The 72,089-nt window shown below is 43.9% G+C and overlaps 2 protein-coding genes and 2 pseudogenes across 2 annotated transcripts; 2 read left to right on the forward strand and 2 right to left on the reverse strand.

Annotated features, from left to right (window-relative positions):
* Positions 1 to 21,452: 21,452 nt before the first annotated feature.
* On the reverse strand, positions 21,453 to 50,067 carry LOC100409566 (MPN domain-containing protein pseudogene; annotated as a pseudogene).
* LOC100409206 (cAMP-dependent protein kinase catalytic subunit gamma-like) lies at positions 49,991 to 51,246 on the forward strand. The gene has a single exon (XM_035290537.3). The coding sequence runs from the start codon at positions 50,066 to 50,068 to the stop codon at positions 51,113 to 51,115; it is 1,050 nt and encodes a 349-aa protein (XP_035146428.2). The 5' UTR covers positions 49,991 to 50,065; the 3' UTR covers positions 51,116 to 51,246.
* Positions 51,247 to 53,218: 1,972 nt separating this feature from the next.
* On the reverse strand, positions 53,219 to 53,660 carry LOC100387321 (pancreatic progenitor cell differentiation and proliferation factor-like). The gene is made up of 2 exons (XM_035277819.3): positions 53,509 to 53,660; positions 53,219 to 53,471 (listed from the first exon to the last, which is right to left on the reverse strand). Exons 1-2 carry the CDS (start codon positions 53,633 to 53,635, stop codon positions 53,284 to 53,286), a joined length of 315 nt encoding a protein of 104 aa, XP_035133710.1. The 5' UTR covers positions 53,636 to 53,660; the 3' UTR covers positions 53,219 to 53,283.
* A 17,714-nt stretch (positions 53,661 to 71,374) lies between these two features.
* Positions 71,375 to 72,089, forward strand: part of LOC144581559 (ankyrin repeat domain-containing protein 33B pseudogene) — a 1,678-nt pseudogene continuing 963 nt past the window's right edge.

The following is a 72,089-nucleotide window of genomic DNA, read 5'->3' on the forward strand; positions in this document are numbered from 1 at the left end:
TTCTAGACGCTACTCCCTCGCATCTGCTTATCAGCAGGGGGTTAAACGATGCAGGGCTGTAGGATCTATAGACCCTTCCCCACCAGAGATGTGCCAACTCAGATGGGAAAGAACAAATTCTGTATTTTCACTAACCTCTACCTGAAATTTTGACATTTTAAAAATATTATGAATGTAGGCTACAGATCAGTAACTTTGATAACTGTGATACCTATGTCACTTTACATTTGCAGATATTTTATATCACCTGTGCTCATTACTACTTTAAATTATGTTAGATATTAAATCTTGCTATTTCGATCTTTTTTTGAGTATCTGCTGTTCTGATAGGTCTTTTCTTATATTAATTTATTTTAATTGACAAATAAAATTGTATATATGTATAGCATATGACATAAAGTTTCGAAGTACATATGCGCTGTGGAATGGCTAAATCAAGCAAATAGATCTTGTAATTTAATGTAGAAGAAAGAAAGCAGCCTGGGCATGGTGGCGCATGCCTGCAATTCCAGCACTTTGGGAGACTGAGGAGGGCAGAACACTTGAGGGCAGGAGTTCAAGACCAGCCTGGCCAACATGACGAAACAACATCACTGTTAAAAACACAAAAATTAGCTGAGCATGGTGGTGTGCACCTGGACTCCCAGCTACTCAGGAGGTTGAGGCAGGAGAATCACTTGAGCCTGGGAGGCAGAGGTTGCAGTGAGCCGAGATTGCACCAATTCCCTTCAGCCTGACAACAGAGTGAGACTCTATCTCAATGACAACAACAAAAAGCACATATACAAGTTTCCTGTAAAGTTTTAAAAAATTAAAATGTTTTTTATTTCTAATTTTAAATGAATTCTGTAAATACATCTCAAAGGACAAATGTGCTTCTCTGAGTAGCTTCAAAAGTTGCCTATTTTCATTTTGTTCTAGAACTTAAAATGTTTTTATTTTATTTCCTTTTCTTTTCCTTTCTTTTTTTTTTTTTTTTTTTTTGAGACGGAGTCTTGCTCTTTCACCCAGGCTAGAGTACAGTGGTATGATCTCAGCTCACTGCAGTCTCCACCTCCTGGGTTCAAGCGATTCTCCTGCCTCAGCCTCCCAAGTAGCTGAGATTACAGGTGTGCGACACCACATCTGGTTAATTGTTGTATTTTTAGTAGAGACAGGGTTTCACCATGTTCATCAAATAAGGAATCTGAAAGTTCTTCCAGGCTGGTCTTGAACGCCTTACCTCAGGTGATCCACCTGCCTCAGCCTCCCAAAGTGCTGGGATTACGGGTGTGAGCCACTGCTCCCAGCCTAAAAATGCTTCTCTAAACTAAAATGAACCACTGGTGATCGTTTCCAATACTGTAAGTTCCACAATAGGATAGGTGTCAGCTGAATTTATTACATATTGTAAAACATATTCTTACAACTGTATTTAGTTTCCTAATTTTCCTTTGTAATTTGTTGTATTTTATTTTATGTATTGAAAAGCATAGGCTTTTGCTCTGGGGTCTCTGGCACAAAAGGGAAGAACCCAGAAGGGGGCAGAAGGAAAGCAAGGCAGAACAGGGCAGGTTTAGCCCCTAGTTGTTCGTACTGAAGGTGGTGCTGGGGAGAGCAGGAGCCCCACACAGAGTAGGGGCTAGGTGAGAACCCATGGCTGTGCCCTCCACCATGCAGACCGACCCACCCAGAGCCAGGCTGTGAATTTCCAGTTGCCAGGAAGCTGCTGGCCATGACAGGTGGTGAAGGAACTGAGCGGCCTCTGACTTAACAGTTTCAGTGACACAGATCTTCCCAGTGGCCTCAAGCCTGTGGCTGGGCCAAAATCCTGACTTGGGGTCACTGGTGGTGTTCACCCTGGACACCCACCCAAGGAATTAGGAATCAGATAGGCATGGGGCCCCTGTGGGCTCCTCCAAGTGCAGACTGTGGTCACCTGTTCTGTCTGAGTCTTGGATATCCCATCTAAATAGTGGGCACTCAATTCCTATCTCCCAGGGCTGCTAGACAATTGGATCAAATAAGGAATCTGAAAGTTCTTCGTGAACTGTAAAGTTTCATCCCAATGGTAGTTATTATCTTTATCCCTGTCTTCAGAGGGAGGGGAAGGAGGTGTTTTTATTAAGGCCATCATTCCTTCACTTGGAGAGGTTCAAGAAAAGGGGAGGGGCTAATGGGGTCAACAGTTACCTATGCCCTTCAGTGTGCTCCTGGCTACACTGGCCAAAGGGAGGGGCAGTTTAGATTCGTGTGCCTTCTTTATAAAGAAGACCACAGATGCCTGTTAATGCCTAAAAGGAATCTTTTCAGAAAAGCTGTGTGCAAACATATTTACGTAAATACATTTGTGTGTATGCATGTATCCCCTTAAAGCCCCCTATTTCTGAAAGGAAATTGGATTCCTGGGACATAGCTGTAGTTATTCAGTTGTCTAATACGAAGTACAGAAGGTAGGGAACACAGATGACATGAACAGGCAAAATGTGTGACACTTCTTTTGAATTTATATTTGGATCCTAGAGGGGCTTCCTTGGACTAATGAAGTGTAGAGAGTGAACTTGCTATGTATGGCTTGAGAAAGTAAAAGCTGCATGTGTGCACGCGTGTGCACTGCACACACACACATACACACATATTTTAATTTCTTTCTGAATGGGGTGTGAGTCTCTGCTCGTTTACAGTCTTTTCCTGGTTCTGTAAACTTGTCCAAAGTGGTATTCCTGTCCCATTCTCCCTCTGTCTCTGAGCTCCTTTCCTCTCTGTCTTCTTTCTTTTTTACTGGAGTGATTGATCCCTTGATTTAGGCTCAGATCTCATCAGTGCCACATACAGAGGGGGCAGGCCTCTTAGCATCTCTGGGTCTTAGATTCCTCCCTTCAAGTGGAGATAATAATAGCCCTCCTAAGGTAGTTGTGATGATTAGTTGCAATGGTTCAGAAAATGGGCTTAGTGCAGTCCTTGGCAAGGACTCAGAGTCCTGTGATTGCTATCTATTCCCGTGTGGGAGAAGGGGCAGGTAGCTGGGCACAGGGGCAGAGAAACTGAAGAGAGGCTCAGTGTTGTCATGAACATTTGTACAAAGTGCTTCAGGGACACCAAAGTGGAGTCAGATAAAACAGTAAAACATTAAATTGTTCAGAGACTGAGGGACAGAGGGGATGACTTGCTCCAGACACTGGGGATGTGTGCCATTTCACCCACTCTCTTCACACCAGTTCTGTTTCCTTGCATCTCTCTTGAACACTCAGAGAATAGTAATAAGTAACACTTATTTGCAGTAATTAGTGCAAATATATAGTTGAGAGCTTTTTGATGTATTTATTTTTGAGATAGGGTCATGCTCTGTCACCCTGGCTGGAGTACATCACAGCTCACTACAGCCTCAACCTCCTGGGCACAAATAATTTACCTGCCTCAGCCTCCCGAGTACTTGGAACCATAGGTGTGTTCCCCCAGCTAATTTTTGTTTTTTTTGTAGAGACAGGGTTTCACCATGTTGCCCAGGCTGGTTTGAACTTCTGGGTTCAAGCAATCCTCCCACCTTGGCCTCCCAAAGTGCTGGGGTTACAGGCGTGAGTGACCACACCCAGCTGAGAGCTTATTCTGTGCAAGGCATCATGTTATTCAATTTTCAAAACCACAAGCAAGGTTTGCTCTGTTAGTGCTCTTGAAGTACAGATGAGGAAACTCAAGTCACAGAAAGGTTAAACCCCCAGGTTAGCATGAATCATGGGCAAGTGGGCATTCTCTGGGGTCCCAGTCTCCAGAACCCCCTCATGTCCCCTACCCCATACTGTCTCCTCACACAGAAAAGGGATGATGGTTTCTTTTCCCAGGCCATTTCTAAAGCCATAAAATAGCTCCCTTCTACTTTCATTTTGGGTTTAAAAGAGATCATTTTAAACCTGGATCAGAGTCTTGATGCCACAGCTTAATGGCATGTAGCCCTTGGAGAGACCCTTCAACCTTTTGACCCTCAGTTTCTCAGCTGTATGTTAGATTGGTATTTTAAATAAATCTGGAGTGGAACCCAATGTTTTTCTTTTATTATACTTTAAGTTCTGGGTACCTGTGCAGATCGTGAAGGATTGTTACATATGTATACACATGCCATGGTGGTTTGCTGCATCCATCTCCCCATCATCTACATTAGGTATTTCTCCTAATGTTATCCCTCCCCAAGCCCCCACCCTGCAACAGGCCCTGGTGTGTGACAATGGAACCCAACATTGAGGATGTTGTGCTCCAAACTGACCTATCACAGTCACCTCACACACTCTCCTACAGCCTCTCCAGCTTATTCCTGCCCATGTCCTGAGACCTTCAGGGTAGAGTGCTTATTTTGGAGCTTCCACAGTGCTTTTTGTTGTCCTGTTTTCCTGTTTTTACAACACAGGGACACTTATGGCAAAGCTATGGGCCTGGGCCTTGGAGCAGCGTCTTCTCCAGATATCAGAGTTTGGAGCTGGGCCTTTTAAAGGATAATCAGATGTTGGGAGTGGGAAAGACTCTGCCGGAACTTCATATCAGTTCAGCTGGTGTTTTTGAAAAATCTTTATCAGGATTCCTAAAACACGAGCTAAAAAAGGGACAAAGAGGCTATAGATTCTGCCTTCAGGGAATCTCCATTCTGAAGTAGAGGTGTAGAATTAAGTAGAATATTTCAACAAAATTCTCTAAGTTCCTTCGGGATTCATTCACCCACCCACCCTCCCATCCATCCACCCATCCACCCTCCCATCTATCCACACACCCATCCTATCCATCTACCCACTCATCCACCCATTCACCCACCCACACTCCCATCCATCTACCCACTCATCCTTCTATCCACCCATCCACCCTCCCATCTATCCACCCACCCATCCCATCCATCTACTGACTCATCCACCCATTTACCCACTCACCTTCCCATTCATCCAACCAAACACCCACCCATCCATCCACCCATCAAACATCTTATCCATCAACCCACCCATCCCATCCATTTATCCACTTGTCCACCCATTCACCCACCCACTCTCCCATCCATCCAACCACTCACCCCTCCATCCCCCATCCACCCTCCCATCTATCCACACACCCATCTCATTCATCTATCCACTCATCCACCCATTCATCCAATTACTATCCCATCCATCCATCCATCCACCCATTCACTCTCTTATCCATCCACCCATCTATCCCATCACCTACTCCCTCATCCATTCATTCACCCACCCACCTTCCCATCCATCTACTCATTCACTCATCCATACACCTATCCACCCTCCCATCTAACCACCCACCCATCCATCCACCCATCAACTCTCTTATCCATCCACCCACCCATTCACCTATGCATCCATCTACCCACCCATCCATCTACTCGTCCAACCACCCACTCTTGCATCCATCCACCCACCCACCCACCCATACATACACTCTCTTAGCTACACACACACACACACACACACCCATTCATTCATCCCACAAATATATGAAGGCTTCCTATCTGCCTATTAGTGGAGACAAAGTAGTGAGCAAAATGAATAAAGTTCCTGATCTTTTGGCAGCTAATAGACAAAAAAATAAAAAAAACATATTTAATATGCCAGATGGTGATAAACGTTATGGAGAAAAATAAAGTATGATATGGGGGTAGAGAGGAGTAGATAGGAGGATTGTGTGTGGGTGTGTGCAGGTATATGTGTGCTTTTGTGCAGGTGTGTGTGGTGTGCTTTTGTGCAGGTGTGTGTGCTGTGTTTTTGTGTAGTTGTGTGTGTCAATGTGTGTAGGAGTGTGAGTGTGCAGGGGAGTACTGGTGTGCAGAAGTATGATGTGTATGTGTATGTGTATATGAGTTTGTGTGTAGGAGGCTTTAGATAGGGAGATCTAGAAGAACACCCTGAAAAGGAGACATTTGGCCAGGTGTGGTGGCTCATGCCTGTACTCCCAGCGCTTTGGCATTTTGGGAGGCTGAAGTGGGTGGACCACTTGGGGTCTGGAGTTTGAGACCAGTCTGGCTAACATGGTAAAACCCATCTCTAATAAAAATACAAAAATTAGCCAAGTGTGGTGGCTCATGCCTGTAATCTCAGCACTTTGGGAAGCCAAGGCAGGCAGATCACGAGGTCAGAAGTTCGTGATCCACAACATGCCACGTGACACCACGCCAACAAGGTGACACCCCATCTCTACTAAAGATACCAAAAAAAAAAAAAAATAGTTGGGTGTGATGGCGTGTGCCTGTAGTCTCAGCTACTCAGAAGGCTGAGGCAGGAGTATCGCTTGATCCAGGGAGGTGGAAGTTGCAGTGAGCCAAGGTCGCACCACTGCATTCCAGCCTGGGTGACAGGGTGAGACTCTGTCTCAAAGAAAAGAGAGGAAAAAAAAACTGGGTGTGGTTGCAGGTGCCTGTAATCCCAGCTACTTGGGAGGCTGAGGCAGGAGAATCACTTGAATCTGGAGGCAGAGGTTGCAGCAAGACGATATTGTGCCACTGCACGCCAGCATGGGTGGCAAAAGTGAAACTGTTGCAAAGAAAGAAAGAGAGAAAGAAGGAGGGAGGGAGAGAGCGAGGAAGGAAGGAAGGAAGGAAGGAAGGAAGGAAGGAAGGAAAAGATATTTGACAAAAACCTAAAGAAATGAGGCAGTAACTACATGGATGTTTGGGAGGGAAGCATCCCAGGTAGAAGGAAGAGCAAGGAGAAGGAGAAGGAGATTCTCATTTTTCCAGGACAAGTTGTAGCAGTAAAAGGTCACTTAAGTAGATGCTTTAAAATATGAAACTAGAATTTCCTAGCAAATACAGTGAAATAAAAAGTGTGCCTGGGATTTTATCTTGAAAAATGAAATGAAAAAGTCACGGTGAATGTTTGTTTTTATCTTATGTTCAACAAAATATACATTATAAATGTAGTTGTGTGCAAAATCTTTTTTTCTTTTTTTTTTGGGAGGAAGGGAGGAAGGCAGGAAGGGAGGGAAGGAGGAAGGGAGGGATGAAGGAAGGAAGGGAGGAAGGGGGGAGGGAGGGAGGGAAGGGAAGGAAGGAAATCAAGCAATGAGAGAGACATTGCTGACCTGGATCTAGAGGTTTACAAATTGATTTCTTTCTTTTTTTTTTTTTTCTTTTTTTTGAGAGAAGGAAAGAAAAAAAAATAAGGAGAGGAAGAAAGAGGAGAAAGAGGGAGGGTGAACGGAAATATTGCTTTATTCTGAAAAAAAAAATGGGTGTTAATAATGGCCAATCAATGTTTCATTTAAACCTATGAGTAGGTGTGATGTGGTATTGACAAGAATGTACATTTTGTGTATTTGAAGTGGAGAGCTCTATAAATTTTCATTAAGTTTACTTGTTCCGGATCTGAGTTCGAGTCCTTGATATCCTTATTAATTTTCTGTCTCATTGAATCTAAGTCTCTATGTATCTGGGTGTTAGGATTGTTAGCTCTTGTTGCATTGATCCTTTTACCACTATATCTTTGTTGCTTTAAAATCTATTTTATCCAATACGAGAATTGCAACTCCTGCTTTTTATTTATTTATTTATTTATTTATTTATTTTTGCTCTCCATTTGGTTGGTAAATCTTTCTCCATCCCTTTGTTTTGAGTCTTTGTGTATCCTTGCATGTGAAACAGGTCTGGATGTGACATGCCGTTGGGTTTTGGCTGTGTCTTTTGATTGGGGGATTTAGTGGATTTAAATTTAGGGTTACTGCCATTTGATGTTGACTGGCTGTTTTATCCATTCGTTGATGTAAATTCTTCTTTATGTTGGTGCTCTTTACTTTTTGGTATATTTTTAGAAAGGCTAATACTGGTTGTTTCTTTCTGTGTGTAATGCTTCTTTCAGAAGCTCTTGTAAAGCAGGCCTGGTGGTAATAAAATCTCTGAGCACTTGCTTGTTCATAAAAGATTTTATTTTTCCTTCAGTTGTGAAGCTTAGTTTGGCTGGATATGAAATTCTGGGCTGAAGGTTCTGTTCTTTAAGGATGTTGAATATTGGCCTCCACTCTCTTCTGGCTTGTAGAGTTTCTGCTGAGAGATCTGCTGCAAGTCTGATAGGCTTGCCTTTGTGAGTAACCTGACCTTTCTCTCTGGCTGCCCTTAGTATTTTCTCCTTTGTTTCAACCCTGGTGAATCTAACGATTATGTGCCTTGGGGTTGCTCTTCTTGTGGAATATCTTTGTGGTGTTCTCTGTATTACCTGGGGTTGAATATTGACCTGCTTTGCTAGTTTAGGAAAATTTTCCTGAATAATATCCTGAAGGGCATTTTCCAGCTTGGATTCATTCTCTCTGTTGCATTCAGGTACACCTATCAAACGTAAATTAGGTCTTTTCACATAGTCCCACATTTTTTGGAGACTTTGCTCATTCCTTTTTAACCTTTTTTCTCTAATCTTGTCTTCTTGTTTTATTTCATTAAGTTGGACTTTGACCTCTGATATCCTTTCTTCTGCTTGAACAATTCGAGTGTTTAAACCTGTGCATACTTCTCAGAGTTCATGTATTGTATTCTTCAGTTCCATTAATTCACTTATCTTCCTCTCCAAGTTGGCTATTCTCAAGAGGATTTCATCAAACCTTTTTTCAAAGTTCTTAGTTTCTTTACCTTGGGCTACAACATGTTCTTTTAACTCACAGAAGTTTCTTATTATCCATTCCTTGAAGAGTGATTCTGTCATTGGGATGCGCTCGTTCTCCGTCAAGCCTTGTTCCATTGTTGATGTGAAACTGTGATCATCTTTAGAGGGAGAGGCGTTCTGATATTGAGTATTCTCAGCCTTTTTATGCTAGTTTCTTCCCATCATTGTAAATTTATCCTCCTGTTGTCTTTGAAATTACCAACTTTCAGATTAGGTCTCTTGATTGGATGTCAAAGTTGTTAGTTCCCAGGGCCAGAACGGCGGCGTTAAGACTGATGGTGCTTTTCTGCCCAGGATTCTCCTGTCTGGTTTCCTTCTTGTGTCCGTAATAGGCGCCTCTGCCTTCCCGGGGCTCCAAACCTCGGTCAGAAGGGGAACCAGTCTTGTTTACTATGCGCCAAGAGCTGCCGCCGAGGTGCCATCACAGCTGCTGCGCCGGCCTCAGGAGTCGTGCTGGGGACCCGTGTGGGTCCTCCAAACCTCGGTTGGAAGGGGAGCCGGCCCTGTTTACTCTGCTCCGAGAGCTGCCGCGCGGAGGTACTGGTAAAGCCGCTGCGCCGGCCACAAGAGTTGCCCTGGCGACCCGTGTGGTTCCTCCACTGGGTCGCTCCGTGAGCGACCAGTATTTGTCTGAAAGTGTGGCGTCCTCTAGTTCTCTGCGCTTCCACTGAGAGCTTCAATCCCGAGATGTTAGCGATCGGCCATCTTGGATCGTTCCGCAAAATCTTAACTTAAAGAATGGTTTGGGCTTTAGCATGCCATGTACACACACTTCAGCTCACATCCGACTTCCATAGCACATCATGAAGAGGATCGGTTTTATGAAAATATTTGAGGGTTTTGCCTGTTTTCCTAAGCCTCATTTCAAATGTTGCTATTTAAACCGACTCTCTTTGAGATGCCATTATTTATAAAGATCTTTTCATCAATTGTGAATTGTTCTAACTCCACCATATCTCCACTTGTCAAAGCTTTGCTGAGTGATTGGAGCTGTTAGCTAACATGACTCTCTTGACTTCACACAATCCTGTATTTTTCCTAGGTTGTACTGCTGGGTGATAGCATAGGACAGTCAGTAGACATGACAAGAATGTTGACCCACCTCTGGGCACCGAGAAAGCATGGGTTACATGGGAAGCCATATCTAAGCAGGACTCAGTTCGTTAAATGGCCAGTTCATTAGTGAATATTTCCACGTTCAATGTTTCATGTACGATGGCCTATGCCTCTCTCTGCAAGCTCATACCAGGGGACTTAGTGAACTCATAGCAGTAGGGTGCTATGGGAATTCAGAAGGAGGGGATCTATCGTTTTATATGCTTCTAAAAGTGCAGCCTAATCCCATGAGCATAAGGAGTTACTCCAATATTCCATTACTTAGCAAGTTCCTTACATATATTTTCTAACTGAATTCCTTCACCACTCTGTGAAATTATCATTTTTACCCTTCTATGGATTAAAAAAACTGGAGGGCTAAAAGTTGATGTGCCAGCTCACCGTGGTGGTGTCAGACCTGAATCCTTACTCTCTAGCTTCCCAAATCACCAAGTACTCTTGGAACACAGTGCTTTTGTGAGTTCCAGCAGTTTCCCAATTTACTGTCTTCTATGCACTGGTTAACAAAAAGCTTGCCCGTCAAGAGTTCTGTGTTCAAGCTCTGTTCTGATGTTAAGTGATATAGGCAAACTTCTTCCCTTCTCTGGGCCCTATTTGTAAATGAGACAGCTCCTCTGCTTCTGTCTCAGGAACTGAAGCCACTTGCTGAGAAAGTGACTGCTATCCCATGAATAATATTACCAGGGATCAAATAGCTACTATGTAGTGAGCACTTTCTCAGTGTCAGGCACTGTGCTTCCTACTTGATGAGCAACATCTTGTGTATCTTCAGATAACTCTGTGAGGCTAAGGAAAATGAGAATGGGAAAGAGCAGCTTTGGAAGAGCCACACAGCTGGTGGGGAGGGAGCTGGGGTCTGGCTGCCTGCCTCTCCCTGGGGATGCACAGGTCAACGGTTGCAGGAAGATCCCAGAAACAGCAAGTGGAATTTTGGACACACAGCTCAAGTGTTTCTCAGGAACTCAGACTTACTCAAAATTGTTTTTTTGTAAAGGATCAGCTTGTTTTTGTTTTTGTTATTTCACTTAATCTGTCATGGACTAATGTGTCTGTAAGACACAGTAACAATGGATTTCTAGGATAAAGTGATTGTGAAGAGATTTCTAGAAAGTGCTTGAATGTTGCACAATGTTAAGTGTAAACACTCCTGTTAATTTCTCTTTTGAATCTTCTTCAAGAAGAAAAAAGGAGGTCGAAAAGACTGGAAGATTAGGCAGAAGAAGATACTGGAGATAGGCTGCAGCTTTGGAGGAGAGCAGCAGGGCACGGGCTTAGGAAAGCAACTGCTGGTGTGGAGGCTGGGAGAGGAGGGATGTCTAGAGAGGAATTTAGATGTGGCTCTAGGCTTTTAGGTGAAACCCTCATCCTTTCTTGTTTCCTTTTCAAAAGACTTCAGTGGAAACTGGGTTATTTTCCAAGGTGCTAGGGGACTGATAACGGTTTCTTTTGAATGCTACTGTGTGTTGAACGGTCCAAAGATGGGAAAAGGGGAAATGCAGCTTTTCATGGTCTCTACCATTCATTTCCTTACCCATTACAGGAGTATGTTTCCAGGCTAGACTTTTCACAAGGCAGTTCATAAGGGCATAATTGTATTGATAGTGATCAAGTTATTAATAATGGTAATAGAAATGATAATAAGAGCCATTAGCATTTATTGTATACCTAATTTGAGCCAGGTGCTGCAGGAAGCAAGTTATGCACATTTATTACACAACAGTTGTATGCTGTGGGTGTGAAATCCCTATTTTATGATTACCAACTGTATAATTTATTTTTAACTGTCAGAGGAAGGAGGGGATGAACCCTAAATCAGGGAAGTAAAAGAGCCATAAGAACTAATGGACCAAACTGCCAAACCGGGAAAGATGGAAGTGATGACAGGAGTTGATGGGAGGAAAGGACAGGCATTAGAAGAACACATAGATAAATTATGAGCTGGTTGTAGTAGTCTTTGCAGTTTCCAAGATGCCACCTGCCCACATGTGTCCTTGCCCTCTGCCATTCCTGCCCCTTTGCAGCCTCTGACTAACATGAAATCAGAGCTGGTCTGCACATGCACCCAACAGAATATAGTGGAAGTGATGGTGTGTGATTCATGAAACTAGATTGTGAAAGGCCTTATAAATTCCACGCTGATGGCTTGGATCACTTGCTCTGGAGGAGGTCAGCAGCCATGCTCTGAGTACACTCAAAGAGCTCTGAGGAGATGAGTGGGGTATGGAGAACTGCAGCCTCTCGCCAACAGATGTTTTGTGACTGCTCTCTGCACTGTTCATATAGATCCTCCGGCCCCAGCCACACCTTCAGATGACAGTAGTCCTGGCCGACCTCTATCAGCAACCTCGTAAGAGATCCCCAAGCCACAGTTGCCATGCAGAGCTACTCACAAATTCCTGACCTGTAGAAAACATGTGAGATAATAAAGCGTTAATATTGTTTTAAGTCACTACATTTTGGAGCAATAGTTATACAATCAATAATTAATATATAACAATTCTAGATGCATCTCAGGGAAACCAAATCTGGCAATCTTGTTTCTCTTGAATGGGATTTGGCCCTTCTCTCTGAACTAAGTGTGAATCCCTTAAAAAAAAATTTAAAAAAAACATTTCTTACTATTTATAATTCCAAACACCTTAGAAGATGGCTTATCCCCCTAAATGCTGGGCCTGATGGTATGACTGGGATACTTAAATGGATATTTAATTGGGTACAAGAGCTTGGTACTAGCTGTCAGGGAGAACCAAAATGCTCCATAACCAATGAAGAACATTTGGAGCTTCCCTGCTGATTCAGGAGAAAGAGGGAGGACCATGAATGAATGGAAAGGAGAGAAGGCAGATGCAGAGTTGGAGGAAGGTTTGGGGAGGCTGCCTAACTCAGTAGAACTTGTACTCAATGAAGAGTTTGTGGGTCCCCAAGAAGTAACCCTTTCTGTGCAGTTGGTTGATTGCTCAAGGGCAGCAATGGGGACCTAGGAGCTGGAGGCAGAGAACACCTGGAAACTAGGGGACGAATTTGTACTTTCACAGGTAGTGGAACTCAGGAAGGGGTGTGAAGGGATACAGGGTGTCTGAGGAGCAGGAAAGACCAACTCAGCTTCCTGCTCTGTGCCAGGAACTGATCTGAAGACACCACCCAGATAGGAACTCCTGTTCTCATGGAACCTCCCTGCCGGGGCAACTAAGTTGGATGTATAACCCCACCAACTACTCTTCCATCCACTTTGCTCTTTTGCATTATAGAAGACAAACTTTTATTTTCATGAAGGCTCAGGTCCTTATTGTGTCAGCCGAGCAGAACTGTAGTGAGCTGGATTTTGGCCTCTAGGCCAGAAATTTGCAGCCTCTGATGCTGATGGGGCATAACCAGGCATCTGAAGACCAGGGTGTGCTCTGCTTTTGCCTCTCCTGTTTTGTCTTTCTCCAACCCAGTTCTGGGCTGCACAGAAAGCTGCCAGTCACTGAGGCTCCCCCATGAACCTGTGTAATATTGGCCTACTGAGGTGAACAAAACTCACAAAAGTTTACGGTGTGTAAATCACGGTTATGTTTCACCCTGGGCCTCAGAGCAGAAAAGCCTGATTCCCTCTTAAGAGTTGTAAGTGGAAACAGCTTTTCTTCAGTGTCAGAAGAGTTTTAAGATTGTAGCAAACACATGAGAGGCAAGGCAGGCACAGCACCCTCTCTCTTGGGAATGGGCTTGAAAGCTCGGATGGGGGCTTCACAGTGACCTTACGCACTTCTCCAGGGATCCAGGACCACAGGACAGCCACAGTACCACCGTGGCTGAATGGCTGGACAGTTCTACAGTCATGGATAACAGAGGCCAAATCCAGGTCTTCCCATGGAAGCAGGATTTTCTTACCCTTCACCACCCCCTGTCGTACCCTTCCTCACCTATCTCAGTAGCAGTGTTCTAACCTGACCGATTTTATTTCACACTATGTTTTCACATAATCAGATCCCACTGCCAGGTTGTCAGGCCTTCCTGCTTCCACCTTCTCTGTTCTGCAATTCTTACCTATAGTTCTCAAAGTAGCTGCAATGGCAGCCCTCCACACACCGCTGCAGAGTTCCCACAGGCCTTGGGAACCCCTGTGGCTTTGCTCTCATCTCTGTTACTTACTGCTGACACATCTCTCTCCCCTATAGAGGGTAAGCTCTAGAGATTATGTTTTATTCATCATAATGACAGTTATGATTTAGGGGCTAGGTCAGGAGCCCAGATATGTCATTGCAAATTCTCCACACGGCAACTGCTCCCTTTCCTTCCATTTTACCCTAAGGAAACTAGGTTCAAAAGAGCTAAGTGCTTTGTCCAAGGTCTCATTTAGGAGAAACAGGGTTGGGAGTTGAGCGTGGACCTTCTGTCTTTGGAATTGAGGTATTTTGCTCTTATTCTGTATTGTTTGCTGCAAATGGGCATCAACCAGGAGTTTGGAAAGATAATTTTAGCGCCCCGAGGTTGCCCTCTCCTCATCCTGGAAACCCTGGACCAAAGAGCACTTTGAAACCTGAAGGAGTAGAGGAATCTTTTGAAAGCTCTCGGACAGAGACCAGATATTAAGTCCCCTTGGGAGGATTTTTAAAAGTTTCCAACCAAAAAGCAAATCTTACAAATCATTGAGAAAAAAGAAACATTTGCTCAGCATTTTCTTAAACAGAACAATTTTTTTTGCAATGATTAAGTGCACACTACCATCTAAGTTTCAAATACTCCCACAAAAATTCACTTTATTTACATCCATTGGAAGTAATGTCATAATTCACTGTTCAATTCAAAAGGTACATCTCTTAAAAATATTTAGAACAGAGAGATTCCCCAAAGAAGTGTCAGACACATATTAATATGACCACCATTAATGTAAATAGAATCACAACACTTTAACACTGTGCTAGTTTAAAGCTAGAATCTAAAAGAAAAATAGAATTTAAATGATAAAGAACTCTGATTAAATGTTAGCCTTTGGGCTTACTTTTTATGTCTGAGAGCTTGTTGCTAGTACCATCTATTTGAGTGTGATCACCAAAGAATGTTTTTCTTGTTCTGTCTAAAAACAGACAAAAATGCTATGATTGATTGAGTCACGTTTTGCTGAGCTGGAACATTAATCCTGCATCTGTAACATCAAGGAATGGTCATTGGTAGGGACTGATTAAACCTGGGAGGCAGCTTTTACCCTTTCAACTATTACACGGCTATTGAAAATATTGAGTAAGATCTTTACCTATTACCTGGAGGGAACGTTCATGATGCATCGCTAGGTACAAAAACTGATTTGCAGTGCCATGCATAAAGTGTGTCTATTTTTAAAAAATAGAATAAGACAAGAGCTCTCTATATATCTTTAGATATTTGTATAAACCTGGGAAAATACATGTAAGAGTCTCTACCAGCCAGATGCTTGGTGACATTGGTGGTAGATTTATTAACTTTTTCTTTATATACTTAAGAAAATTACTTCATTTGTTACAAAAAGCACATGTTGCCTTTGTACTAAAAACAACAATGAAATGGAATTTAAGAAACCTGTCGTTGCCATGAGTTTCACTGGAGGGTAACTTTTTTCTAGGTTCCTTCTCAAAAATGCTTCTGGCTTACTGCCTGAACTGCACGTAAATGTGGGCCTTCCCCAGTCTGCTATGACTTTATTTCTTCATTTGTTAGCTTCTGTATTGCCTGCCTTTCTGTGCCGGAGTCTCAGCCCCATGAAAACGAAAACCTAGCTTGGTTTATAATGGAATTCATGGCATTTAAGAGGGTATCTGGCCAATGGAGAAACTCAATATATTTATCTTTATCTATCTTTATTTTGCAGAGGTTTAATGTTTTGCCCAGGGTCCCAACCACTTTTAACGACAAAGTAATAATTTGTTCATATAATAAACAAACACTTATTTAACATATACACAGACCCTGGGCTAGGCTTTTGGCATATGACAAGAAGCAGGAATAAGAAAATTAATAGGATTTCTGCTCTCAGGGAGCATGTCCTCTACTTATGGGAAGAGAACTGAACTGGCATAGTTCTTTGTTCCTGTGTTAAACAATGCAGGGGCCCAGCAAAAACTAACTTAGCTGCATGCTACACAAAACACTTGATTCTAAGGTAAGATGGTAAACCAAACAGTGTGCTTTACAGAACTAACAGTTTTCTTATCACGAGTTGCTTTAAGACCCCTGCCTTTCTTTGCACACCAATCCAAGATAGTATGTGATAAACTCTGCCCAATTTCAATCAGTTCTCTACCTTGCAAAATCTGCCTTAAAATCATCTGTCTCAGGGCCTAAAACTCTGCAAATATATTTTCGAGATGGAGTTTCACTCTTTTCACCCAGGCTGGAGTGTAATGGCGCGATCTCGACTCACTGCAACCTTTGTCTCCTGGGTTCAGGTGATCCTCCTACCCCAGCCTCCTGAGTAGCTGGGATTACAGGTGTGTGCTACCTTGCCTGGCCAGAAATAATTTATAATTTCACTGCCCAATGATAATTACTGGTGATATTTTGTGGCCTAGCTTTTTATATATTAATACATAATCAATATGACATACTTTGAAACAGTAAGTGCTATTTAAATCCATATATATATTCTTTCATTTTTTTTTTTGAGATGGAGTCTTGTTCTGTCACCCAGGCTGGGGTGCAGTGGTGTGATCTCTGCCTCCTGGAGCCCATCAGCACACCCAGCTAATTTTTGTATTTTTAGTAGAAACAGCATTTCACCATGCTGCCCAGGCTGATCTTGAACTCCTAACCTCAGATGATCCACCCGCCTCGGTCTCCCAAACTGCTGGGATTACAGGCATGAGGCACTGTGCCCAGCCACAAATATATATATATTTTTAATTCCCATTTTCAGTACATTACTGAGATTCTGTTAAGTTTGTCCTGTCCTTTTTGTAGAACTTCTGGTACACCTAGTTTTGCTTGATAAACAGGTTTTTCTGGTAGTCGTTTGGGGCTCCCATAGTTGACAGGGAGATAAACGATATTTAAGTAGGCAAATAAATCAACAAGATTTTATCAGAAATGACTCAGTTCTATGCTGAAGAAGGGGGTGATAACAGAGAGTGACAGAGAATGGAGTGGGGGGCATGGTACACGAAGTATAGCTCTAGTGACCAGAGAAGATGACTTGTAAGCTGAGACTTGAGTGACGAGAAGGTGGGATTCTGGGATAACCTGAGAATTTCCAGTAGAGGCACCAATGACTTTGGAAGCCTTGAGATGGGCTAGAAGGGCATAATCAAAAATATAAAGCCTGTGTTCCTAGAATGCAGCAGACCAGGGAGAGATGTCATGGAGTCAAGCAACAACTAGAACGCAGAACGTACGAAGCCTCACAGGCCTCAATAAGAAGTTTGGATTTCATTCTAGGAGCACTGGAAAGCCATGGGCATTTGAAGCAGGGAGTAACTATCAATGGATAATTTAAAAATAGCTGAAAATAGGACTCATTCAAATGCATAGTAAGAACACACCAAAGATTTATTTAACTCATTAACAAGGAAAGCAGCAGGATGATAGAGTTGGTTCAAAGAGTACTTGAGGAACTGAGATGTATATGACCCATTGGGAAAGGCATGCTGAAATAAAATTGCTAAGCTAGAGACACAACCGTTTCATGTCCTACAGGGCAATAACATCCTAACTTTTGCAGTTATCTTTTCTGTTTCAGATAAAAATCGTTTGCATTTGCATTGTGGTAGACACTTACATGTTGCCCAGCATCTGAGCTCAACTTCTTCTGTCCAGTCTTTCTTCTTTCTCTTCCTTTATACGCATGGTGACCCCAAGAGCAGCCTCATGTAGGTGCATCTCCATTTCAGAGTCAGAGTCCTGGAGAACCCAAGCAGCATCATGCATATCTACAGCTCAGAAGTCTACAGGTTAATTTGCAACATCACAGAGCTCGAGCCTTAATAAATAGTAAACAGCAAGTCAAATAAAGGTGCATCTGCTAGAGAATTAATTTTTTGTTATCATTATATTAAATAATTGGATGAGCTCATTAGACAGCCAACTTTTTGCATGGTTTTCATGTTTTGGATACTTGTTTGTTTGTTTGTTTGTTTGTTTTTTGAGACAGAGTCTCGCTCTGTTGCCCAGGCTGGAGTATAGTGGCAGGATCTCAGCTCACTGTAACCTTCGTGTCCCGGGTTCAAGCAATTCTGCTGCCTCAGCCTCCCCCAATAGCTGGGATTACAGGTGCATACCACCACACCAAACAATTTTTTGCATTTTTAGTAGAGACAGGATTTTACCGGGTAAAATCCTGGCCAGATTGGTCTAGAACTCCTGACCTCAAATGATCTGCCTATCTCTGCCTCCCAAAGTCCTGGGATTAAGGCATGAGCCACCATGCCCAGCCTCATTTTTCTAAATTGGAAAATGGAAGCTCTGAGAAATGCTCGAGTCACAGTTCTGGAAAGTAGCAACTCCAGAGTTGTCTCCTACATAGCCCTATTCCTCTGATGGCAACAGCCCTCAAGGTTCTTTCCTTGCCCGAACTGCCCATTGTGCCATTGAGGTGGCAAGGAAAGACACCAGCTAATTCTTCCAGACCCCTAGGTGACTTCTCGACAGAACATGCAATACATAGGAATGCAATTCAAATGTAATCAGTCTATTGTGTAGGATTACCTCTTTGAGTATGCAAAGATATATGCACAAAGATGTTAGTTGCAGCATTGTTAATAATAGCAAAAACTTCTATCCATTCTAAGCATCTAACTCTAGGACAGTGGTTATAAAAATGGTAATTTCTTTATTCTGCAAAAACTTAAATAATTGTTAAAAATAGAATATAAAGCATTTGTTATCTGCGCTGATGAGGAAAGGTGCTCACATTAATGGATAAAGATTACAGGTGGATTATCATTTTTATCCCATTTTACAAAACCTCAAATCTAATCATTATGTGTTTGAATAACAGAAATATCTAGAAGGATACTCAGAAAAAATTACGATGATTATTTCTGAGTAATGGAAGAAGACAGGAATGTTCGCTTTTAATTTATACAACTGTATTATTATTATTATTATTATTATTATTTTTAAATAGAGACAGGGTTTCACCATATTGGTCAGGCTGATCTTGAACTCTGAACCTCAGGTGATCCACCCACCTTGGCCTCCCAAAGTGCTGGGATTACAGGCATGAGCCACTGTGCCCAGCCCTATAACTGTATTTTTTTTTTTAATTCACAATGAACACATATAACTTTTTTTAAAAATTGAGGTAAAATTCATGTAACATAAAATTCATGACTTTCACAATTATAAAACATACTATTCAGTGGTTTTTAGTACATTCACAAAGTTGTGCAACTATCATCACTATCTAATTATAGCACTTTTTTTTTTTTCAACCTAAAATGAAACCCTATACCCAATGAGAAGTCACTTCTTATTTCCTTCTTTCCCTGGCAACCACTAAGCTCCTCTCTGTTTCTATGGACTTGTCTATTCTGGACATTTCATATAATGAAAACATATAAAATGTGGCCTTGGCTGGGTACGGTGGCTTGTGCCTGTAATCCCAACATTTTGGAAGGCCAGGGTGGGAGAATCTCTTGAGCTCAGAAGTTAGAGACCAGCCTTGTCAACACAGGGAGACCTTATCTTTAGCAAAAATGAAAAAATTCACTGGGCATAGTGGCATGTGCCTGCAGTCCATTTACTCAGGAGGCTGAGGCAGGAGTATCACTTGAGCCTGGGAGAATGGGACTGAGGTGAGCTATGATAATGCCATGGCACTGCAGCCTGGGTGACAGAGGAAGACCCCATCTAATAAGACAAATGTGGCCTTTAGTGACTGACTTCTCTCATTTAGCATAATATTTTAGAGGATCAGCTATGCTGTAGCATGTGTCAGTACTTCATTCCTTTTTTATGGCTGAATAATATTCCGTTGTGTGGATAGGCCACATTTTGCCTATCTGTTCATCAGTTGATGGACATTTGAGTTGTTTCTACATTTTGGCCATTATAAATAAGACTGCTATGAACATTTGCATACAATGTTATGCAGCTAAGGCAAATAAAAGTCCCACCAGTAATAAACAAGGGTCCTGATTTCTCCATGTTCTTACCATCTTTTGTTCTTTTATTTGACAGAATTGGAGGGTGGATGGTGTGAAGTGATCTCTGAAGGGTATGATGTGGTATCTTGATGTTGTTTTGATTTTTGAGGGTGGAGGGTGTGAAGTGATCTCTGAAGGGTAATGATGTGATATCTTGATGTTGTTTTGATTTTTGTTTCTTTAATGACCATTGATGTTCTACATTTTCTCACGTGCTTGTTGGCATTTGTATATCTTCTTTGGAGAAATGTCTATACAATTCTTTGCCCATTTTAAAATCAACTTGTCTTTTTGTTGTTGAGTTGCAAGAGTTCTTCATATATTCTGCATACCAGACCCCTATCAGATATATGATTTGACAGCATTTTCTCCCATTCTGTGGGCTATGCTGTCACTTTCTTGATAGTATCCTTGATGCATGAAAGTTCTTAATTTCAGTGAAGCCCAATTTGTCTATTTTTTAAATTGTTTGTGCTTTTGGCATCGTATATAATAATTCATTGTCAAATCCAAGGCCAAGAAGATTTACCCTATATTTCCATTCAGGAGTTTCATAGTTTTAGCTCTTCCATTTAGATCTTTGATTTATTGTGAGTTTATTTTTTTTTTTTTTTTTTTTTTTTTGAGACAGAGTCTTGCTCTGTCACCCAGGCTGGAGTGCAGTGGCACGATCTCGGCTCACTGCATTCAACCACTGTCTCTCAAGTTTAAGTGATTCTTCTGCCTCAGCCTCCTGAGTAGCCGGGATTACAGGCATGCACTACCATGTCTGGCTAATTTTGTATTTTTTTTTTTTTTTAGATGGGGTTTCACCGTGATGGCCAGACTGGTCTTGAACTCCTGACCTCAGGTGATCCACCTACCTCGGCCTCCCAAAGTGCTAGGATTGCAGGTGTGAGCCACCGCACCCGGCCTCATTTTGTATTTTTTAAGTAGAGACAGGGTTTCTCCATGTTGGTCAGGCTGGTCTCAAACTCCCGACCTCAGGTGATCCACCCTCCTCAGCTTCCTAAAGTGCTGGGATTACAGGCATGAGCCACTGTACCTGGCCATACTGTGAGTTGATTTTTGTACATGGTATGAGGTAGGGGTCCAGTTTCATTCTTTTTTATGTAAGTATGGAGTTGTCCCAGTGCCCTCTTTTGAAAAGATAATTCTTCCTCCTTGAATGGTCTTGGGCCCCTTGTCGAAAGTCAATTGACCATCAAACTGAGGTTTCATTTTAGGACTTTCAATTCTATTCTATTGATCTGTATGCGTGTCCTTATGCCAGTACCATATTAATGCTGCCTTGTAGTAAGTTCTGATATAGGGAGGTGTGAGTTTTCGTACAGTCATCTTTTTCAAGATTGTTTTAGATAATCAAAGTCCCTTGCAATTCCCTGCAAATTTGAGAATTGACTTTTCCTTTTTTTTTCTTTGCATAAAAGTCACTGGAATTTTAATAAAGATTGCATTGCGTCTGCTGGTCACTTTGGGGAGTATTGCCATCTCAAAAATATTGTCTTCTAATACAAGAACATGAGATGCCTTTGCATTTATTTAGGTCTTCTTTATTGAGCAGTGTTCTGTTATTTCAGGTACAGAATTTTTACACCTCCTTTTTACATTTTTTTTCTGCTTCCATTTCTTTGTTACCCGAGCCCATCTGGAGCTCACCCTACCCTGGGAGGCTCAGCTCCCCTGCTTGAGGACACTGCACACCTGCTCCAGCACGTGGCACAGGCTCTGGTCCTTAGGCGTCCTACTGGCCAAGGAGATCTTCAGCTTGTCGAGGTAGGTGTGCCCCTGGCTCCAGGAACCCTGGAGCCTCACGAGGTCAGGGGCGCCCTTGTAGAACTCCACCAGCAGCAGCATCTCGTGAAGGATGTCATTGGTCAGGAAGCTGTCCTGGACGTAGGCCATCTCCACGTCCATGGGGATGGCTAGTCACTCTGCCTTTGCTCGGGAGGAGGCATCACCCAGAAAGGTGAGATCTTGGATTCGGGGCCTGGGTTGCCAGAGTAGTAAGGAGAGCAGAGCAGGGCGAGACAGGGCTGGAAGCCGTCGCTGGAGCCCTGAAGCCACAGCTGGTAGTCCATCTGCACGTCGATGTCCTGCAGGGACGGCAGCGCCGGGCTGTGCGGGTGGCTGTGGTACGAGCCCACCAGGGACAGGCCCCGCAGGAACAGGCTCTGATAGATCTCCTCTTCAATGGCAGCTGCAGTCTCTGCGTCCCCTAGCCGGCTCCTACAGGGGAAGGCTCTGAGCACCGTCAGCATCTGGCTGTTGATGTCCCAGCGGCCCCCCCAGGTAACCTACGACTTTACTTCGAGTCAGGTGGCTGCCGAAGTCCAGCAGGAACAGCACGTTGCTGGAAACAGCCACGTTGGACGGCTGGAACTTGATGGCTGCAAAGGACGTGACTTCCACCAGGGTGTGGAGGTTCCTGGCAGAGTCGCGGCTACCCAGCATGCAGTAGCGGACTGGGACCCGGATCTTGCTGTCTACCCGCTTGCCCAGGGTTGTGGCCTCCGTGGGCAGGCTCTGAGGGGCTCTTCCCCGGTGCTCTCCGACTCTGGTCCTCTGCTGAGACCCCTGCCAGAACCTCCTCCTCCTCTTCCTCCATCAGCAACTCCTCCTCCTCCCCTTCGCTGGCGGGGCTCTCATCAGCAGCAGTGGTGTATGCAGCTGGTGCAGCCGGAGCCAGGTGGGTTTGTGCTTGTCTAGTTTCTGGCCTTTGTACTTGACAGAGGCCCAGCCGCAGCCCGACTTCTTGGCAGGGTTCACCAGCTTCTTGCAGTGGGTGGCCCAGGCGCTGGGTGAGTTGAAGACCTGCCCCGTCTCCTGCCGCATGATCCTTCCGTCCGGCTGCAGGTCCCCCAGGAACTTCTTCCCCAGAGAGTAGATGGACAGCACCCCCGCGCCGGGCTCCAGCAGCACGTCTTTGAGGAGCACCCGCAGCGTGACATATTTTTTTTAGACAGAAACTCACTCTGTCACCTAGCTGGAGTACAGTGATGCAATCTCAGCTCACTGTAACTTCTGCTCCTGGGTTCAGCGTGACCACTGCCGCCGCCTCTTCCGCTGCCGCAGCAGCCTCCGCCGCCACCGCGGCCGCTGCCCGCTCCCGCATTCGGCCACTCCTGGTCCTCGGCCTCCGCCTCGTCCTGGTCCTCCTCCGGCACCTCCTCGCCCGCGCCGCCAGCCGGGGACAGCTGCTCCGGAGCCGCCGCCTGCGGCTTCCCCTAAAATTTATTTCTAAATATTTTATTCTTTTAGATGCTATTGTAAATAAAATTGTTTTCTTAATTTTAGTTTTAAATCGTCATCGTTAGTGTATAGAAATACAACTGGTTATTGTGAGTTTATCTTTTATCCTGCAACTTTGCTAAAATTCTTTGCTTATGAGATATGAAAGTTTCTTTTTATGTGTATTCTTTGGTATATTCTACATATAAGATAGTAGCTTTAGTAACTAGAAATAGTTTTACCTCTGTTTTTTCCAACTTGGATGCCTTTTATTTCTTTTTATTGCTAAATGCCATGGCTCAAACTTCCAGTACTGTCAAAGAGAAGTGGCAGGTGTGGACGCTATGTCTTGTTTCCAATCTTATGGGGGGAAATTTTCAGTCTTTCACCATAAAGTATGATGTTATCTGTGGGGTTTTCATAGATACTCTTGACCAGGTTGAAGGGATTGTCTTCTATTCCTACTTCATTGGCTGTTTTCATTATGAAAGGGTGTTGGATATGTTAAATGTTTATATGGAATTATCTTCACTTCTTTATTTTAATTTTTTTCTTTTGATTTTTTTTTTTTTTTTTTTTAGACAGAAACTCACTCTGTTACCTAGCTGGAGTACAGTGATGCAATCTCAGCTCACTGTAACTTCTGCTCCTGGGTTCAAGCAGTTCTTATGCCTCAGTCTCCCAAGTATTTGGGATTAGAGGCATGTGCCACCACACCTAGCTAATTTTGTTGTATTTTCAGTAGAGACAAGGTTTCACCATATTGGCCAGGCTGGTCTTGAACTCTTAACCTCAAGTGATCCACCTGCCTTGGCCTCCCAAAGTGCTGGGATTACAGACATGAGCTATTGTGCCTGGTCTGTTTTCATTTTTGAAGAAGAATTTTGCCAGTTATAAAATTTTTGTTTGATAAGACTTTTATTGGTATGCGTGTGGGGGGAAGTTCATTTGTTTTTTCTTGAAGCACTTTAAATATGTCATTCCTCTGTCTTCTGGCTTTCATGGTTTCTGATTTAAAAATTAGCTGCTAATCTTATCAAGTCTCCCTGTACATTATTATTATTATTTTTTTAATTTTTTATTGGATTTTAGGTTTTGGGGTACATGAGCAGAGCATGCAAGACAGTTGCGTAGGTACACACATGGCAGTGTGCTTTGCTTTTCTTCTCCCCTTCACCCACATTTGGCATTTCTCCCCAGGCTATCCCTCCCCACCTCCCCCTCCCACTGGCCCTCCCCTTTTCCCCCCAATAGACCCCAGTGTTTAGTACTCCCCTTTCTGTGTCCATGTGTTCTCATTTTTCATCACCCGCCTATGAGTGAGAATATGCGGTGTTTCATTTTCTGTTCTTGTGTCAGTTTGCTGAGGATGATGTTCTCCAGATTCATCCATGTCCCTACAAATGACACAAACTCATCATTTCTGATTGCTGCATAATATTCCATGGTGTATATGTGCCACATTTTTCCAATCCAGTCAAGGACTTCATGAACAAAACACCAAAAGCATTGGCAACAAAAGCCAAAATAGACAAATGGGACCTAATGAAACTCCACAGCTTCTGCACGGCAAAAGAAACAGTCACTAGAGTGGATCGGCAACCAACAGAATGGGAAAAAATTTTTGCAGTCTACCCATCTGACAAAGGGCTGATATCCAGAATCTACAAAGAACTCAAACAGATTTACAGGAAAAAAACAAACAAGCCCATTCAAAAGTGGGCAAAGGATATGAACAGATACTTTACGAAAGAAGACATATATGAGGCCAACAATCATATGAAAAAATGCTCATCATCACTGGTCATCAGAGAGATGCAAATCAAAACCACATTGAGATACCATCTCACACCAGTTAGAATGGCGATCATTAAAAAATCTAGAGACAACAGATGCTCCCTGTACATTATGATGAATCACTTCTCTCTTTGCTGTATTCAGAATTGTGTTTGCTTTTGGCTTCAATAGTTTGGAAAACGTGTCTCAGTGATATCTTTGAGTTTATACTTCTTGGGATCCTTTGAGCTTCCTGGATATGTAGATTCATGTCGTTCATCAATTTTGGTGAAGTTTTGGCCATTATTTCTTTAAATATTCTTTCTTTCCTTTTCTCTTTTTTCTTTTGTTCTGGGATTCCTGTTGTACGTACATTGCTGTGCTTTTCCCACAGGTATCCAAAACACTGTTCATTTTCCTTCAGTACTGTTTTCTCTTTACTCCTCCAACTGGATAATCTCAATTAACCTATTGTCAAGTTTGCTGATTCTTTCTTCTGCCTACTGAAATCTGCTGTTGAATTCCTCAAAGTGAATTTATCATTTGAGTATGTGTCCTTTTCAACTCAATAATTTCTATTTAGTTCCTTTTTATAATCTGTATATCATTATTAATATGATCTGTCTGATGAGACATCATTATCATGGTTTCCTGTAGTTCTTTATACTTAATTTGAGTATATTTAAAAGAATTGCCTTAAAGTCCTCGTCTAGTTAAGTCCACTCTCTGCACTTCCTAGGGGGCAGTTTCTATTAGTTTCCTTTTTTGGGGCAGTTTCTATTAGTTTCCTTTTTTTTTTTTTTTTTTGCCTAGGCTGTACTTTCTTGTTTCTTTGCATCCTTTGCAATTTTTGGTTGAAAACTTGACATTTTGAATACTTTAATGTGGCAACTCTGCAAATCAGCAACAAGAATCCCTTTTCCTTAGGGCTTCTTCTTGCTGCTTATTGGAGTTGTTTGTTTAGTGAATTTTCTGATTTAATTTTGGAAAGTCTGCAGACTTTGTTGTGTGTGGCCCCTGAGGTCTTTGTTTCATTAACTTAGTGGTCAGCTAATGATTCAATAGAGATTTCTTTAAATGTCCAAAACTAAAAAATCTAGTATTTGTTTATAGGGTGTGTGTGTGTGTGTGTGTGTGTGTGTGTGTGTGGTGATGCAACCTTTTCCAACACTCAACAAGGCAGTTTGAACCACCTAAATTCACCTTTACAATGTTGTAGTCGCTTGGTCACTAGCTAAGGGTTATGGTAACTATAGTTAAGGGATAGTGCCTGTCCTCAGGTTGCTTATGGACTAGAGATGGAGACAGACACATTAAAAAATAGCTACAAGGCTACAAGGTGATAAGTTTCTTGGTTCTTAGATAAACAATGTTCTTTGGAAGCCCAGAGAAAGAAGACATAGTTTTACTGGGGTAAGGGAGGTAGATAAAGGCCAAGGAGTAATAGTATTTTCCAAGTGGACAATGATTTTCAGAATAAAATTGACCATGTTTGCCAAGGCAGTTTGAAGTGATGCCTGAAGGGCCGGTGCTGGGGTACTCTTAGGACATTTAAAAATCCTCATTCCACATTATATTAATGTGTAATCTTGGGCAACTTACTGAACAATGTTAAGCCTCAATTTTTTCTGTATGTGTAAAATGAAGATGATGGCTGTACATTGCATCCCAGGATTAAATACACACGAGAGGCCTGGCACACAGTATGCACTTCATAGATGTTATTTGTGATTATTATTTCACTTTACTGTTGCCCAACCATCCACAACTATTACGGCTTCTTGACTGATTTTTTTTTTTTTTTTTTCTTTTTGAGATGGAGTCTCCCTCTGTCACCCAGGCTGGAGTGAAATGGTGGGATCTTGGCTCACTGCAACTTTTACCTCCCAGGTTCAAGTAATTCTCCCACCTCAGCCTCCCAAGTAGCTGAGACTACAGGTGTGTGCCACCATGCCTGGCTAATTTTTGTATTTTTAGTAGAAACAGGGTTTCACTATGTTGGTCAGGCTGGTCTTGAACTCCTGACCTTGTGATCTGCCTGTCTCGGCCTCCCAAAGTGCTGGGATTAGAGGCATGAGCCACTGTTCCCGGCCCTCTTGACTTCTTTCTTAGTGATTTTGGGCTGCTTTGAAAAAATATCATAGACTGGGTGGCTTAAACAATGGAAACTTATTTTTCATAGTCCTACAGACTGGAATTCCGAGATTAAGGCACCAGCTGATCTGGTGTCTCATGACAGCTCTCTTCCTGATTTGTGGATGGTCAACTTCTCTTTGTAGTGTCACTTGGTGGAGAGCAGAGAGGGAGAACAAGTTCTCAATCTCTTCTTCTTCTTCTTATTTATTTATTTATTTTTGAGATGGAGTTTTGCTCTCGTTGCCTAGGATGGAGTACAGTGGGCAATTGTGGCTCACTGCAACCTCTGCCTCCTGGGTTCAAGTGATTCTCCTGCCGCAGCCTCCTAAATAGCTCGGATTACAGGTGTGTGCAACCACACCTGGCTAATTCTTGTATTTTTTGTAAAGACAGGGTTTCACCATGTTGGCCAGGCTGGTCTTGAACTCCTGATCTCAGGTGATCTGCCTGCCTTGGCATCCCAAAGAGCTGGGATTACAGGCATGAGCCACTGAGCTCAGCCCCTCACAGCTCGTCTTATAAGAGCACTGTCTTAGTTCATTTTGTGTTGCTATAACAGAAACCACAGACTGGGTAATTTATAATGAACCGAGATTTATTTCTAACAGTTCTGGGGCTAAAAAGCCCAAGAGTGAGGAGCTGCCTCTGGTGAGTGCTTTCTTGCAGTGTCACCCCATAGCAGAAAGCAGAAGGGCCAGAGAATACTCACACGTGAGAAAACAGAAGGGCTCACATTCATCCTTTCATTAGGAACTTACTCCTGAGATAACAGCGTTAATACATTCATGAGGACAGAGCCCTCATTGTGTAATCACCTCTAAAATGTTCCACTTCTCAAAGTTACATTGAAGATTAAGTTTTCAACACATCAACTTTGGGGGAGGTTTTAAACCATAGCAGGCATTTACAAGGGTTTCGCCCTTGTTAGGGTCCCATTTCCTAATACTATCACATTGGGGGTTGGGATTTCAACACGTGAATTTGCACAGTGGGTGTTTACTGGACCTCTCTGGATTTGCACTACTTAACTGCTACACAACTTTATCCATAACTCTCCACGACTGGTAATTATGGCTGCCCTCAAAAAAGGTCAAGGGCAAAACCAAGGCAGCACCGACTCTCTGGTGCCATGAAGACGGAGCTGGATTTCTAGTGTCCACGGTCTTCCTGGCTCACAGTCATTTCTGTCTGAGTGCGTTGGCTAAGAACAGGGCTTGGGAAACTACTCTCGTGGGCCTAATTGGACCTACCACCAGCTTTTGTGTGGTCCATGAGCTGCTGGTTATGGACGGGACTTACATTTTTAAACTGTTGGAAAAAAAAATAAAAAATAAAATTTTTCATAATACCAAAAATTGATATAAAATTGTAACTTTAGTTTCCATATAAAGTTTTACTGATACCCAGCTGGGCTCCCTCATTTTCACATCACCGATAGCTACTTTTGTGCTACAACAGCAGAGTTGGAGCAGTTGAGGTAGAGACTGGCAGGCAAAGCCTAAAATATTTACTACTAGACTCTTTGCAGAAAAAGTTTGCTAAGCTCTGATTTAGAGCATGGGCCCTGGAGCCAGACTGACCTAGGTTTGAGTGCTGTCTAGCTGTACCTTGGATGAGTGACTTACCTCACTGGGCCTCACCATCCTTGTCTGTACGGGAAGAATGAGAATGGCATGAGTCTCCGAGGGCTGTCAGGAGGATTAAAGAGGATAGTTAGTACAGTGCCTGGAACACAATCAGGGCCCGGTAAGGCATTAGTACTAGTGTAACGGCAATGGCAATGATCTCTATTTATTTATTCTTGAGACAGAGTCTCACTGTGTCGCCCAGGCTGGAGTGCAGTGATGTGATCTTGGCTCACTGCAACCTCTACCTCCCATGTTGAAGTCATTCTCCTGCCTCTCAAGTAGCTGGGACTACAGGCACACACCACCATGCCCAGCCAATTTTTATAGTTTTAGTGGAGACAAGGTTTTACCATATTGGCCAGGTTGGTTGTGAACTCCTGTGCTCGTGATCTGCCCACTTTTGCCTCCCAAAGTGCTGGGATTACAGGTGTGAGCTACTGCCCCTGGCTGACAATTATTATTTTTAACTGTGTCATTGGTACCATGGACACACACAAGAATGAAACTCCACCTGTACCCTTGAGATGCCCACAGTCTTGGTAGGTAGGCAACAACAAAAAAATAAGACAGTTATATAACACAGTGGGATAAATGTTAAGAGAGGAGAAAACCTAGCGGGCACAGTGGCTCACACCTATAAACCCAGCACTTTGGGAGGCCAAGGCAGGTGAATCACTTGAGGTCAGGAGTTCAAGACCAGCCTGGGGCAACATGGTGAAACCCCATCTCTACTAAAAATACAAAAAGTAGCCAAGTGTGGTGGTGGGGACTGTGATCTCACTACTCGGGAGGCTGAGGCAGGAGAATCACTTGAACCCAGGAGACAAAGGTTGCAGTGAGCCGAGATCTCGCCACTGCACTCTAGTCTGGGCACAAGAGCAAAACTCCATCTCAAAAAAAAAAAAGGAGGAAACCTAATTGCAGGAAGAGATAGATGAATGAAATAAATATGACAAATGGGTAGGAAGGGAAGCCTGGAGTGATGGGTTGGGGTAAATATTGAAGAGCAATTTCTACACTCTAGGCACTGGGCTAAATGCTTTCCATGAATCTTTTTTATTTAGTCCTTATAATAATCAAGTGATTCTCAACTAGGGGGAGGAGGAAGGAGGTTTGACCCCCAGGGGATATTTGGCAACGTCTGGAAACATTTTTGGTTGTCATGCTGGGGGCGGGGCTGCTATTGGCATCTAGTAGGTGGAAGCCAGGCATGCTGCTAACACCCTGCAAGGCGCAAAACAGCCCCCACAACAAACAGCTGTCCTGTCCAAAATGTCAGTAATTCCCGGGTTGAGAAGCTTGGTGATAACCCTGAGGAACAGTTCCTGTCTACAGCGTACTGAGATTTACAGTGTAACTTGCTTCCCCCAAGGCCCCAGGGCTTAGCAGCCATGCCACAGACATTATTCTCACAGCTTCCTCTGGCCAGCCAAGGAGAAGCTGCCGAATGGCTTCAGTGGGGAAGTAACAGGGACAGATTTCTGCTTTACGAAAGATTATTTTGGCATCTCAAGTAGAGGAGAATTAGAGGCCTGAGCTGAAGGGTGGGACCTGGAAGCAGGTTACAGAGTAAGGTGGGGTGGGGTGGACTGGGGACAGGGCTCTATTGCCAAAGGGCATGGTTTTCCATGCTCTCAGATTGAGAGGAGCAGGGATGCTTGTTAAAGTAGACGCCTCACCCTCTCCAGCCCTACAGAATCAGCACTGCCCAGGTTGACCTGAGCACTTGTGTTTTAGTGATTGGCCCACATTGATTTTTTAAAAACACTTTTATTTAAGGTTCAGGGGTATGCATGCAGGTTTGTAACATAGGTAAGTTGCATGTCCTGAGGGTTTGGTGTACAGACTATTTTGTCATGCAGGTAATTAGAATATGCCTGATAGGTGCCATCAGTAAAAACTGGCAGCTATTGTAGTGTCTACTGGGTAGATTGAGAGATCTATACATTTAAAAATTTTTTATTTATTTATTTAACTTTTATTTCGAGTTCAGGGGTATATGTGCAGGTTTGTTATATAGGTCAGCTTGTGTCATGGGGTTTGTCATACAGATTATTTAGACACCAGGTGTTCAGCCTAGTGCCCATCAGTTATTTTTCTTGATCCTCTCCCCTCTCCTACCCTCCACACTCTGTTAGGCCCCAGTGTCTGTTGGTCCCCTGCATGAGTCCATGTGTTCTCATCATTTAGCTTTCACTTATAAATGAGGACATGCGGCATTTGGTTTTCTGTTCCTGCCTTAGTTTGCTAAGGTGAATGACCTCCAGCTTCATACATGTTCCTGCAAAGGACATGACTTTCTTCGTTTTTATGGCTGCACAGTATTCCATGGTGTATATGTATCACATTTTCTTTATCCAGTCTACTATTGTTGGGCATTTAGATTGATTCCACATCTTTGCTCTTGTGATTAGTGCTGCAATGAACATACATGTGCATGTGTCTTTATAGTAGAGTGATTTATATTCCTCTGGGTATATACCCAGTAACAGGATTGCTAGGTCGAATGGTATTTCTGATTTTAGGTTTTTGAGGAATCACCACACTGTCTTCCACAATGATTGAACTAATTTACACTCCCACCAGCAGTGCGTAAGCGTTCCTTTTTCTCCACAACCTCGCCAGTAGATAGATCTATATACTTAAGCTGAGCTCAGGGGGCTGAGACTGAGAGCAATTTACAGAGTTGTTCCAGGGGCTGGAGACAAAGACATGAACTAACAGACAAAAACTAAGTAAAACATAGAGTGTAAAGTAATGACAAATGCCTTGGAGTAAAATAAAGCAAGGAAGACAGGTAGAAGTGAGGGGGTTTTCATTTTAAATAGGGAAGTAGAAAAAGTCTGTGATATATTCATGTGTCTTCATGAGAGCTGCTTTAGAACTGCATTAGAAAGCTGTGTAGTCAAGGATAAACTCTTCATGTACTAACCGTCAGCCATTCAGCTGAGAACCATTTAAGGAACCGCCATTCTGTGAACTGGCTTGCAGTGGGGAGTAAGGGAGGAGAAGCCTGTCAACAGCAGAGAGAGATTAGTTCAGCCTTGCACCTGCTGAGTGGGTGGCTCCCCAGCAATGAGTTGAGACCAGGGGAGCTTTTAGGGGCCTTTGTTGGATGAAGGGAGATAGTTCGTGCCTGCTGTTCTGACCTAGTTATCAAAGGGTCCCTCTCTCGCTTTCCAGAGTGTCTGAGTTGGGACATCAGAGTGGTGGTCACTCTTGAGATGCCACCTGGAGTATTAGGGCCTGTGAGTGGGGCCTTACAAAGGGGAAAGAACTCTCTGGAAGGAAATGGACAGGCCTGCAGAACAAATTCTCCTTTCCAAATGAAGATCAGCCCTTGGCGACTGTCCCGGTGCCCAGGGAAAGCAAAGGAACACATGCCTGTGACCAACAGCCCAGTGTCTGGCGTGGAGAACACGTATTTCCACGCCATTTAAACGGGCAGTTGCTGAATTCATCACTGTTTCAACAATAGGGACTTAGCTAATTAAGTGGTTATAGCCATTCCCTGATGGAATTATATTTGTCTTTGCAATGCAGAAAACATGCGCTAATGTGTTGAAGTAGGGCGGCGGCTCCTCCTCACAGAAACCTTCCCCAAACCCCTATCTCAGGAAGGTTTCCATTCTCGCCCCTTTCCTCCGACCCGGGCTGGTTTGGGGCTCCAGCCTGACGGCCTCCACCGCGACGCGCACGTGGCTGGCACCAGCGCGCCCCCGTGCGGCCGCCTGCGAGAAGCTCACTCTCTGCGGAGGTGAAATCTGGTTTTGATTCAATTAGATTAAGTTCAGGGGCTGAGAGGGAAGCTTGGTCCTGGGCCCTGCAGGGACTATAAACAAGAACTTTTAGACTGGTGGGGTGGGGGACGGGGGCACGTGGAGACAGATAAATACAAACATGGGGTTAAGAGTTAACGATTGGAGCCAGACAGTCTAAGTTACTCCCGTGGCCACTTCTAGGGACCTGGATGTCTTTGGGCGAGTCGTTAAACTTCTAAACGACGGCAGTGTGGACCTCCCCGGGATGCTGCCTGCCTCAGTGAGACACTAGTTAGAGTTGCCGGTGCCGCACACAAAGTCGGTAGCATAGAACATGCTCAAAAAGTGTTCCTTATTAATTTGCATTATGAGTATAATCACCAGTGGTCTTCGTAGGACATTTAAAAAATTCCAGAACACACTCTCCCTTACGTTTCTCCATCCCTTATTACTAATATTAAACTTAATGTCTTTGTAAAAGGACGAGGGAGAGAAGAAAAAGGATATTAACACATATGTCCACAAATAAATTATCTTCAGCTGCTTCCGCACTTGTTTCCCCTTTAACCTAACCCAGACCCAGGAGAAATTGAGGGTACATGACGCCATATAATTCACATTTAAGCTCATCATATATAAAACAAATCAATATTTACTACGCTCTTCCTGTAGTTTCCCAGTGGTGTGGATGTAAAATAGGCTGGCCTCACGTCAATACCAGCGACTTCACTAAAGCATCTGGGGAAAATATAACTTGTTATTACAAAGCGGGGTACAGAAGTGTAAATAAGTAAACAAATGGTAATTCAATCTGAGCATAAAGTTTATCCATATAGAGCAGGGTTTCTCCACGTTGACATTATCGACACTTTGGACTAGATAATTCTCTCTTGTGGTGGGAGCTGGTCTGTGCACGGTAGGATACTAACATTTCTGGCCTCTACCCACCGTATGTCAGTAGCGATGCCACCCCTACCTGCCCCCTCCCGCCCCCCCCCCCCGCCCCCGCGCCCCCTGCACCGCTGACTCCGCAGTTGTGATAACACCAAATGTCTCCAGACCTCCACAGATGTCTCCTGGGGGCAGCATTGCCCCGAGTGAGAACCTCTACCATAGCGTGTGGTTTTTTTGTGTGAGCCCGTCTCGTTACAGCCAACAAAACGAAGCGTCCCGCTAGCATAATTCGAACGAAGACAGCGGTTATGGAATGGTATGCAGGCTCCTCCTCCCACAAAAACAGGCCGGGCTATGATGTGGGAAAGGTCCCAAGGACCCCTACTGAGCTGGAATTTGGAGCAAAGGAAGGGGGAATTGAAAGCTGTTCCCAGGAGCTACAGTTCTGCTGCCTGTAGGAATCCCAGGACAGTCCTTGGAATCTTATTAGAACATGGTTAGTTTAATAAAAGATGCCGATTTAACTCACCTTAAAGGGGTCATTATAATATTAAATGAAAATTAATTTTGTTTAAGCACCACAAAATCTCACCATCCTTGCAAACTGTAGCTTTTATTTTCTGCAGATTTCTTGTGGGTCTTATAGTTCAGGGGTCTATAGTTGCTAAACTACAGCTCATGGGCCCAATCTGATTGACCGCTTATTTTTATAAATAAAGCTTTATTAGCACACAACCTCATCCATCCATTTACCTTCTCACTGTGGCTGCTTTCATTCCGCTGTTGCAGATTTGTGGCAGAGCCTAGAACGTTTACCGTCTAGCCCTTTACTGAAAAAGTTTGCCCACTGCTATTATATGCCAACATTGTCCACAAAACTTCAATTGTCTTATGCTCTTTTGATATGGCACACAAAGAATTTTATATCATCTGTGTAAGCGGTAGCTTACAGGCTTTCGTGCTGACGAAATTCCTTCACAGCGATACCCTCACCTGATTATAGAAGTGACTGCAGAAGGGAAGTAGTAGTATTTTTCTCAAGGATCAGAAGAGCTCACTAAGGCAAAGAAGGGTGGCATGGCTGGCCCAAAGTCACGGTCAGCAAAAATCTGAGCTGAGACTCATAACCTTGTCCCTTGTTCCATCATCACACCTCATGGATTTCTACCTGCCCTGGGCTGTGAGTTGTCATATAGATGCTGTGCTATGCAGATTCTCTTACAGTTACGTTTTTCCTAAGCATTTAGCTCCTTGGTAACCAGTACAGATAAAAGACACACTTTTGGTTTGATTGTTTGTTTATATTCCCAGGATGGTGGCCTCATTTAGAAATTTCCCCAAACCAAGTTAACTTGCTTATTCTCTCCTAGTAAATCAAGACAGATACAGAATTTGCCCATTGTTTTGTACATATGAACACCAAGTAAGTCACACCAACCCAGAAGGAATAAATCCTGCTGGTAACATCTAACGGTTGGATGGGATATATAGGATTTTCACGGCAGATTTGCTGGTGAAGCTATTTGTTTTTGCCCTGGGGAAAAGTTAACTCAAGTTGGGATATTAGATATTTAGGCCAGCATTAAAGTGTTGTGTGGGGGGAAAAAAGAAAACAAACTTGATTCTGTAGCTAAATTTGAGAAACACTGTTTTAATAAAAAATAAAAAGATTTCTGCTGTGGAACTTTCAGAGCCTTTAATACATTAATATGCTTGTAAATTTCCAAGGGGGCCAAAGTGTGTAGCACTTTGCATCTTCTCTTGATTTGGGTGGACATCCTCATTTCCAGAAATATCCACTAGGGTCATTTCATGGATATCTCTGAGGATCTGTACAATGCTCCCCACGCAGTGCAGCCCTGTCTACTTGGCACATCCTAGGTACTCCTTATGGTTAAGTGTCAAATAGGGGCCATTATTATCCTGACTTCATAGATAGAGAGTCAGGCTCAGGCTCCCCAGCAACCTGGGGTGGTTCTAGGATTCAGCTGCAGGCTGTCTGCCCCAAGCCTGTATTCCCAGCTACTGTGGCACTCCACTGCCTGGCTGGATCTCCCTTGATAATCAAATTGATTAGTCCATCCAGCTTCATAAAGGAGTCTGAAGATAAAAATGGGTTAATTTTCTCATTGCATTTCTCAGTGTCTTGATGGAAAGATTGACCTTTTTTGTGAGCTTTGGTTTTGGAACACAGCTTGAATTGACTAGCATATTGCAACTGTCTTTCTGACCACAGCAGTGCCGATAATGAAGTCAGCTCAGGCTGGTGGCCCTGGCTCTTTGTTCTAAACCTTGAGTTGACCCTGCATGGACTCATAGGAACGCAGGTGCCACTGAAGCCTCTCTTATCTTATGCTGCACCCAATCTTTCAGTGGACTGGATCTGGCCCCCAGGGGAATGCCTTCATATATTTATTAGTTAGGACTCTTGGTTGCAAGTATTAGAAACTCAGCTCAAACTTAGATGAAGCTGGAAACCATCATTCTCAGCAAACTAACACAGGAACAGAAAATCAAACACCGCATGCTCTCACTCATAAGTGGGAGTTGAACAGTGAGGACGCATGGACACAAGGAAGGGAACATCACACACTGGGGCTTGTCAGGGGGTGGGGGGCAAGGGGAGAGAAAGCATTACAACAAATACATAACGCATGCGGGGCTTAAAACCTAGATGGTGAGGCCGAGTGAGGTGGGTCACACCTGTAATCCCAGCACTTTGGGAGGCTGAGGCAGGAGGATTACCTGAGGCCGAGAGTTCGAGACTAGCCTGACCAACATGGAGAAACTCTCATCTCTTCTAAAAATACAAAATTAGCAGGGCATGGTGACACATGCCTGTAATCCCTGCTACTCTGGGGGCTAAGGCAGGAGAATCACTTGAACCCGGGAGGCAGAAGTTGCGGTGAGCTGAGTTCACACCATTGCACTCCAGCCTGGGCAACAAGAGCGATATTCCGTCTCAAAACAAAACAAAAAAAACACCTAGATGACGGATTGATAGGTGCAACGAACCACCACGGGGCACATGTATGCCTATGTAACAAATCTGCATGTTCTGCACATGTATCCCAGAACTTAAAGAAAGAAAGAAAAAAGAAACTCAAACTCTTAAGTAAAAAGAGAACTTTACTGATACCTAAATCCAAGGAAGGGGTGAGGAACTAGGCCTCAGGAAGGATAGCTGCTCAGCTGGGCTCAGGAACAGCCAGAACCGGGACACAGGATGGTCTGAAACTGTTTCTGCCTTAGTTCTTGGCTTTCCTCTATAAGCACTTTTATTTTCTTTTACTATAGACTGCCTCTTCTGAGGTAGGATACATGGTGGCATGGTCTGAGATTTTTAATGCCATCTTTTCAGCCATCAGAGTGTAACTGGCTTGCATGTTGTCTGATCTCAAAACCAAACCACAGGGAAGGGACCCGCTGGCACAGCTGGGTCAGATGACCACAGGGGATCCACCAGCTATGACTAGAGTGGGGGAAAGTAGCCATGGGAGAGAGGAAGTTTCTAGAATGGCAGACAGTCCCACCTATTCATTGAAGCAAATAACAGCCAGATGGGTCAGTGAGTTAAATCCTTTTTTTTTTTTTTTTTGAGATGGAGTCACGCTCTATCTTCTAGGCTATAGTACAGTGGGGCGATCTCGGCTCATTGAAATCTCTGCCTCTCAGGTTCAAGTGATTCTCCTGCCTCAGCCTCCTGAGTAGCTAGGACTACAGGTGCACACCTCCACGCCCAGCTAATTTTTGTATTTTTAGTAGAGACGGGATTTCACCATTTTGGCCAGGGTGGTCTCGAACTCCTGACCTCAGATGATCCACCCGCCTCAGCCACCAAAAGTGCTGGGATTACTGGCGTGAGCCACAGCGCTCCGCCCAGTCAATTAAATTCTAACCCTGGTTTTCACTTTACCTATGAAAGTTACCATTTAGGATAAAAAATTCCTGTTTCACTGAAGTTAAAAATTGTGTTTCTCATTAAAAGGTACAGTAAAGGGAAGTGGTTAAGTGGGGTATTTAAGTATATAACAGTGTCACCTCCAAGAACTCTTGTGAGGATTAAATGCCATAATACAGGAAAAGTGCCCAGCACACAGTAAGCACTCAATCCATGCTGGCTGTTGTTACTATAAACAAAGGGAATCCTTTAGAAGGCATTCATGAAAAGCCATTCACAAGCATATCCTTTCTCCCGAGTTTCCTGGGGGTGGAAGTTTGCAGTGAGGGCAGCCTCAGTGATAGCTGGTGAGAGTTTGGTGTCTAGTTGGGGTACAGGTCTTCTTACCGTGTGTGCTTCTCTGGGGAACGGACCACAAAAGTGAAGCCTCAGTGGTGTCCACTGCCGGATCAGATTCTCTGCTTATCCTCTAAAGCCTCCACCCCACACTGACATTAAAGTGAATTTGTTTCCTGAGACAACCTAATTTCCTCCAAAGAGGTCTAATTTTCCCAGGAAGTGGTTCATTTCATCCAAACCCAAAATGATTTCAGCTGTCTGACGGAATAGGTATTTCTTGTTCTTCGCCCTGACGTTTACATCTCTGTCACTTTCTGGAAATGCAGACAGACAATGCACAGGGCATTGTGATCCTGTCCCAGGATTTTCCAGACCATAAAGGAAATGTGAATATTAGACTGGCTGTGCCCTTGAGCAACACCCAGTGCCTAAAATCACTGGGTTTCCAAGAGGGACTATGTTGAGGAGGCATATGGTTTTTATAACTGACAAGACATTCTGATTCATTAGAACCACTGAAATGGTGTGCGAGGGAAAGCTACAGAAAACAAGACCCCTTTAGCTTAGGACTGTGACCAGGCTAGCGGGCTGGGGGCCTTCAGCAAATCACCTCCCCTGTCGGGCTTAGTTCTCTCATCTCTAAAATGGAAATGAAATGGGTTTTGAGGTGTAAATGAGATGAAGACTGGGAAATGGCATCACACGTTGCCTGACACACCTGGAGCACTCCCCCTGCTCTGGGAGCACAGGAGAACCAGAGAGAGAATCACCCACCCTCTGCCAACCCGTATCAGTCGGCAGTCAAATTGTTCTTTAAGCAGCACTTTTCTTTAATCAGGCTATTCTTCACTGGGGCTGTTTTAATTAAGGGTCGGCTGTCAACACAAAACATATGTTCTGAAGTCTTGCTTTGGTTACTAATGATGCCCGGGATGATTAAGTCTGGAAGGAATTTCCAGCTCCGGCTTGCTTGGCCTTTTTTCCCTACCCCCAGTCCCTCAAGCCCCCATTTCACTCACATCTCAGCTTTCACCCACTTACACTCAGCCCTTGGCACTGTTACCCTTTTGGAAACTGACCTAGAAAAGCAATCTGTTCCAATCAATATGCATCGTATGATATCCTAAAACATGTTTCTGACCATCTCTTGTTCCTGCTGATAATCATTCTATTGAGACCCAGGCTAATAATTTGTTATTTTTCCAAACTACATGATTCAAAAAAAGTTACATACACACACACCACATATACCATATATATGTATATACACACACCGCATATACTTTATATGTGTATACACACACTACATATACTACATATATGTATACACACCACATACACTGATATGTATACACATACCACATACACTATATATACTATATGTGCATATATACATACACTATATATACTATATGTGCATATAGACATACACTATATATACTATATGTGCATATATACATACACTATATACTATATGTGCATATATACATACACTATATATACTGTATGTGCATACATACACACACTATATATACTATATATGCATACATGCATACCCCATATACTGTATGTGTGTACACACACCATATATGGTACATATGTATACACACACATCACATATATACATGTATACACACACACCACATATGTATGTATATACACATACCACATATACTATATATGCACACATGCATACCACATTTACTATATATGTGTATACACACAATATATATACTATATATGTATACACACCACATATGTATGTGTGTACACACACCACATATATATTTGTATACATACACTACATATACTATATATATGTACACACAAATGGTGAACTGAAGAAGGGGCAGAGTAATTGCCTATTGGCTGAGCTCAGTTTCTTCTCACTTGTCCCAGGTGTGTCAGGCAGTCTCCTATACTGGTCCTCATTTATGGGTATTTATATTCTGTAATCCCCTTCCCTTGAGTGTGGGCTGAACCAAGTGACTTGTTTCTAACTAGCAGAATGCAGCAAAAATGATGATGTCATTTCCAAGATTAGGTTGTAAAAGACCCTGCCTTCTGTCTCACTGGGACTGTCTCCTGCCCTCTTGACTGTGTGCTCTGATAAAGCCAGCTGTCTTGTGGAGGGGCCTGCCTGGCCATACACTAATAGGTCCCGCAGCCTAATAGCTGCTTAAAAGCCTGAAAGTGAGTCCACGCCAGTTAAGCCTTGAGACAACTCCAGCTGTAGCTGACACGTTGATTGTAGCCGAGTAAGACACCCTGAGTTGGAGGACTGAGGAGCTGGGCCGATTCCTGCCCACAGAAACCGGGAGATAGTAAACGTGTGCTGTGTTAGGCTGCTAAGTGTGTGGTCATTTGTTGTGCAGCTCACATAACTACTACCACTAAGCCTTTCAGTCTGGTCCCAAATTTACAAACTCCTGAGATTATGTGCCTGGTAAGTGGAATAAGACAGACTTGTGAAGATGCAGTTGGTGCCCAGCTCAGAGCACTGCTGTATGAGATGAAATAGCATTTGCTCAGTGACAGGCCAGGCTTGGCTTATAGCAGGTTTCACATAAGCGTTAGCTATTATTACCGATTCCTCAAGGCCTAGCTTTTCAATTCCCCTCTTTGGAGACGTTACTCAGTCCCTTTGCCTCTCTCAGGAGAGAGAACTCACCACTCACTGTACCAGGAGCTCACACTGCACCTATTGGAACCTTGCCACTCTATGCTATAGCCTTTTTATTTTATGCGAAGCCCCTTCTCTCCACTATACTGTGAAATTTGTCCTTGTGTTTATAGCACCTAGCAAAAGTCCTCACAGGAAGTCAACTTTTAAAAATCACCTCTTCTATCTTTCCATTCCAGGCAAATATGGTACCATGTTGTGATGCCTGGGGGTGCAAATGAAAGAGCCTTTCTGAAGACTTTGTTGCCTTCAAAGGTAGGGAGGACCATCTTAACCATCACTTGGATGATTTAAGCACAAATAAAACTCACTATTGAGGGAAATAGCAGGAGTTCAGAGAATCATGTAGAAGAAGTGGGGCTTTGATTGCAAAATTCTTTGGTCCTCAAAAGCCAGGAATGTTAAATTTCCTCTTCATTTCACTCACGAAGGGATGAGAGTAGGAGTCGGGGGCTCTTGGAGATAGTCTAGCGCTGGTAGGTACTGGTAGGTTCATTGTACAGATGAGGAAATGGAGGCGATTAAAGAAGAAACAGGTCAGCCACGTAGCTAAGTGTAGGGCCAAGAGTGACTTTATTTTAAGTGCTCATTTGCCTGATGAACCCTGACTCTGGGAATGCCTCCAAAATGTCTAGTTGATGTATTACTTTTTATGTGGGACACCTATTCATCGTGGGTTTCCTCCAAAACAACCTTGGTGCTCTTGCAGAAATCACAGGCTGTGATGCCTGCAGCATTCTCTCAGCCACCTACACATCCCTTCCAGAGCACATACACTTCTGCCCCAAAATATAGGCCATGGGTCTGCAGGGTGGCAATGCGGAGATCTACCTGTCCTTCAGCTGCCCAAGACCATACCTCTGCTTGTAAACTCCCCTTAATAAATCACCCCAAGCCAACAAACTGGATTTGTCTGCCTTTCTTTGATTTCTCAGCCCCTTTGGAGTTTGGGGGTCATTTTGGATACAACACCTTTTCATGAAACAGTGTGGGAAAGAGTGGGTAGAGCTGGGACTCAACCTTAAGCCTGCTTGTTGCAGGAGGTCATGCTCCTAGAGTTGCTGTATCCTTAAAGATACCCTGCAGTTCTGACTGGATAAATCTGCAATCTAGAAGACCACTCATTTAAGAGAAATACCAGGCTTCCCTTCTCCTCCCCTGAGCCAAAGAGGAGGAAGAGCAACAGGTATGTCTCCTTAAGGCTCCTTCCTTGCTCCTCCCATCCAAAATTTTATTTGTTTATTTTCTGCCTTTTTAAAAATTGTAAGTCAAGAATGTTCATAGAAGCAACCCAGGCATTTTAAAAAAATTTATTTTATTTATTTATTTATTTTTTTATTGAGGCAGGGTCTTCCCCTGTCACTCAGGCAGGAGTGCAGTGGCACAATCACAGCTTATTGTAGCTTTGACCTCCCAGGTTCGAGTGATCCTCCTACCTCATTTTTAATTTTTTTTTGTAGAGACAAGGTCTCACTCTGTTGCCCAGGCTTGTCTTGAATTCCTGGGCTTAAGTGATACTCCCACCTTGGCCTCCCAAACTGCTGAGTTTATAGGCGTGAGCCACCACACCCAGCCAACCCATGCATTTTAAAGAACACAAAACCTCAAGAGTTTTACATGTGCACAGAAGAAAAAGTCTGTTTTGTTGACCAATGTGTCCATAATGCTTACTCTGAAAGAAATTAGGTAATTAATAAACATTTATTTAAGACACAAGTTGTTGCCACGGGGCTAGATTATGGGAGGCATTAATTTTTATTTTATACACTTCTGAATTGTGACGGTTAATTGTATGTGTCAATTTGAGTGGGCTAAGGGACTTCCAACGAGCTGGTAAAACATGACTTTTGGGTGTGTTTGTGAAGATGTTTCTGGAATAAATTAGCACCTGAATCAGTAGACCAGGTAAAGAAGATCTGCCCTTGCTGGTATAGAAGGGCATTGCCCAATTCACTGATGGCCCAAATAGAACAAAAAGGTAGAGGAAGGCAAATTCACTCTTTGTCCTTGAGCTGGGATATCCATCTTCTCCTGCCCTTGGACGCTGGAGATGTTGGTTCTTGAGTCTTTGGACTCCCGGACTTACACCAGGCCCCCTACTCCCTCTCTGTTTCTCAGGCCTTTGGCATTGGACTGGGAGTTACACTACAGGCCTTCCTGGTACCCAGGCCATTGGAAATAGACTAAATTACACCACCAGTTTTCATGGTTCTCCAGCTTACAAATGGCATTTTGTGGGATGATATGGTTTGGCTCTATGTCCCCACCCAAATGTCACCTTGAATTGCAGTTCCCATAATCCCCACATATCATGGGAGGGACCCAATGGGAGGTAATTTAATCATGGGAGTGGTTCCCTCATGCTGTTCTTGTGATAGTGAGTGAATTCTCATGAGAGCTGATTTTGTTTGTTTGTTTTCGGTTTTTGTTTTCTTTTTTTTTTTTTGAGATGCGAGTCTCACTCTGTCTCCAGACTGGAATGCAGTGGTGTGATCTTGGTTTACTGCAACCTCTGCCTCACAGGCTCAAGTGATTCTCATGCTTCAGCCTCCCAAGTGTCTAGGTCTGCAGGTGCGCACCACCACACCCAGCTAATTCTTGTACTTTTAGTAAAGACGGGGTTTCACCATGTTGGCCAGAATGGTCTCGGTCTCTTGACTTTGTGATCTGTCCACCTTAGCCTCCCAAAGTGCCGGGATTACAGGTGTGAGTCATCATGCCCAGACGATCTGATGGTTTTATAAAGAGCTTTCTCCCCCTTTGGCTCAGCACTTCCCTCTCCTGCCGCCATGAGAAAAAGGACATGTTTGCTTCCCCTTCCTCCATGACTATAAGTTTCCTGAAGCCTCCTGGTCATGTAGAACTATGAGTCAATTCTTTCCTTTATAAATTACCCAGTCTTGGGCAGTTCTTTATAGCAGCATGAGAATGGACTAAGATGTGTGTGATTTCTTGGCATCTGTAATCACGAGCCAATTCCCATAATAAATCACCTCATATCTATCATCTGTTTATCGATCCACCCATCCTATTGATTTTGCTGCTCTAGAAAGCCTTGATTAACATATGTATTATTCAAATTTTTAAATAATCATCTGTGTATGGTTTTAAACACAATAACTCATTGTTATACTTTAGCTGTAAAAATACAGAAGGTATGGAGTGATTAAAAAAAATTAGATAACAAAGTTGGCCTGTGTCTTAGTTTCCCAGGGCACTGTAACAAAGTACCATAAACTGGGCAGCTTGAACAACAGAAACGAATTGTCTCAGAGTTCTGGAGGCCAGAAGTCTGAAACCAAGATGTTGCTATGGCCACACACCCTCTGGAATCTGTAGGGTAACCTTTACTTGCCTCTTCTAGCGTCTGATGGTTTGTTGGCAATTTTTGGTGTTCTTTGACCTGCAGTTACATAACTGAAGTTTCTGCCCTCATGACATCCTCCCTCCTGTGTCTGTGTCTTCCCGTGGCTGTGCTGTCTTCCTATAAAGAACACCGATCATACTGGATTAGGGCCCATCCTAATGACTCATCTTAACTTGATTACCTGTGTTAAAACCCAGGCTCTGAAGCCCAGAGACAAAAGGACCATACCCAAATCCATCATGAGCTTGGATTTAAGTCAGGAATTCCTTTAAACTTTCAGCATGTGTCTAGTTGGGAAGAAATAACTGGAGATATGGCAGTTCCCCCTTATCCACAGCAGACACATTCCAAAACACCTAATGAATGCTTGAAACCTTGGATGGTGCCTGTTTTGGTCCATTTGCTATTACTCGAATACCATAGACTGGAGAATTCATGAAGAACAGAAGTTTATTTGGCTCATGCTTCTGGTTGCTGGAAAGTCCAAAAGCATGGTGCAGGCATCTGGCAAGGATCACCTCATAGCAGGAAGCATCATACGGCAAGTGAGTGCACGAGACTGAGACAAGGCGCTGAACTCCCTTGGTAACTAACCTACTCCTGAGATAATGGCAATCTATTTATGAGGGATCCCTTGTCCTGATATAATCACTTCTCATTCTTTCCCTTTTTGTGGAGAACAGGATCTTGCTACGTTGCCCAGGCAAGCCTCCAACTTCCGGGCTCAAGCTGGCCTCTCGCCTCTGCCTCCCTAAGTGTTGGGATTATAGGCATAAGCCACCACACCTGGCTTCTTTCAAACTGTTTTTTTTTTCTTTTTCTAATCCCTTCTTTAAGATCACTTCTCTTAATACTGCAATGATGGCAAATACATTTTTAAAAAATTATTTTATTGTATTTATTATTTTCTCATTTAATTTTAATTTTAATCTTTTTTAGAGACAAGGCTCTGCTGTTTCCCCCCAGGCTGTAATGCAGGGGTGTGATCATAGCTCACTGCAGCCTCAAACTCCTGGGGCTCAAGTGGGTCTTCTGACTCAGTCTCCTGACTGAGTCTACAGGACTAGGGCTACAGGCATGTGCCACCATGCCTGCCTAATTTTTACATTTTTTTTTTGTAGAGGGGGGATATTGCCCAGGCTGGCCATAAACTCCTGGCTTCAGGCAATCCTCCTGCCTCAGCCTCCTAAAGCACTGGGATTGGAGGTGTGAGCCACCATGCCCAGCCATGGTAATTATATTTTGACATAAATTTAGTGGAAATATTCAAATCACAGCAGTAACAAACCTTACATATGCAGTACTATATATAGATTTCTCTATATACTTCTGTATATAATATATATTTCTTATACATTTGTACCTATAATAAAGTTTAATTTATAAATCACGTAAGAGATTAACAATAATAATAATTATAACAACATACTGTCATAAAAGCATGGGAATGTGGTCTCTTTCCTCTTACATTATCTCATCAAACTGTACTCATCTATTTTCAGGCTGTGGTTGACCACTGATAAATACCTGAAACCCTAGGGCACAAAGCTACTGAAAGCAAAACCACGGTTAAGCGGGGATACCACCCATTGCCATAGCAGGATGAATGGGTGTTCAGGGTGTGGGTCTACGTCCCATGCTCACTGCTTCTTAGCTGTATGACAGCCCTCCCCTACGAGTCTTTGTTTTCTTGTGTTTAACATGGGGGGTAATAGCACCCCTATTGCCAGTTTATTTTGCAGCTCAAGGCAGTCTATGTAGCTGGCATATTATAAGCACTGAATAAATGGTAACAATGATTATTGTCATTATCATATTTATGGTCTTAACAAAAGACAAATTTAAATCAATGAAAAAAGTTTACTCTAACATTCTTTTTTGGGAGTGGCTGAACTCATAATCAGGGACTATATGAAACTAACTTTTCTTGACATTGTTGGAAAAATCAAGCATTCCTATGAAAGCCAGGAGAGCCAGTTTGGTTAACCCCTATCAGGCAGAGATGTCTGGCTGGTGACAGCCATTCTTGAGTAATAGGCAATAAATATCACTTCCTTCTAGAGAGTTCTCAGCTCCTAGGCCTCATGCATTTTGAAAAACAGTGTCCTTTATGTAATCAGCTGCAAAAAAACATATTCCAAAGAGAAATATACACCCCAGTAGTTACAGGGAAATTTTGCAATGCTGTCTTTCGAGAACAAATAAAGAGACAGATCTGAACCTGTGGGCCAGGCCACTTTATTTGATGTGTTCAGATTTCATGTGACAAGAGGGAATAACTTCTAACAAAGTTACTTCTAACAAAGCATAAGTAACATGACCAGGAAACCTCAAATCCCTCTCCTGAGGTGTCCCAGAGGACTCAGAAAAAGTTAAAAGCAAGCTGTGTTCTTCGTATGAAAACACCCATTTAATTGCCTCTGCAATTAATTAGTTCTGTTCTTGCCAAATTGCAGTCAGACAAATGCCCACATCAGAATGTCCCCTCCCTGGTCTTGTTAGGTGCTTGGAGGAGGGAGGTTGCCCTGACAGCAAATGTGCCCCTCATTGTTAGTTTCAGTGGCCATGTTGAGTGTTTTTTATTGGTTTGTTTTTCTGTTTTTAGGAATATGGATGAGGCTGTCAATTTAGAAAGAAAAAGTCAGGCTCTAGCACTCTGATTGGCTGTTGCTGCCCAAGCTGGCTATTCAGTTTCAGAGCTGACTCTCTTTGCTTTCTTAGATGATTCATTCACAGGAAGCTTAGTTACATAATAGTAAGTTTCTTAAAGAGACGTCATCCCATTTACCAAGTGATGGAGAGGTTTAGGTTGGCCTTAGGTGCAGTCTCAATAGGCAATTGCTACTTGGGATGACTTAAGAGGATCAGGGCCTTTATCCACTCTTCTCTCACCCCACTCATACCACCCCAGCAAGAATTTTTTTTTTCTTTTTTCTTTTTTTTAAATTAACTTGATCAACATGGGAGCAAGGACCCATTTTTGGGTTTTCAGTTCTTTGATTTAAGAAATCTCTCTAGGTACACAAGAACTAAGGAGGGATACCTCTGTTCCTGTCACCCTTTTTGACTGTTCAGTTCTTTGCTTTTTCTCCTCAAGGCCTCCCAACTTGGGGAATTTGATTTCCTACCCCGCTGGCTTTCAGTCTAGTGCACAGTAGTGCACTAGCCTGAGGAGGCCCAAGTGGTCTTCTGTCTTCCTCAAGCTGGTCATCCAAGAGTCTGGCGATAACTCTTGCTTCTCTGGTTCCCAGGACTGGGTTTCAGCTCCAAGTCTCTCTACACAGTTGGAGTTTTCAAACTAGTCTCTTTGTTTGCAGAAGTATGGGCTACAGGATGGCTACCAAAGAGTTTTCCTCAAACATCACCATCCCTGTCTTCATCATTTCCATCACAATGAACGTTCATCACTTATTTGTACCAGGTACTATAACACTCGCATTACGTAGACAGTTATATTCAATATTCATAGCAATCATGTGCAAGAGATGCTTTCTCTTTCCTCATTTTGAAGATGAGTAAACAGAGGCTCAGAGAGGTTGTATTACACGTCCAAAATCACACAGCAAGTAGGTAGTGAAGCTGCTGTGAAAAGCCATGCTCTCTACTCTAGAACCTTTACCACTCCGATATAATTTTTGTATATTTTTCCACCTTGCTCTCCTATTCAAAGATCCCTGGACGGGCCTGTCACCTCCAGGATAAAGGGGCAGCTCCCCAGTGTGGCTGTCAATGCCAGTCTGAGCTGATGCAAGCTGCATGCTTTACCCAGGACAGGACTAGTCCTTATGACCTCCCTGGCTTTTCATGTTCCGCCCACCCAGCGTGCTGGTCATTTCTTCTGACACATTATTTTCTGAATCTCCCACAAGTCATTTGAAACATCTTCTCTCACATGTGGACTCAGGGAGAGGAGTATCACACACTGGAGGCAGTTGAGGGGGGCTAGGGGAGAGACAGCGCGGGGTGGGAAGGATGGGGACAGATAACATGGGGAGAAATGCTGGATATAGTATGCACCTATGCAACAATCCGGCATGACCTGCACATGTACCCCAGAACCTAAAGTAAAAAAAAAACAAAAAAACATCCTCTCTCTTCCTGTAACTCTTTCAACCACAGACCCCACCCTAGATTTGATAAAAGTCAAGTTTATTAAATAGGACACATAATAAAGATTCTAATGGGAGGTACCTCTAAATTTTTTTAACGATAAATTTTAATATTTTTTCAAATAAATATATGCAACTATTATTGTCTTTTAAAAGAGAAATATTGCTAAAAGACAATATTAATCAGCAGCCTTGCTCAACATGAATCTTTTTCTCAGAGGCAATTACTTTCATCTTTACAGGCTGTTTCTTCTCATTTTGAAAACATTTTATAAAACAGGCACATCTAGCTACCTCTTGATTCTCCAATTTTAACCATTTTTTCTTGATTTTCTATTGTTATATGTTAAGATTTTAGCTCTTATATACTTCCACTTTCGTCAGCATCCTAAAATAGATCTATCACAATGTTTGGTTAAATTCAGCTTCAGTGTTTATATGATTGTGACTATAGTATATATTTTGTTGTCTGAATTTTCAGAGTGTTAATTTAAAAATCATTGCTCAGCCCAATATCATGAATTCTTTCCCCCATGTTTTCTTCTAGTAGTTTTATAGTTTGTGGTCTTACATTTAAGTCTCATATTCAATCCAAGTTGATTTTTGTACATGGAGGAAGATAAAAGTCCAGCTCTATTCTTCTGCATGTGAATATTCAATTTTTCCAGTACCATTTCTTGAAGATACTGTTGTTTTCCTAGTGCATGTTCTTGTCACCTTTGTAGAAAATCAGTTGGCTTTAAATGCATAGATTTATTTCTGGGATATCTATTCTGTTCCATTCATCTATGAGTCTGCTTTTATGCCAATACCATGTTATTTTGATTATTCTAGTTTTGTTGTATATTTTGAAGTCGGGTATTATGATGCCTCTAGCTTTGGTTTTTGTTTGTTTTATTTTTTTGATCAAGATTACTTTGGCTATTCTGGATCTTTTGTGGTTCCTCACAAATTTCAAGATTTTTTTCTTTCTGTGAATAATGTCATTAATATTCTGGTGGACATTGTATAGAATCTCCAGAATGCTTTGGGTATTAATAACATTTTAACAATATCAATTTTTCCAATTCGTGAACACAGAACTCTTTCCATTTGTTTGTGTTCTCTTCAACTGTTTTCTTCAGCATTTTGTGGGTAATATAGAGATCTCTCACCTCCTAGGTTAAATTTCTCTTTAGATGTCTTATTATTTCCTAGCAATTATAGATGGAATTGTTTTCTCAATTACTTTTTCAGATAGTTCGCTATTTGCATATAAAAATGCAATGGATTTTTGTGCATTGATTTTTACCCTAAAAACTTTACTTAGTTTATTAGTTCTAAAAGGTTTTTTTTGTTTTTGTTTTTGAGTCTTTATGGTTTTCTATAAACATGATCATGCCATCTGCAAACAAGGACGGTAGAACTTTCTCCTTTTCCAATTTGGATGCCTTTGATTTCTTTCTCTTAATTAGCCTGATTGCTCAGACTAGGATTTCCAGTAGTATGTTCGATAGAAGTGGTGAAAGGAGCCTTCTTTGTCTTATTCCAGACCTTAGAAAAAAAAATTTCAATTTTTTCTGTTCAGTATGATGTTAGCTGTAGGTTTGTCATATAGGGCCTTTACTGTGTTGAACTATAGTTTCTATACTTAATTTGTTGAGAATATTTATCATGAAGAGATGTTGCATTTTATCAGATGTTTTTCCTGCCTTTTCTGAAACAGTCATATGATCTTTTTCATTCGGTTACTGTGATGTGTCATGTTTACTGATTTGCATATGTTTAACCATCTTGCATTTCTCAGATGAAACTTACTTGATCACAGTGGATGATCTTTTCAGTTTGCAGTTGAATTTAGTTTGCTGTTATTTTGTTGAGTATTTTTGCATCTATGTGCATCAGGAATATTGGATGACCGGGTGCTGTGGCTCACAAATGTAATACCGGCACTCTGGGAGGCTGAGACAGGAGGACTGCTTGAGTGCAGAAGCTCAAGACCAGTATGATTGTATAGGGAGACTCCTACTTCTACAAAAAAAAAAAAGTAATAAAGTAAAGAAAGTAAAATAATAAAGTAAAAAGTAAAGAAATGGATTCATACGCCAAGTCCCCTTTAGAGTTGGCTTCTCTCACTTGCATAATGCCTTTTCGATTTATCCATAGTGTTGAGGGCAGCTGGGTGATCTTGGCTCACGGAAGCCTCGCCCTCCCAGGCTCAAGAAATCCTCCCATATTTGTCAGCCTCCCATTAGCTGGGACTGTAAGCCGGCCCGGGGCGCAGGGGGTGCGTGGGGGGTCGCAGCGCCGCAGCCGGCGCAGCCAGCTCCAGGGGGGCGCCATCGCCGGCGCCGCGAGACTGTCGTTATCGCTAGACCCCCGCCGCCATTAGTCCGCCGACGCTGTCGCCAGAACCCCACCGCTGCCGCCACAACCGCCATGGGCAACGTGCCCGCCAAGGACACAGAGCAGAAGGTCGTGAAAGAGTTCCTAGCCGGAGCCAAAGAAGATTTCCTCCGTAGATGGGAACGCCCGGTTCAGAACACCGCCCGCTTGGATCAGTTTAAACTGCTCAAGACGCTGGGCATCGGCTCCTTCGGGCGGGTGGTCCTGGTGAGTCACCGGGAGAGCGGCAGCCACTATGCCATGAAGATCCTCAACAAGGAGAAGGTGGTGAGACTGAAACAGGTCCAGCATGTCCTGAACGAGAAGCGCATCCTGCAGGCGATCGACTTTCCGTTCCTCGTCAAGCTCCATTTCTCCTTCAGGGACAACTCCAACCTGTACCTGGTGATGGAGTACGTGCCGGGTGGGGACATGTTCTCCCACCTACAGCGCGTCGGAAGGTTCACAGAGCCCCATGCCTGTTTCTATGCCGCCCAGATCGTCCTGGCCTTCCAGTACTTGCACTCGCTCGACCTCATCCACCGCGACCTGAAGCCCGAGAACATCGTCATCGACCAGCAGGGCTACCTGGGGGTGACCGACTTCGGTTTCGCCAAGCGCGTGAGGGGCCGCACTTGGACCCTGTGCGGGACCCCCGAGTACCTGGCCCCCGAGATCATCCTGAACAAAGGCTACAGCAAGGCCGTGGACTGGTGGACCCTGGGGGTGCTCATCTATGAGATGGCCGTGGGCTTCCCGCCCTTCTACGTCGACCAGCGGAATTCCGTCGTCCAAAACATCCTCTCTGGGAAGATGCGGTTCCCCTCCCACGTCAGCTCTGACCTCAAGGACCTGCTGCGGAACCTGCTGCAGGTGGACCTCTCCAAGCGCTTCAGGAACCTCCGGAACGGGGTCGGCGACATTAAGAACCACAAGTGGTTCGCCACAACCAATTGGATCGCCATCTATGAGAAACAGGTGGAAGCTCCCTTCATCCCGAAGTTCGAAGGCCCTGGGGATGCCAGTAACTTTGACAACTACGAGGAGGAAGAGATCCGGATCTCCATCAACGAGAAGTATGCCAACGAGTTTTCTCAGTTTTAGGGGTGTGCTTGTGCCCCTGTGGGTTTTCTTTTCTTTCTTATTTTTTTGGACCCTCTCAGAGCTCATCCTATGTCTCTCTTCCTATGGCTGGTTCAGATTTGTATGCTTTGTAATAAAACTGTAATCACAAAGATAGTGCTTTCCTGAGTTCTGTCAATTATTCCAATGAATTGTCAAATCTGAGGGAGTAATAAAAACCTCCTTCAATGTTTTGGAACTGGTTTGAGTTGGCCCAATTTTGTGTAACAACTTATTCATCCAGCAACTATTGAGTGCTTACAAGTCAGATAAGATCTCTGCTCCCATGGAATTTAAAGTCCACTAGTAGAGACTTTGCAAAGAGCAACAAAATGGCTAACACTTATTGAGTGATTACATATGATTCTAGGGGCTGTCCTGAGTGCTTCAGTGATTTATTTCACTGAGTCTTCATAACAGTAACATGAGGTATAATTATTAACACAATCTGCAGATGAGGAAATTAAAGGCCAGAGGGGTACACTGACTTCCCTAAGATGACATATCTGGTTGGGACTGAATATGGAATTTTCTCCACATGTTTTGATACCAAAGTCTACACTCTGAAGTAAATAAACAAATGAATATAGAATGGAAAATTGTGTAAGTGGCGTCTCCTCTTGGATGTCTGAGAGTCATCTCAAACTCAACTAAGCCAAACATTATACCTTTTCTCCTCCACTTGTAGCCCCAAATGCTTCTCACAGAAGCCAGCCTATTTTAGCTGACAGCAACCTTATCCTCCCAGTTTCTTAATCCCAAATCTTGGAGTCATTCTTCATTCCTCTCTTTCTGTCACATCCTAGTTAAAGTCATCAGTTAATCTTGCTAGTTCTGTCATGAACATTATTACTAATTATTATTATTATTATAGTCTGAGCACTTCTAGTGTTCCCAGTCTTGCCCAAGCCACCATTATTTCTGGTTTAATGGCTTTAGGGTCTTTCTAACAGGGTTCCTTGACTCCACTCTTGCCCACATAAGACTATGCTCAATGTAGCAGCCAGAGTGATTCTTTCACAATATAAATTAGGTCATGCCACTCTCCTCCGCTTAAAACCATGAAATAGCCTTCCAGCTCTGCATCTCATTAAGAGTAAAAGATGAAGTCCGTGCTGTTCATTCCACTAGCTAGAGTATAAGCTCTATGAAATCAGAGATCATTGTTTTATTCACGGATGATACATAGATGGTGTTCTGTAATATGGCTGAATAAATTAATAAGTAACCTCATTTTAACTACTCTGCTAGACATCTCAGATCAAGTATGAAGATGAGTATCTTGTTGGGAATAAATTAGTAGAGTGGTGAAGAGCACGCATTTTGGTTGCTTGGGCTCAGTTCTGGCTCCCTTACTTCCTGGATGCATACTCTTGGCCAGGATCCTTAACTTTGAGAACTGGTTTTTTGTCTGTAACATGTAGATGATAATACTTAGCATTTTCCTCACAGCTTCACATCTAGAATGACGTGAGAAACTGCATGTGAGGTGCTTACCCCAATGGAAGGAGTCATCACTATTAGTGCCTATCCTTGGAACACAATAGCTTTTGAGAACTTCTGGCACCAGATACCCAGAGTTGAGCCAAACCTCACAAGTTAAGGCTCAGTTTTCCACAAAACTGTTCTCACTTTGGACATCAATCACAACTTCAGGGATCCCAAGACCACCAGAACTTCTAACCAACCAGTTACAAATTTGGGGGTTCTTACTCCTCCCTCAATTCACTGGAATGATTGACAGAATGCAGGAGTGTGATTACAGTTTTATTATAAAGCATACAAATCAGAATTGGCCATAGGGAGAGAGACATAGGGTGACCTCTGGGACGGTTCCAATCTCCCTGTGGAGTCAGGACTCTTTTTTTTTTTTTTTTTTTTTTGTGGCTGCTGGGAGTTTATTTTCCTTTTGGTGCCAGGTGCACAGTTCCAGGTGTTAGGAAAGCTGCTCAGGGCTGGGGCGGGCCGGGCAGTGGAGAGCCGGGTCCTCACTCCTTTTTGGTGTCTGCTGTGTGGATGTGGAGGTCTGCTGGCTGAAGCCGCCTAGTCTACAGGGCGGGGGCGGGGGTGGGGGTCTCGCGGGGGTTGTGGAGGCGGGAGTGGCTCTGGTGGCCTAGCTCCTCCGCAGGCCTGGAGCTGGTGGTCATCGCTCAGGTCAGGACGGCGGCCCAGAGCTGGCTGTGCTGTGCTGACCACTGGGCTGCTTCCTCAGGGTGTTCTGAGCCAGGCCACAGGTGGTCGCGCTGCGGGAGGCCTGGTGGGGGGGGGTTCCGGGTGCTCTGCAGACTCCAGCACCATGGCCATGAACGGGAGGGTGGACTTTCCAAAAAAGAAGCTGACCCATCAGTGACTCGGGTCAGCCTTCGGGATATCCGGGTGGTGGGGAATGGCTTCTGCGGGGCACTCGGTACTACGGCAGGAGCTGCTTCTGGAAGTGGAACCCAGGCAGCGCCGGTGGTAGTGGGTGGCCATGAGTGAGCCGCTGGAGGGGATGGCCGCCATGCTCTGGCTTGCGGGCTGGTGGGACCTGGATGGCGAACCCTCCGGGCCTCGGCGTACGATCACGGGTGGCGGGGATGGGGGCACGAGGCCACCGAGCCCATTTGCAGGGGAGACCGCGGGAGGCCTCTCCACGACCGAGACGGGCGCGCCATGGAGTCAGGACTCTTTAGCATATCAGTGTGTGACAATACAGAGTACTGTCAGCAAAGGAAACTCACCCAATCTGCAATGTCCAGAGATTTTATTAGAGCTTCATAATGTAAGCATGACTGATGGAATCATTACCCATGAGACTCAAACTCTAAGCACCCTCTACTAGGATGGGCTAGGGGTCGGGTAGTCATATCATGTGGCTCAAGGCTCCCATTCTCCAATCACATGGCTGGTTCTTCTGACATTCTCAGTCTCCGTTCTAAGTCACCTCATTAGCATATCAGATGTGGTGTGAGAGATCCACCACAAATAACAAAGACACTCCTATCACTTGGGAAAGTCCAAAGATTTAGAGGCCACCTTCCAGGAACTGGTGACAGAAGCCAGCCAAATTCTTTGTTACACAATAAAGAGTAAGGAGCATGTTGAGGGTCAGTGCCATTTTCATCTCAAATGTCATCTCTGCTTTTAAGAAGCTGACCGTTCCCTTCTCAGCACTGCTATTTGCTTGTTCCAACTGGAGAAAGCAGAGGTTGAATTTTCAGTTCCCAGGCCCCATACATGAGTTCATGAGTTTGTTTTTCCTCTGCAGTCTTGTCTTTTTCCTATGACCCCTTAACTGCTGGTGTTTCCCAGGGCTCTTCATCAGGGACCCATCTGCTCACATTGTCATGCTCATACCGAGCTCCAGCGTCCATCTTTCAGCCAATCACTCCCTTGTCTCTCTCTCCACCCTGAGCCTTTCACCTGTGCTGCAAATTTCCATAAGCAGCCTCCCACAGGGCACATGCTCCTGGCCCTTCACAAACTCCTATTGGTCAGCAAGTCCCTGAAGAAGCTCATTCCCCTACCTGTCAAACCAATTTCTTCTCCATGATTCCTATGTTAGTATTGTCTTACTCTGGTTTTCTGTTGCTGTAACAGAATATCACAGACTGGACATTTCATAAAAGAAGAGGTTGTTCGGCTCATGTTTCTGGAGACTGAGAAGTCCAAGGTCCAGAGGCTGCATCTTGTGAGGACCTTCTTGATATGTCATAAAATGGCAGAAGGCATCACGTGGAGAGAGGGCAAAAGCCTGCATGTGTGATTAGGTTTCTTTTCCTGTTTTTTAAAAGACACCAGTATCATCATGGAGCTCAAATCCTGATGACCTTGTCTGATCCTAATTATCTCCCGAAGGCCCCATCTCTAATCAACATATAAATTTGGAGACTCAGTTTCCAACACATAAAATATGGGGTACACACTTAAACCAGAGCACTAATGGAACCACCTTCCACCTGACCGCCTAAGCTTGAAACCTGAGCATGACACTCATCCCCATAGCCCACCAGGACTTTAAGTCCCGTAGCTTCTGCTGTCTCAATGTGTCTCTGTATTAGTCCTGTTCCTTCAATACTTAGTCCAGGTGTTCAAGCTCTCTCAGCTTTCTATATCCCAAACAAAGCCTTTCATCTTCACTCAACAAAGCCTCTTATACTGTATTATGACCTCCTACCTTCTTGACTGTCTTCCTTGGCAGACCTCTCTAGCACCTGTTATAATGTCCAGAACATACAACTTGCTCATCCTGTGTGTGTTAAGTGAATGAATGAATGAATGCACAAATAAATGATTGAGGGGAGAAAAGGTAAGATTGGACACGAAGTTGGGGATTCAATTCTAGAGGCAGTAGCCTTTGGACAAGACTTGATGGACACAGGTGTTAGATTGTTGGGGGGTGGTGACATGATTTAAGGGATACTTCTCAAAGATCAGACAACAAAGGGACACAAAGTAAGACTACAAACACTTCCCGTAAACTTTAAAGGCTCAGCAGGGGCATTGCTGGTTGTTTAACAGTTTCCTTCAGTTGGTTCAAGGGCCTCACAGTCTGATTCCAGGGCAGGACTAGAACATGTGAGAAGAACACTGTAAAGACTTGTCAGGTATGGAGAGAGGGGATCAGGCAGGATTATCATGGCAAATAAACCTCTCCCTGGAGCCTGGGGAGATGATGAGCTCAACAATAGCATGAGTGCCTTTTGAAAACCCCTCCAAAATAGCTGGGATCTTTGGGGTTTAGCTTTCTCAACAACAATGAAAAAATATGTCATAATTGCCCATTTTAAAAAGCTTCATTCTTCTTACAAAAGGATAAAATGATCCTGGTAATTTGGAGCTCAGAGAAGAAGGCTCATTATGTCTTGTTATCCCCAGCTCCCCAGCTCCCTGCATGAAAGACTGACAACATACTTCCCCACCTCCTGTTTTCAGGCCCTTCTCTCCCTGTTAAATCTTGTAGCAATTAGCAGGCATTTCACGGCCCATTTCTGTCAAATAATGTGACTTGGCAAAATCTGATGCCCTTGTAACCATCTGAGGACTGCAAATCATTTTCTGCGTTCCAGATGAAGAGAGATTTTGAAATTCGTTGTGGGTGAGTTGCTGGAAACCAATTACAACTTCCCTGAATCCTGATCCCCTCTCAATCTTAGACTTGGGGTTAGAGAATAGCATGGACACATCTGTCCCCAAGTGTCTTGACCCTCTGAGTCATTTGCTCCTCCTTTCCTCCTTGTGAAAACTCTATTTTCTTGGTTCTACAGTATCTTACATCTTGGCTGGCTGTTCCTTGGTGTCCTGTGCAAGTGCCTGCTCCCTTTTCGACCTGCTCTGTCCTGCCCAGCTCTCATCTTGGTTTCCTTGGAGTCATCTTACCTACAATCTTAGCTTGTGTTTATGTTCTGACAACTCTCATGTCTGTGACCAACCTCACCTCTTTTCTGCATGGACCACACATCTAGTGGCTTGCCTGATCTACCCACTTAAGCATCTCATTTGTTTTTCCAACTCAGCATGTGCTGGTGTGGCCTCTTTTGCTGTTCTTTTGACTGTTAGTTGGACTGGAAACAACGTGGATCCTTCATTCAGGTAACCTCTCCAACGAATCTTCATAAAATCAAGTCTGATTGCATTGCCTTACTCCAAATCCTTCAATAACTCTGCAAAGACATTCACATCAAGGCTAAATTTCTTACAAAACCCAAGGCTTCCCTGACCACCTCCCTTTACCACACTTCTTGGTTCTGTTCATAACTTAGAGGTTAAAACCCTGGCTCTGCAGCCTCTGAGAATTTATTTCAAATTTTGGCTTCACCACAAAAAACAACAACAACAAAAAAGCCATATGCTCCTGGGAATTTTTATTTAACCTAAGCAATCATGAAGCTTCTAGCTTATGAAATGAGAGATCATAATTGTATCCTCTTACAGTAGGGGAGTTTATAGCCACAATAGTACCCACAATAGGAAGCTTGTGAGGATTAAATAGACCAATGCACATGGTATCCTGCTTGGCAAATATGCTCAAGAAGTACTACTTCTAACTATTGCCAGCTTACCGACTGCCTTAGGGTATTAATTACCTTGCTCCTTTCTCCTTGCCTCACCAGTTCTGATTTAGAAACCCTACTTCTACTGTGCAGGGGTCAGGACCTCATCCCAAGGCAGCACCTCACATCTATGTGAGTGTACAGTTTGTCTGTCTCTTGCCTGGTACTATAAGAGCCTTAAGACCAGAAACTAGGATTTTGCCAAAGTGTATTTCTCAAAACATATGATATGGTTTGGGTCTGTATCCCCATCCAACTCTCATCATGACTTATAATAGTCTCCATGTGTCAAGGGCAGGACCAGATGGATGTAATTTAATCATGGGGTGGTTTCCACCATGTTGTTCTTATGATAGTGAGTTAGTTCTCACGAGATCTGATGGTTTTATAAGGGGTCTCCCCCTTCACTCAGCACTCATTCTGTCTCCTTCTGCCCTGCAAAGAGATGCCTTCCACCTTGTTTGTAAGTTTCCTGAGGCCTCCCTAGCCATGCAGAATGGTGAATCAATTAAACCTCTTTTCTTTTATTTGAGATGGAGTTTTGCTCTTGTTGTCCAGGCTAGAGTGTAATGGCATGTTCTTGGCTCAATTCAACCTCCGCCTCCTGGGTTCAAGCAATTCTGCCTCAGCCTCCCAAGTAGCTGGGATTGTGGGTGCCTGCCATCACACCCAGCTAATTTTTTTGCTATTTTTAGTAAAGACAGAGTTTTGCCATGTTGGCCAGGCTGCTGTCAAACTCCTGACCTCAAGTGATCCTCCCATCTTGGCCTCCCAATGTGCTGGGATTACAGGTGTAAGCCACCATGCCCACCTCTTTTCTTTATAAATTACCCAGTCTTGGGTATTTCTCCAAAGCAATGTGAGAACAAACTAATACAGTAAATTGGTACTGCAGAGAGTAAGGTGCTGCTATAAAGATACCCAAAAAATGTGGAAGCAACTTTAGAACTGAATAACAGGCAGAGATTGGAACAGTTTGGAGGGTTCAGAAGAAGATAGGAAGATGTGAGAAAGTTTGGAACTTCCTAGAGACTTGTTGAATGGCTTTGACCAAAATGCTGATAGAGATGTAGAGAATGAAGTCAAGGCTAAGGTGGTCTCAGATGGAGAGGAGAAACTTGTTGGGAACTGGAATGAAGGTAATTCTTGCTATGCTTTAGCAAAGACACTGGAGGCATTTTGCCCCTGTTCTAGAGATCTGTGGAATTTTGGACTTGAGAAAGATGTTTTAGGGTATCTGGCAGAAGAAATTTCTAAGCAACGAAATGTTCAAGCAGTGACTTAGGTGCACTTAAAAGCATTCCGTTTTATATGTTCATAACGATATGGCTTGGAATTGGAACTTATGTTTAAAAAGAAAGCAGAGCACAAAGGTTCAGAGAATTTGCAGCCTGATGATACGATAGAAAAGACAAATCCATTTTCTGAGGAGAAATTCAAGCCAGCTACAGAAATTTGCATAAGTAAAGAGGAGCCAAATGTTAATTGCCAAGACAATGGGGGAAAATGTCTCCAGAGCATGTCAGAGGTCTTCATGGCAGTCCCTCCCATCACAAGCCTGGAGGCCTAGGAGAAAAAAAATAGTTTTACGGGCAGGGCCCAGGGTCTTTCTACTTTGTGGGACAAGCTCCAAGCCTTGGCACCTTACACAAGTTGTTGAGCCTTTGGGTGCACAGCAGTAAAAAATTAAGGTTTGAGAACCTCCACCTAGATTTCAGAGGACATATAGAAACACCTGGATGTCCAGGCAGAAGTTTGCTGCAGGGTTGGAGCCCTCATGGAGAATCTGGGCTAGTGCAATGCAAAAAGGAAATGTGAGTTTGGAGCCCCCATACAGAGTCCCCAGTGTTATACTGCCTAGTGGAGCTGTGAGAAGAGGGTCACAGTCCTCCAGACTCCTGAATGGCAGATCCACTGAAAGCTTGCACTATGTGCCTGGAAAAATCACAGACATTTAATGCCTGCCATGGCATTAAATCACAGACATGAATGCAGCCAAGAAGGGGGCTGTACCCAGCAAAACCACAAAAGTGGAGCTGCCAAAGGCCATGGGAACTATTTCTTGCTTCAATGTGACCTGGATGTGAAACATGGAGTCAAAGGAGATCAGTTTGGAACTTTAAGGTTTAATGATGGTCCTGCTGGATTTCATACTTGCATGGGGTTTGTAGCTCCTTTGTTTTGGCCAATTTCTCCCATTTGGAATGGGTGTATTTACTCGATGCCTGTACCCCCATTGTATCTAGGAAGTAACTAATTTGTTTTGATTTTAAAGGCTCGTAGGCAGAAGGGACTTGCCTTGTCTCAAGTGAAACTTTAAACTTGGACTTTTGGGTTAATGCTGGAATGAGTTAAGACTTTGGGGGACTGTCTGAAGGGCATGATTGTGTTTTGAAATGTGAGGACATGAGATTTGGGAGGAGCCAGGGGTGGAATCATGGTTTGGTTCCGTGTCCCCACCCAAATCTCACCTTGACTTGTAATAATCCCCATGTGTCAAGGGTGGGACCAGGTGGAGGTAACTGAATTAGGGAAGTGGTTTCCACCATGCTGCTGTCATGATAGTGAATTAGCCTTTGGTTGGCACTCGTTGTCTCTCTTCTGCCTTGTAAAGAGGTGCCTTCCACCATGATTATGTTTCTTGAGACCTCCCCAGCCATGTGGAACTGTGAGTTAATTAGACTTCTCTTCTTTATAGATTACCCAGTCTTGAGTTTTTCTTCAAAGCAATGTGAGAAGGAACTGATACAGTATACCTAGCGCCTAACACAATCCTTGTAATTTTGAAAATGTAAAACAGATATGTGTTGAAAAAGTGAATGGATGGATGGATGAATGGGAAGATTGATGATACCTATGTAGATGGTGGGTTATGAGGAATTAATGGAACAAGTAATGTATGTGGAAGTGTCTATACCAGTGCTGTGCCCAGCCAAGCTCAGTATTTTTTGTTTACCTTCCCTTTACCTTAAGAAATCATCCTGGAATCCTTGGGAAGAACAATCTAGGAAGGCAGCTGAGGTTGAACAATTTTGTCATTATTTTTCTCATTGTGCAACCTTGAGAGGGTTGTTCAACCTCCTTGACTCTCTGTTACCTTGGGCATGATAATATCCTGATACTGTGATGAGTCAACCATGTATATAAAGAGCTGACAAATGGCTGGCATATGGTGGCCCTTGGATAAGGTTAATAGAGGGGCCTTGTGCCACTGGATATTGTTGTGTTGGGGAGGTTCTTTAGCACTGTGAACATCTGACAGAAGTGTGGAGCAACATTTGGGGAATGACAGCTTGGTGAAAATCACTGACACCATCCAAAAAGGACCATGGGGATCTGGTTGAGATATCACTAACTGTAACGACAGTAAGACAGTGTCATCATTTTAGGAGATGTGCCAGGAGCCAGCTGCAAAATAGGAAGGAAGGGAAGACTTCTGAACTCCAGCCAATTGTGAGTAATTGGGGACTGCTGCGGCTGATTGGCCACTAGAGGCCACCACTAGCACCAAAATGTTGCAGAAAGAGTGGCATAGGAGGGGTGAAGATCCCTTAGAGGAAAGAGGAATGTTTGCTGGTAAATTTTCCTGCAGGAATTTAGCATTCTACGAAGCCATCTGTAAGATTTCACAGTGCTGAAATAGTATCCTAATCTGCTTGTGGAAATGAATTGAAGAGCATTAGAACAAAATTCACATGCATCTTTCTCATAGCTTTCTTGGTTCCTATGTGGTCCAAAGTGTTCCTATGCATTCTAAATGTGGAACATTACACAAAAGTTCTAGTATATTTTCATAGTTTGCATTTAACAAATTGAAGTTTTTAATACACATACATACTAAGGCTTTATGTGTGAACTCCTCAGGTGGTAATTGCAAAAGTCTTAATTTGAGATCTCAACTTGGGACAAATAACACGTCTGCCTTTCCCACTGGTGGGCTGTGAGTATTGGGGATGCATGTATGCTTTCACCCAACTAAATTATTTCATTGCCAAAAAAAAAAAGGAGAGGAGATAAAAGACACAAAGGAAGAAAGAAAGAAGAGAAGAGGAAGAAACCAAGGAATAAGGGAAGACAAGCTTAAAACATCCATGGCTCCTCGATTGCTCTTTGACGAGTTAAAATTCTCAAGCTCGTGGTTTCTTTGGAAAGGAAACTGGCAGGGATTTGATTTGGTTTTGCTGGCATCACTCTCAACAAGAGGTAGGTGTTTGAAAAATCAAACGTTAATTTCTTGAATCCTGCTCTAAAACTCTATTTCTCAAGCATCAGTCATTCAATCATTTTAGTTCCTTTGCAGAGGAACCCTGAAATCTCAGTGTTTTGGCACAATTGAAGTTTATTCTTTGATCATATAAAGCTTAATTGCTATTGGGGTAGAAGTGGGGGGTCTCTGGTGCCATGGTCACTCAGACTCAGGCAAACAAATGTGCTACTATTTTCCAAAGGGTCCCAGGGGTACTCTGGGTGTATCCATTTGATGAGATTCTGGGGGTCAAATGGGAATTCATGAGTCCCATGAACTAAATGTCTGTGTCCCCCCAAATTTGTATGTTGGAACCCAATACCCAATGAAACAGTATTCAGATTTGGTGTCTTTGGGAAGCAATTAAGCCATGGGGGATCCACTGTTATAAATGGGACTAGTGCCCATATAAGCCAAGCCCCCTTGCCACTTCTGCCATGTGAGGATTCAGCAATAAGGTGCCAGCTATGAAGCCCTCACCAGACACTAAATCTGCCAGTGCCTTGATCTTGGACTGCCCAGCCTCCAGAACTGTGAGAATACATTTCTGGGTTTATAAACTACCTAGTCTGTGGTATTTTGTTATAGAAGCAAGACAATGGGCCAGGTTTAGAAGTGATGTATGTCACCTGTGTCCTTATTCTATGCCTATAGCTTCTTCTATCTGCAAAGAGTGGGGAAATGTAGTCCCTGGCTGGGAAGCTGCCTCCCAGCAACAATTCTATATTAAAAGAAGTGAGAACAAATTGTTGGTCAGCTAGCCATCTCCACCATATCACTTCTCAGTTCTTATCATGTTGGGAACCATCTGAACTATCATGCACTTAAAATATTTCTTTAAATTAGCTCATTTTTTTTTCTTCAAAAATATTTTAAGAGCTGGACACAGTAGCTCATGCCTGTAATCCCAGCACTATGGGAGGCTGAGGTGGGTGGATCACCTGAGATCAGAAGTTCAAGACCAGCCTGGCCAACATGGTGAAAGCCCATCTCTACTAAAAATACAAAAATTAGCCAGGCATAGTGGCGGGTGCCTGTAATCCCAACTACTCAGGAGGCTGAGGCAGGAGAGTTGCTTGAACCTGGGAGGTGGAGGTTGCAGTAAGGCAAGATCATGCCATTACATTCCAGCCTGAGTGACAAGAGTGAAACTCCATCTCAAAAAAATGTATTTTAAAACATTTAATTACTTATCTAAACAGAAGGCTGTATACCCTCTACAAATTAAAGGTAGCAGAGAGAAAAAAAAAACAGTATAAAAACAATGCAAGATGATTAAATTCAAGCCAGACATCATTATCCCAAAGCAGTGCTGAGCTTGAGGCCTGCTCTGGGTTACAAAAATGAGGCAAGGCATGGGGCCAAACGGGCTTCTAACTCTGATGGCATCACTACACTCAGAAGCAGGGTGAAGATAGAACTTTCCCTCCTGAACCAAGTCAGTGTCCCTAAAAAGACTACCTCTGTCCACTGTCATTGTGTGCCACTTGCTCTCCCCACACTTTGGGAATCTTCACTGCAGGAAAAAGAGGGGATATCCCTTGTAAGAGCAAAGCAGAAGTGACCTTGGGTTCTAATGTGTACCTTTCCTATACCACTGCCTGTAAATTACTTTCTCTCTTTCAGGCTCAGCAAGGAGGGAATAACTAAGATACTGAAGGAAGCAAACATTGGCATAGTGCTTTGCAAACCACTCGGTTGGGGGGGTATCGTCAGCTAAACTGTTTACGTAAAATGCCCCAAGACTACTTCAAACTCAAGAATTTTCTAAAGAATTGTTAATTACAGGCCAGGCGCGGTGGCTCAAGCCTGTAATCCCAGCACTTTGGGAGGCCGAGGCAGGCGGATCACGAGGTCAAGGGATTGAGACCATCCTGGCCAACATGGTGAAACCCCGTCTCTACTAAAAAAACAAAAAAAAATTAGCTGGGCGTGGTGGCATGCACCTGTAGTCCCAGCTACTCGGAAGGCAGGAAAATTGCTTGAACCCCAGAGGCAGAGGTTGCAGTGAGCCGAGATTGTGCCACTGCACTCCAGCCTGGTGCCTGGCAACAGAGTGAGACTCTGTCTCAAAAAAAAAAAAAAAAAAAAAGAATTGTTCATTATAAATGCAAGGGGCTAAATGTCTGTGTCCCTCAAAATCTGTATGTCAAAACCTAATCCCTGATGAGGTGGTAAAGGAGGTGGGGTTTTTGAGAGGCGATTAGGTCATGAGGGAGAAGCCCTCATGCCTGGGATGACAGTCTTTATAAAAGAGGCCCCAGATAGCTCCTAGTTTCTTCCACCATGTGAGGAAACAGTGACAAGACACTATGAAGCTGAAAACAGGCCTTCACCAGACATAGAGTCTGCCTGCACTTTGATTTTGGAATTCCCAGTCACTGGAACTGGAAGAAATAAATTTCTGTTGTTTACAAGTACCCAGTTTATGGTATTTTATTATCACAGCCTAAATGGATTAAAACAATGAGGGAGGCCAGAGCAAGAAAACTGATGTTTACCAGGAAGCCTTCACAGCAAGGTCCCCAAGCATAGCTAGTTATTCCCCAGGGGAGGGAATCCCAGGCAAGGTGGCAGTCATGCAGAGACCCAGAGCTGGAAGAAATATGGAGAGGCTGAAGCTTGGAGTTAAGGCAAGATGGGAAGAGAGATGAAGTCAAACGAATGAACAGGACTCAGATTCTGCAGAGCCTTCAGTGCTGATCCAAGGATCTTGGACTCTGTGTACATCCAGTGGGAGATGCAGAGGCATGACAGGATGAGATCTACATTTTGGACAAATTTGGTCACTTATACAAAAGCCTGGAAGACAGGATGCAAAGGTAACATGGCGCTGGGGGAGGACCAGCTGAGGATGGATGGAGAGCCAGGCAGGGTGGCATGTGGCAGTCTGAGGAGCAGTCAGACCTGGGAGGATCGGAGGCAGGAAGTGTAGCAGCCACCCAGGGGAAGAGATGATGGCCTGAGACTGTCAGTGGCAGTGGGGCTGAAGATGAGAGGATCCTCTGGGTGTGTCAGACAGAGCTTGGGGAACTTGGGGTGAATTTTACACCCTTGACCTTGACAACATCAGAGTTCATTCATACCCAAAATATTTACTGGCCCTGGGAATAGGGCTGGGAGGCAAGCGGGGCACCGAGGCCATAAAATTTGAGGAGGTACACCCTCTCTGGGCTGTGTGATAGAGAATCTGCCATGAGTGAGTGCCTCCTTTAATATAGTGCTCAAGTCACCTTGCTTAGCTCATTCTAACAAGAGCAACAGGCTACTCTCATGGAGTTTATGATCTAATAGAATATTCAGACAACGTTCAAATAACTGATGAAAGTGATTTTGCATCATGGTAAGAAACACAAGGAAGACAGCAAGGTGCGGCATATGTCTGTGGGGCAGTGGCCAGATGGGCAGGCCCTACACCTTGCTGGGGGCCTGGGATGCATCCTAATTGCAATGGGAGCAGCCAGAGGGCAGGGACCTTGAAACTGTCCTCACAGCGCTCACAAGAATTATATGCCAGGCTCTGGGCAGAAATATAATGAAGTGTTAATCAAGTTGCCCTTTGGCCCACTTCCTTGTAACTGAAAGTCACACAGCACCAGGTACTGATCATTTGCACTCCCATTGTTCCTGTCGATAGGATTTCTGATGTTAGATCATAAGGCTTTTGCTTTAAGAATTACTTAAGATGCTCTTCAGATTCTGAATTCCAGTGGAAGGGGTAATGGCAACCAGTTTAAAGGCCCACACAGAGGAACTGAATCATCATGAGAATGCAGTTTCTTCAGCTCCCTGTCCCATGACTTCACCTGGCACTCTTCAGTTAATCAGAGATCCCCACACCTCGGCCCACTCTGAACCCCTTAAAATTCCTACCCACAAGCCCCTTGGAAGTCAGATTTGAGGTTTCCTCCTATCTCCTTGTTTGGCTGCCCTATAATTATTAAACTTTTTCTCTGATGCAACCTCTGTGTCTCATTATATGGGCTTGCTGGGCATTGGGCAACAAAGCCATTATGGTTACAATGCAACACAGTTTGGTCCCCATATTTGTACAGCACTTGGCTAGATGAGGAGAAAGGACTGACGGGAACATAGTGGGAATCTCGGAGACCATGAGGAAGCCATGGCCATTGTCCATGCAAGAGAGAGTGGTGGCTTGGACTGGGTGGTGGGTATGGGAATGGGAGGAAGAGGATACATTTGGAGACCGTTTCTGAGACAGAGCAGCTGGGTCCTGCTATTGGAGTGGACCCATGGAGAAAGAAAGGACAAGAGAGGGTGCTGAAAGAATAATCTTCAGTGTCTCCAGCTCAGAACTCACCTTTCACAACATACATTACTAATGTTGCCTGGTTCTGTCATTTGCTATCTAACTTCTGGCTGATGAAGCTGGTGTGAGGCCTTCAATTGCTGTCCACAGTGGTTTCTCCTGTCAGAGCCCCGGAGCCTTCATTGCTGGGGATGGCCAAGGGAGTCAAGGATGAAGAGATGAAGGGCGTAGGCATCCTGAAGCTTCTTAGGCATGAGAACATTTTTTTTAAGCCCTTCTTAATGAGAAATGTCCTCCCATGGCAAGAAGAGAGCTTTGTGTTTCTGTGAAAATCCGTTAAACTTCATTAATGAAGTTGAGAATATCCCGCTGGGAGTTGGGGAGGGGCAAAGAATCCATTTTCCCTGAGGGTTGGGCCTTCTGAAGGGTGAAAGAAAAAAGTCCAAGTAAAAGAAAGAAAACAGTCTCCTTCAAGCTTTGTCTTCAAATAGCAGGTAGGCCTGGCAGGAAATATCAGCCCTGAGTAGAAGAGATAGAGTCTAGTAAGAAGGTGGCATTGTGTAGCTTTAAGAGACCGATCTTCAAATGGAGGTTCCACCCTTGCTTCCTCCCTTGAGGGCAGCTCCTTGCATCCATGGGTCTGGCTTTTCTGCAGCAGTATGACCTGGGACTGGGGCTGGGTGGGGGTGGGGGCCTTGACTCCCCATCTCTGCTAGGATAAGTAAACATGCCCGCAAAGGACAAAGGCCAAGGGCATTAAATCCCAATTATTCACTAGCCCTAAATACTTCCTGTGAGAACAATTTGTCATTGACATACTTAATTAGACTCTTGACCAATATTTTCCAGATGTGGGGATTTTTGCTTAAAAAAAAGAAACCCAAGCACAGATGTTTTCTATATTTAATAAGACAGCTGAGGCAAACCCTTGGGGAAGAAAATGAATAGAAGAGCTGTAGGTTCTGCAATCATAGCTTAGTGGATCAGGAAAGAGGGGCTATTGGCCTTGAGGTCTTTCAAAACAAATGAATGGTGGCAAAGACAGAGGTCACCAGGGGCTGTCTGCTGTGGCCGCGGCCCTGAGTTTCCACATCCTCTGAACTTGGAGCACCCCTGATGCTCGAAAACTCTGGGTCCATTTTACATATGTGGGCAACTGAGAAAAAAAAACTCTGAGAGACCCTGAGTTTGAGAGTCAGGATTTGAACCCAAGTTCTTAAGAACTTGAGTGAAAGAAGCAAGTCTGTCACGTTGAGTAGGACACCCCAGAAGGTCCTTACCTTTGGCAAATAGGGCTTCAGCAGTTACGTAGTTCTTCTGCACCACTAATCCAGGGCCAGCCCTGGGATGAGGCAAGCAAGAAACCCCTAAAAGCAACGTTTAAGGGGGTGCTCACTCTCAGGTGCCCACCCCTGCACTTGCGTGTCTCTGAGAGCCAGCACCTCCTTAAATTTTGCATCCTGTGTTCCTCATTTGTCTCATCCTAGTCCTGTTCCTGAATTTCCATCATTGTCACAGTCTTATCTTCCTTTACTCCTCGCCTGCATTTATCCAGTTGTCCCTTAACTGGTCTTCCTGCCCTGTCTTTCCTCCTCATCTATCTACCCTCCACTGTGACACAGAGATCTTCCTAAAGCCTGAACCCGGCACTCCCAGGTAGGAAACCCTTCAAGAACTCCCTATGGCCCTTGGGACTAGGTCATGCTTGGGACCTGGACATTCAAGGCCTCCCATTCTCAGCCCCGCTGGGCTGCCCATCGGCCTCCTGCATTCTCTGCCTCCACTCCGTAGTCTCACTCACACCCTGCAACTAGCCACAGGACTGTTTGTGCTTTCCCTAATATATCGGGCTGCTATCCTGGCCTCTGACTCTGTGACCCAATGATCCCTTGACTGAGCACTCCCTGCCTCCTCTCTTCCCACTCTGATCCCGCTGCGGTTCCGTAACCAGGAAAGCGTCTCTGTCTCTCTTCTGGGCACTTCTGCTCTCTGTAGATCTTCTCCTCCTGATCTGTGTCTATACTACACTCCATGCATGGGTCTCTTGTGGCAGCCAGAATGCCTGACTGGTTCACCAGACTGACACCATGGGGCAGTCCATCCCACGAGGTGAGGACTGCCAGCCCCTCTCTTATTCCTCCCCACCCCTCTGTGAAGCAGCACTGAGCCAGGCAGTGGACACCTGTTTGCTGACTGAATTAATGAGGTAGTTGGGGTGGATACTCACCACACTCTACAGATGAGGAAACAGGCCAGTCGAGCAGAAGTTGCAAACTCAAATGCCCCTGGGACCAGGTGGGAGCTGTACCTGAGTGAGGCACAGAATTTTTAACCACACGTCAGGGCTGCTGGTACTCTGCTGGGGCCTACGGTCGTCCTGTGCAAAGTGTCACTTGTTGTTGCTGGATCCATCACCTGGGAGAGCTATAAAAAGAAAGACAGGAAGATTATATTTGACATCTAGTTGAAATGATTTAAAACACTCCGCAAGCAGCTCAAAGAAAATCCACCCGTGTGCGAGTCAGTTTCCACCTGAGGGCTACTGGTGTGCAACATCTGAGATGTTGGGTGATTGCATCGTGCACCTCAAAGCCAGGCCCTCTTCTGACTCTCTGCCCAGCACTCTCTGCACCTTCTTCTCCTCACAGAAACAAAGAGGTGGCATTTGAGCAAGGGGCAACAGTTAGGGACCTGCATCCCTCCAGCCCTCCCAGTTGCTCAAGCCTTCCCTTCACTCAGTCATGAGGTTGCTGCCTCCTTTACATTGTGACTCCTGTGGCATTTGGAGATTGAGCTTGACAAAGTTCAGATGGGAACTGGGATGTAAAGAGAAGAAGGTAATCATGGGGCCACATTTTCTTGTGCTTGTGAAATGACCTGCTTTGGCCTAGGATAGTTTCTATCTGTTTTATACCTACTATTCCTTTAAAATTCTTGGATTGTTAAAATCCTACCTTGGACACGTGGCTAAAAGGGATAATCTTGCCTAACACAAGAAGCTGGTGAACAATTGCTTATCCTCTTTCTTTGGCAGAACTCCACCAGAGAGAGAGAGAGAGAGAGAGAGAGAGAGAGAGAGAGTGTGTGTGTGTGTGTGTGTGTGTGTGTGTGTTTAAAAAACAATCTTCATTTGATTTGTTGAAAAGAGCAAAGAAGCACCAGGTCTGGAATCAGGAAACCTGGGTTCTAATCACAACAGTGATCCCTTCCATGCTTTGAGATCTTGAACAAGTCCCCTCATTAGTAAAATGGGTGTGGGGTAGAGTTTTATAGGTGATTCTGTAGGGTAGCAGAGTCCTGTGTGAAAAAGCACATAACATACAGGCTGCGATATGAAGTAGGTGCTCAGTTAAGGACTTGTTGAATATGAATTAAGGAAGAGCAAATCTGGAAGGAATATTAGATATCACCTATAACAGTGGTGGATGATCTATAACCCATGGGCCAAATCTGGCTCCATGTATGTGTGCTATTTTGTAAATGACATGTGTTATTTTACAAACTCATTTACATATTATCTATGGCTACTTTTGTGCCACAACAGCAGGGTTGTGGCACAGTCTTTGTGACAAAGACTGCGTGGCTTGCAAAGGCTGAAATATTTACTATCCAGCCCTTTACAGAGAAAAGTTCACCAACCTCTGATCTAAATTCCATTCAGAGTGTGTCCGTGAGCAGCAGCGTCACCCTCACCAGAGAGCTTGTTAGATATGCAGAATCTCAGGCCCCATCCAGACCCAAAACTAGAATCTCTATTTTAATTAGATCACCCTCTGAGTCATATGCACAACCAAGGCTGAGAGGCACAGTTCTGGGTCTAGAGATGCATTTATCTTCTAGATGCTCTTGCCCAGCAAGATGAAGTGATTTGCCCAGGACAGAACCAAGACTAAGAACTGATCTCTCAATTTTCATCTTTTTCCTACATTTGTTGTGCCAAGTCTTGTCTCCTATTTTCCTCTCCTGAACCTCCTGTTCTCCATCTTCTCGCCCGTCTGTGTGGTACACAGTGTGTAAAGCATGCTAGGTCAGTGTCTGTTGTTGTACTTGCTGATGAGAGCAGTTTGGGTTCTTTGAGAGCAGACCTCGTGCTTTCAGAGGCACCACGGTTTTCCCAGATAAGGAGATCGAGGCACAAAGAAGTTATGGCCCTTACTCAAGGCCATAGGGCCAGGATTTGAACACAGCTGTCTGACCCAGGCTCCTGGAGGCCCCATCACTGCACTTCCACAAGCTTGTTCTCTCGCTCTCCCTCTAGCATGGTGAGTCCCAGCTTATCCTTGCTCTTCCACATAATGAAAACACGTTAAGAACTAACAGTTGCTTAGCTTGCTGTCAAAATGCTACACAAAGGTTGAAGCCACACACCTCCACATTCAACAGCACTCAGGGCAATTGAGAAAACCATAACTGGGATCCTACAGTCTTCTCTTCTTTGAAAAGCCTACATCTCCTTGTGTGTTACTGCTCATCCTGTCAAAGCCAAAAACATTGTCCTCCTCTGATGGAGCTGAGTTTCCATACAGACAGAGCAATCAAGTCCCCATGGAAACCCCAGCCTTGCTGACCCTAGAGGAAAACGCTGTTACTCACAGTGCTGGAGGGAGATTAATGTAGAATAACCATAATGAAAGCCATTATCCTCATAATTCTAGGGCCTTGGGGTTTAAATTCATTTTTTTCCTGCTTAAACTTCTATGATTTGCACATTTTTATCTTTCGAATGGATGGAGCCTTCAATGGAGATGCTGATCACCACAGCACAAAAGAATCTTGTTGTTTTTTCTGGCATCAGATCGGTGTGCACTGCAGAGACGGTCACCACCCCTAAACCTAATGTTCCGGATGAATGTTTATCTCATGTTCTCAAGAGATCCAAGTGGTGCCTTCTCACTCAACACCTGATCAATTATATGGGAATCCAACAAAACCATTTTTAAAAGCACTGATTCTTTGCCTGAGTCTCATTTGGTCCTATTCAGCACCAAAACGCATAGTGACAAGCATCATCATTACCTCATCAGAAACATTGAGATACCTCCGAATTGTCAACCCTTCATAAGTGTTAGGAAAACCTTTAGATAACAGAATGATTCTAGACATGGATATTTAATCACAGCAATCTTTACCATACAGATATTTTATTTATAAAGACAAAGATATTTGCATTCTCTATGCTAGCTTTTTCTCTAAATATAAAATCTCTCAGGAATTTATGGATGTTAAAAAATTTCTAGACCCAGCACTTTGGGAGGCCGAGGAGGGTGGATCTCTTGAGGTCAGGAGTTTGAGACCAGACTGGCCTAGATGGTGAAACCATGTCTCTACTGAAAATACAAAAACTAGCTGGGGTGGTGGCATGCACCTGTAATCCCAGCTATTAGAGAGGTTGCGACAGAATCGCTTGAACCCAGGAGACGGAGATTGCAGTTAGCCGAGATCATGCCACTGCACTCCAGCCTGGGCAACAGAGTGAGATTCCATCTCAGAAAAAAAAAAATTTAACTTGCTCTGACTAATCCTGTGTTCTAACAGATACCCTCAATAGCTTATCTTGGGATTTCCTATTGATATGTGCTTATTTTCTTTCTTTTTTTTTTAAAAAAAAAACAAATAAATATTTTATTATTTTGCTGCAAAGCTGTTGCTTCACTGTATAAAAATAGCACCAGCAAATGCAGTGTATTGCAAAATTAAGATAGTGTTGTTCTTCATCTGACACTATACAAGCAACAAAAACTCCTTCACTCCCAGTTATTTCCAGTGGACAGATCATTAAGTATTGTACATCCACATATGGATGTACACAAGTTACAATATCATGTAAGGATTAAGAACAGGGTTTCCGCCGGGCTGGAGCGCGCGGGCCACGGCTTCTCTGGGGACGCAGCAGCGAGAAGTGGGGACCTCGGCGTGCTGCTGGCCGGGACCCGGCCGGAGGGCGGCGGGGCGCGCTGCATGACCCCGCCACCGCCGTCCCCACCCCGGGGCGCGCAGATCGAGGAGGACCCCGCTGACTACGAAGAGTTCGAGGACTTCTCGAGTCTGCCCGACACTCGCAGCATCGCCTCGGACGACTCCTTCTACCCTTTCGAGGATGAGGAGGAGCAAGGCGTCGAGAACGCGGAGAGCGTCCCGGAGGGCGTCCCAGAGGCGGCGAGCCTCCTGCGCGCCGCCTGCGCCAACGACGTGCGGCTGCTGCGGGCACTGGTGCGGCGCCGGGTGAGCGTCTAGGAGGTGCAGGAGACAGACCGCAACAGCCGGGGCAGGCGATCATCACCAACTACTTGTTGAACTATTTCCCCGGTCTTGACCTTGAAAGGAGGAACGCGTTCGGGTTCACCGCCCTGATGAAAGCCGCCGTGCAGGGTCGAACCGCCTGCATCCCAGCCTTGATGCTGGCAGGGG

The sequence above is a fragment of the Callithrix jacchus genome, chromosome 2 (assembly GCF_049354715.1).
Source record: "Callithrix jacchus isolate 240 chromosome 2, calJac240_pri, whole genome shotgun sequence".
Lineage (NCBI taxonomy): Eukaryota > Metazoa > Chordata > Mammalia > Primates > Cebidae > Callithrix > Callithrix jacchus.

What these genes read in the sequence shown, in the direction of transcription:
- LOC100387321 (XM_035277819.3), bottom strand. Translation starts at nt 53,635, where the DNA reads ATGGCGGCCATCCCCTCCAGCGGCTCACTCATGGCCACCCACTACCAC. An exon ending in AGAAGCCATTCCCCACCACC is followed by an intron (nt 53,472 to 53,508) that starts CGGATATCCCGA and finishes TCACTGATGGGT; the next exon opens with CAGCTTCTTTTTTGGAAAGT.
- LOC100409206 (XM_035290537.3), top strand. Translation starts at nt 50,066, where the DNA reads ATGGGCAACGTGCCCGCCAAGGACACAGAGCAGAAGGTCGTGAAAGAG.